Source organism: Phyllostomus discolor, chromosome 6 (assembly GCF_004126475.2).
Source record: "Phyllostomus discolor isolate MPI-MPIP mPhyDis1 chromosome 6, mPhyDis1.pri.v3, whole genome shotgun sequence".
NCBI classification, from domain to species: domain Eukaryota; kingdom Metazoa; phylum Chordata; class Mammalia; order Chiroptera; family Phyllostomidae; genus Phyllostomus; species Phyllostomus discolor.
The window spans coordinates 60,279,748-60,351,836 of record NC_040908.2 but is presented as its reverse complement, the minus strand read 5'-3'; positions in this window follow the sequence as shown (position 1 = coordinate 60,351,836).

Here is a 72,089-nt window from a genome sequence, read left to right as displayed (position 1 = left end):
ATTTGCCTAAAAGCAGGATATACATTTTCAAAGGTGTTTCTCCTCCTCTTCCTACCGGAAAGGGCAAAAGTTAATTACCAGAGGAGATAACTTTAGATTCTTGTCAGTGTGGACGGGGCAGCAGAGGAATCTATATAAGAAGCTACTAACCAGCCTTCATTTTCTATGTTTCCCATATATTTTCCTTTCCACAGTTTATGGTTCTTGGAAGCCTATAAACCTTTCTTTATTTTGCCATTTCACTACAAATTTGTTCTTTGTTCAAGATGCTATATAAGCCTCCAGGCTTATAAGGCTTCTAAGCCAATGTTCTGAGTTACTTTTTCCTGAGTTTCTACCAAGTATAGATGAGATACACAAGTTAATAGACTAGTTGTTTTTTTCTCTGGTTAATCTGTTTTACGTCCAACCTCTTTTATAACCCTTCTCTATATCACTGGGTACGTCTTTGCTTGACCACAGTCCTAAACTCTGTCAAAAAGGATTACGGTACAAGGAAGAATTTGGAAGTAAATTTGGTGGCTATGTGACCTTGGAGAGGTTAGTAAACCCTCCTCCTCAATTCTTCCTTCTGTAAAATGAAGATAATGCTAAGGTTCTGAAAGAGGGCTTGAGGGAGAAAAGTGTGGTAGACGAGCAGTCATCATTACAGGGATACACTTTCTTGCAGGAGGGGGTGGGTATGCTTATTCTGCCTGTCTTCCTTCTAGATTCAGTGTGAAATAGAGGTTTGGAGTTTGAAGATATCTTTTATTTGATCTATGTTTAGAATTAAAAAGTTAATATGATCACAGCTATCAATTGAACTTTGTCCCTACACAATTTCTATATTGAAGTCCTAACCTGCAACTTGACTGTAGGTGAAGATAGGAACTATAAAGAGGTGCTTAAGGTTAAGTGAGGTCATAAGGGTGGAACTGTAATCCCATATGACTGGTGTCCTTACAAGGAGATGGAAAGACACCAGAAATGCACCGGCAGAGAAAAGGCCATGTGAGGATGCATCCAGAAAACACACTCTGCAAGCCACGGAGAGAGGCCTCAGGAGGAAACAAACCTGTTGGTTCCTTGTTCTTAAACTTCTAGACCCCCAAACTGTGAAAAAGTGAATTTCTGTTGTTTAAGCCACTCAGTCTGTGGAATTTTGTTATGGCAGACTGAGCAAATGAACCCAGTCACTTTTGTATTACAAAACCGATTTCCAAGGTGATTGTTTCTGAGTGTGTTCATTCCATCTCAATTCAGCAGAAGCATGTATGTGAGGACATTCAAGGCTGGGCTTGGCCATTGCCAAGGTGATTGTCATCATTTTATTATAGGAAAGAGATCACCTTAATTTGCATGCAAATAATTTTATCATTAATAACCCAAGCTACATAAACAGCTTTCATCTTTCTGGAAAAAAAACTTTTCTTTTTGTATAACACCCTGGTCGTGTGTGTCTTTTAAGGGACCTGATCCATTAAAGAGACTTTAATGTTTGTCCCAGTTTTATTTTTGTTTTTAAACCACTCTGCCTGGCATGGATACTCAGCTTATGCCATCCTCTCTCTCTTAATTGGACTTGATGTTGAGTGACAGATCAAAAGCTCTTAAATTAGTAACAATGACAAATTGTCCTCAGATGGCGCTTGCACATAAAAGGAAACACTTCCATTAAGCAAATGTTATGTCAACAAAAAACCTATTAATACCTCTTCTGGTGATCATAGCTGTGTAATTTCTTTCATCACTGTTAATAACCAGCAAAGTTATAATTGCATATGGAGCTTAATTAAAATCTTCTATTAATGAGCATCCATGCTTCAGATCTCCCATTAACTGGTCTGCAAAATTTAGACCATATTTCTTGAGACCCGTGTTCTTAGAAGACATGAGAAAGTATGGATAGAAATAATCAGATTGGATAATAAAGTTCAAAAAGGTGCAATGACTAATCTTTGGTATTTTAAGTATTTTAAGCTGTGTTTTATAAATTTTATTTTTCAATTACAGTTGATATTCAATATTATTCTATATTAGTTTCAAGTGTGCAACATAGTAGTTAGGCTACAGTAAGTTTTATTTTACATATCTGTATCTCTTACATATAATATAAATAATAAAGAAAAAAATGTCTATCTCCTAAGTAAATGAACCCTGTACTTAGCAAGTAAACCTCTCTCCTCAGTAAATACACTCTTTCCATTTTTACATCTCTTACCATCTACTCACATCATATTGTGGCACAGAGTAGCCAGACCCACCCTCTGCTTTTCCTGAGTACTGACCTACATTACTTCCAACTCCCTCTGTTTAGGGTCAGCCAGGGCCCATGGAGCTTGTTCTTGTCAATGACCTTACGCAGGAGCTCTGTTTGTCACTTTTAAGCAGAGACAGTCACTTTTAAGCTGGTGGTCTTCTTTCTTCATCCCTTATTTCCTTCATCTATCTTTTAGGAAGTAATGGAACCATAGTTGGAAGGATTCTGGGTCACCAGCTAACTGTGTGGAGTTGAGATCATCCATCAGTGCCTGCTGACTAAAGTCAGACTGTGATGTAATGAGAATTTAAGCTTTACTAACATCAGCTACTGAGATTTTGAGATTATTTTTATGGCACTTAGCCTACCCTCATACATATATCTTATCAAATTTTGTAGGTAGTGATAACTTTTTATTTTACTTAAAAATGTTTGACATCACTGGATTTAGAATTTCTACATACCATATAGTCTTCCATGTGGCACAGTTATGATTTTAATGTGTGAATAATATTCCATTTTCCAGGTGCCAAATTAACCATCACCATTTTTCAAGTATTGTATAGATCATTTCCTGTGTTTCCTCTTTAGGGAATAGCCTCATTAATATAACATATTTTCTTAGAATCATGTTGGCAAATTTTTAAATAGTAATTTGTTAGTTTACATTACCCCTAGCCATTATAAGGGTACAAACTATAACCAACCTTTCTAAAATTGAGAATTTATTTGTTCTTTTAAAACAAATAAATTCTCAATACTTGACATTAAATGATACTTTATATGTAAACATATTATATATAAGGTTTTTATACATAAACACATTATATTTAAACTTTGTATATATTTCATGTAACCACTACACACACACACACACACACACACTTTAATAACTGGTGAATTTTATATTTTCCATGTATGTTTGCTTACATAAATATGTTAGCTCCTTTCACAAGGGGAATTTAATTCTGCCCATTGCACACAACCCTGCACACGACCCTTCAGTTTAACAGATGACACAGCTGAGAGTTGAGGTGATTAGTGAGGGAGGTAATGTTGAGATAATGACTGAGTATCAGACTATAGATCTCATAATTCAAATACAGGGATTTTCTATTATAGCAAAACTTCCATATTTATGAAATATGGCATGTCATTCTGGGCCCTGTGACTGTCATCTTGGAAAGAACGATCATGACATAAATAAAACATGTATCTCACACTATTTCATTCCTTGTCACTTAATAGACAAGGTGAATTCAATAAAGGCCTCCAGGCATCTGCTGGTGCATAGTCCTGGAAGCTCAGATATCATGGTTAAGCTCACCCCAGCCATGGGTAGAGTCAAGCACAACAGCCTGTTTCACAGCCTTCTAGGTCTTGTCTATATGACATAGGGATGAATGAATTCTAGATGAGTGATTTAGTATTAGTGATTGAATGGTTTAGTATTTGAAATGGCAGGAAAAGGGGCAGGGGCACATGATATTTGAGCAACAGTAAGTCATCCTGAGCAGAGTGTGTCTAGAAGAGAAGCAAGAGATAATGCTGGAAAGACAAGTTAGAGCTGGTGCAACTCAATTCAGTTAGCAAATATCAAGTTCCTACTGTGTGCCAGGCACTGCCATAGGTACTACATAAGTTGGTTGGGAAGCAAACCTGGAACTATACCTACAAAGATTTTAATGTGCTATCTGGTGCATAGTGTACCTGCTAAAATTATATTTATTATTATTATTTTAAAGAAGATTTTATTTATTTATTTTTAGAGAGGGAAAGGTAGGGAGAAAGAGGGAAAGAGAAACATCAATATGTGGTTGCCTCTCATATTCCCCCTACTGGGGACTTAACTCACAACCCAGGCATGTGCCCTGATCTGGAATGGAACCAGCAACCCTTTGGTTCACAGGCTGGCACTCAATCCACTGAGCCACACCAGCCAGGGCCTAGTTATTATTTTTAAAGTTTCATTAATGAGAAGACCAACTATCAAAATAGCACAATACAGCATGATTAAATACAAAAGTAGAAATGCATGCAAGATACAGTGAGTCTAGAAGGGACCTGGGGATATAGTTAACCTGAAAGTAGATTGAATTATTGTTACCAATTTTTTACCCCTTCTGTGTCCATGGCATTTGCCATAGAAATATATGAAGTTCTTTTCACCTCCACAGGAAAATTATACTTTCCCATGCCTTGACTGTGCTATTGGCTTTGATGAACAAATGTTAGTAAACAAGGCAAACGGAATTCTACTTGTGTACATGTGCACCTTTACTAAGCCACGTGAAGAACACATCCTGCTAACCTGATTGTCTCAGAAGGAAGATGAAAGACATATTCTTAAGTGCAGAAGGTATCCAGCCATGTAATATGAAAAGTAGGGACATTTATTGATGAATATACAAGATACAAGAAATGTTATACACAGGACAAGGACATCTCAGTCCCCTTCAAAGTAGGTACCTTGGGACCTTACACAGTTCTCCTAATCACCATCAGCTGCCTAGTCATATTTTCCTGAATTTCATCAATGGTCTGAAGTCTCTTCCCTTTCAAAGGTGATTTTAGTTTTGGGAAAAGCCAGAAGCCACAGGGTGCCAAATCTGGGCTATAGGGTGGCTGGTTGATTTGATGTTTCACCAAAAATTCTGCACGAGACATGATGCAGGAGTAGGTGCATTATGGTGATGAAGCTGCCAATCACCAGTTGCCCATAGCTTCAGTCTTCTTATCATCTGAATAGTTTCCACGGAAGAATGGTAAAGCATAACACAAAATTTAATGCAGATTCATTGTTCTACATGCTCAGTCATTTTTTTTAATGCAATAGCCACACAGTACACACGCTCACTTAATGGCATATACCACCCCCACTCACTAGTATAGTGAAGTCGCCATTGTTCGTGCATGTACATTCCAATCCACTCTCCTTGGCTGCCAGGTTACATTGATGTCACAAAAACCATTTTCATCATATTAACAATGGCAGGAGTTTTTTAGGACACACCTCATTATATACATGGAGCTGACGCAGACCCACAGATCTGGAGCTTGAAGCAGAGTTACCACTTTAAACCCAGCTCAGGTCAGTCAACCCCCAAACTCATGAGAAAGAAATAAACACTCATTGCCTGCTAATTGGATGTGGAAGTTGTTGTTCCACAGTGATGTTTGATAGATACAGGGTTGATGTTCAAGGATGATCTTTTATAAGGAGTCATTCCTAAATTGGGTTTTGAAGAAGGAATAGAAATTTACCAGGAGAAAATAGGGTAAGGATATTCCAGAAGATAAAATATGAAGGAAAATAACAGAGAAGTACTTGATAACATGATTTAGCATTTTAGTATTCAGGCCCTAATTTGAGCAGATAGGTTTAATGTGTGATGGAGGAAAAGCCAGTAAACACAATAAACAAGAAAGCCAGTACACTATAGAAAAGAGGCTCCATGACTCTAAGAAGTAAAAGAAAATTAAAATAGCACCTGTTCCCCTGAAAGAAGATAATCCATTGTAACAATAATTAAAATGATAGGCTTTGGAAAGCAAAAGCAGAAAAAAAATCACAAAATAAAATGGAGATAATTCTCATTAATTTCACACCAAAATTATTTTTAAGCAGGTGAATTGTGCAATATCCTAGTCTTCTTGGCTTCTACCTATAAAAATCCTTCCTATGACTAATACCTTCCTATCACAAGGCCTGCCCCCCACCTTTCACTTTATTCTGCGTATAGTCATGAGCTTTTCTCTTTAGACCTCATAGGGTTCTTAAACAGACCTTCCTCCTTCCTTATTTGTTATAGGGGAAAGGTAATCGGACTGGGAGCAGGCTGTTTTCCTGCCAAGCCAATGATTTATTTTGAGTCCTTGGACAAGTTCTTTTATTGAACTGTGAGATCATCACTTACTCATCTGCAAAATCAGGAGTTTTCATTGGGTAGTCTATAACACCCCACTTAGTATTGATATATATGCACCTGTCTATCTAACAAATATTTCTTGAGTGTACTACGTCGTGCCTAACAATGTCTGGGATCTTGTTCTCCTTTTGCAAGGAAAAGACAATAAACAAACTGACAAATGAGAACAATGTCTGATATTGATAAATGTTTTGCTGAAAAATAAAATGTGTATGATGTCATTAATAATGATTTGGTGGTTGTTCTGCATTAAGTGGATAATAAGACATGGTCTCTCTGAGGAGGTGACATTTCAGTTAAAAATAAAATGACAAAGGGGCTAGTTTCAACAGGATGGGGAAAATATATTTATACTGGCTTACAACTCTAAAGAATTTATTCTATGAATATGGGGGATGGTGGGGCCAGGTTATGAGGGGCCATCACTGAATTGTCAAATAGCTTATATTGCTGCATGGTTAGATAGTTCTAAACTGACTGCTCAAAAGATCAAATTGCGTGTATGTGGCCAGGAGGCCTAGGGTATGCACTCAAGTCAAACTACAAAGAGAGTAGGACCTGAGACTCAGATGAAAGAAAGTATAAATTCTACCACTAGGGTGCAGCATAACCACTTGGAAATATAGAAGGAGCATTAGAAAGCATCTGGCCCAGCCCCCCTATTCTTAGGAAAAGTGAAATTCAGAGAGGTAGAGTGATTTGCCCAAAGTCACGTATCCAATTCTTAAGAATCATGAACTTAAATAAATCATGAATCAAGTCTTTGATAGAACTTACAGATTTGAGGTGGGGGAGGCAGCGCTGGCGCCAATGCTGATTGCTACAGCTAGCTGGAGGGTAAAGTTGCCTGTTGTTACCAAATTTCACTAGTTCTCCATTTTCAGGTTCCATTTGGATAGAGCAGGATCATTGCAACACTGACACTCACCAACTCAGTTGAAAGCCCTAAAAAAAGGGGTGGGGGAAAAAAAGAAAACCCAGGCCGGGCTATTTACTCCTGTAGCATAGCCTAAGTCCCATTTGGCTTAGCAGATCTGAGTCCTAGACCTGATTTGTGACTAACTAGGGGAAATCTTATGTAGCAGCAGGAAAATGCCAAACTCCTGGAATGACAGTCCGAAGCCCTGTGTGCATTCCCTATGGCCACCTTCAATCGTTTGTTCCCTGGCCTGGAAAACGATCGCATCACTCGCCTTCCCTACCACATGTGGTTATCAAGAGTTAAGTAGAGACCTCAGGATAGTGTTTTGTATGTTAAACAATAAATGTAAAGGATGATTGGATTATTTACTAGCTAAATTATTAATTAGCTGAGTTGCTTCACTTTTCTGGGTCACAGCACACCAATTTTGTGGGCTTCTTCTTCTTTTTTTAAAGAGGGAATTAGACTAAATAAACCCTTAGGTCCCTTCTAGCTATAACAGCCCATGATTTTATAACAAAATAATAGCCCTTAAATCCTTAGAAATTGTCTTCTAGTGCTTTCTTTACTATGGGATTTGCCACTGGCCACCTTATACATCCTGCGATATCAAAGGGAAGATTTCATGACTGGACAATTGCCTGACTTAGTTCACACACATGCAAAATTCTAATGAGCTGGAATGGGTGTAGGACCTCACAGCATCCTCCTTTGGAGCTGACTGTCACACAACTACAATTTCTCAATTTATATTGAAAACATAGCTAATCAGATAGATGTGTGATACCTCTTGCAAGACCACCTCATAAACCACTTGATGAACCATAAATGTAACTGGGTTTACACTGTAAATCCCTATGAGTTCATGGTTGCAGATAACCTCACAAGGTTCTCAGGGCACAACTCTGCAAATCACTGAATCGGATAATTGCTTCCTGCATAGTAGAGTAAACTCATTAGGAGCCCATGAGAAACTAACACTTATTCTGAAGGGGAAGATTAATTGGGCAATATCCTAGATATTTCCAAAGATAATGGGCACCCTGATAGCTAGCAGCTCTCAAATTTTTTTAGTCAGTTATTCATGTTTGTGAAACAAAATACAATAAAGACCTTTTTCATTTGCTCCATTTGAAAAGGAGGGAAAATCACCTTTGTTTAATTGTAAAGAACTTTTACTGTACAAGAAAATATTGGGAAGAATTATATTTCTATATTAACAATGGGTGGTATGTTATCTTCCTTGTAAAATATGTATAAGTTAAAACCTGGTTATTTGAAAATTATCAGTGAAAAATCCTGACAAACGTGTGTTACTCTGCATTGTAGATTTAACAAAATATCCAACAAGATACTTAATTAATCATGATAGAATAAAACTTATAGTATTTCAAAGTTGGAAAGCAAGAACATCAGCAAATGAAAACCATGACCTATCAAAGACAGAATTGATGATGCATTAACATTGTATTATTGTATTACTGAAGATCTCCATGGATAAATTGACATTAGGATCTTCACAGTATTTCCAAGAATTGCAGGGCAGGAAGACTTAGCATAATACTGAATTAAATTCACTAGAAAACTCTTGTAATATCCTGGCTCTCATTTAAACATCCAGTTCTATTTACCCCTAATAACTAACTTAGAAGGTCAATAGTCATATGTCATCTTCATCATTGCAAACATGAGCCTCCTAGAGAGCTACCTCAGAACTGAGGAAAGTTAGTAAACCCTGGGGGAGGATGTCATGGGCCCTTTTGCAGATGAATTGCCTGATGCTTAATAGTTCTTTCATGATTTTTATGTGGATGCTTTGGTATTCTGTATAAAACTACATTTTCATGTAAAATAGATCATATTCTCTCCTGCTGGATCACTTAAAACTAGGAATTGAGGACTCAATCAAGTACATGCCAAAGACGATGTTTTGAATTTAGTAGTTACCTAAGACAGAGGGAGAAAGGGACTATTACTAATTGCTCGCTAAAGATCACAAATCTTTCTAAATCTTACATATCCTATGCTAAACAATCTTTGAGATATTTATTATTGGACCTGATTTATTGATTAAGAAGCAGAGATTCAGAAAGTGAATTAATTTGTTCAAGTTTATGCAACTAGTAAGTCATGGGAGCTGGGATTTGAAGCAGTGTCTTTTAGTTTCAAAAGCCTGTTCTTTTCATATTACTGGTGCTACAAAGGTGACAAATATCCTTCCCCAACATTGAGGACACATAATTTCCAAACACTTGTGCCATCAGTATGATATATTTGTCCATAATGTCACCCATGGTCTGGGGACTATAGCAGCCATAAAATGCTAAGCAACAATGAATGGCCAGCATTCAGGTTTAGCAAATGAGGTGAGTTTCTTGAGAAGTTTTTAGAGATAGTATATATCAATTCCAGCCTCTCCACATGACATCACAAGAAAAAAATATTTGTCTTTTTTTTTTTTAAGAATTGAAGGAATAGAGAACTTGGTGTCATCGACTACTTCTTCGAAAAAAAGACCAATGAGAGAAACATTTAGTTTCCTGGGGATGTGATGAAATTTCAAAGCCAGCAATATCACATTTCATCTCCCTAATCCTATAGGTCTATGCCACCCAAGAATGCCACTGGAGAATTCTGATGCTTTGAGAGCAGAATATCAAAGAGCAGACAATGAATAAGTAGTAAAAGTGGAGGGAGTCTTTAGCCACTTTACTTCTAGCATATGGTGCCTGAGAGGCAGTTCTGCAGTGAAGGTAGGTGAAAATAAACCTCTTACTCTTATGAGCATAGCACTGGGAGCTCTGCCAGATAATTTATGTGCATAAGTATCTATAATTATACATGTTCATACATATTCATTTCCATGCTCCTAATTTTAGAGAACAGAGAAGTGAATAAATTGATTAGTAATTTGATTGTATTTGATTCAGCTGGCTCTCTTAAGTGCCTTATAAAGGTCCTGGAGTAAATTTCAACTAATAGAGAATTCAGTTCCGTCTGAGATCTTTGGGGCTAGTAGATTGACTGTTGATGGCATGATCGAGCTATTCATTTATTCAAACATTTTATTTATTCATTCATTCAACACTTATGTCCTAATATACCTAGGCATTTTACTAGGTATAGAAGATGTCAGAATTGATAAGTGATTGGACCTCCAATGTTTATCATCTATCCTTATGGAGAAGATAGTCAGGTATCTATTACAGGACAATGTGGCCTAGTGCTATATGCATACAACACGGGCTGACGTTTCAGGAATGATTTCCTAGAGACAGAGAAACCTGAGCTGCTTTTTGAAAGAGGGTTAAGAGCTACTTGGATGAAGGCATTCCAGTGGGAGACAGAGCTGTTAAGAAGGGTTCTGGTCCTTTAAATTCCCAGAAACTTTGTACCATTAGGAGGAAGTGGTGGAAAGTGGTTGAAAAAGTTGTAAGGAGGGGTCAGATGGTTACCTCTCCTAACAACTAGTGCAGGGCCTGGGAGCATTTTAAGCCAAGGGGTGATACACTAGATTTTCATCTCAGAAAGATCACTCTCTGTAGAGGGAAGATTGGATTTGGCCCAAACTCTGGGCAGAGAGTTGAGTTAGAAAGATTTTAGAAGAATTCACACAAGGAATAATGAAACTCAGAGCTTTGTACATAACAATAGACTGTGGGAAGGAGGAAAAACGTTGATAGAAGAAAGGTAAAAATTACACAACTTGGGATATTATGATATATGAGAGGAGATATAAGGGTAAACCACATTACTAGTTATGCAAGTGGGTAATTTGGATACCATTCATGACAAGAACACAGTGGGGAGGAATGTGTGTCCAACTAATTTAGGATCACAGCAAGTTTAAAATGAGAAGTCACAAAACCAGTGCAGAGTTGAGGTTCAGCCACACTATCAGACTCACATGACTATAGGATTGGTTTCAGACCATTACTCCCTGATCATGGCTTACCTGTATTTGGAACACTTTGTCCTTCTTCCACCCCCCTCCCCATACGAAGTTGTACTTCTGTTTTAAGGGTCATCTCAGGCGGTGCTTTCTCTGTGAAGGTTTCTGTTATCTTACCCTTCCCACCCTTGCCCCCATTGCCCACTCTACCTAAGTCCCATGTCTTTGGTCCTCATCCCATCGGATTGCCATTACATGTGCACGTCTGTCCCTCCTGACATCCTGAGAGCTTTGAGAGCAGGGAGATCCATATCTCATTCACTTTTGTAACCACAGCTTCTAGCAGGTCTCACATCCAAAGGGCACCCAATAAATCTTTGTTTAATTAAATTCTCTCCCACTTGGCTGTTTCCTTGATTCTTTTTCTTATCTGGCATTTCATTCTCACTTAAGATCCATTCAGAGCTTTCCAAGTGAGGCAAGAAGAATTACACTGATTTTGTTCATCTACTTCTGGCTCTCCCCCTGGTAAGTAGTGGAACAGAGCTCAAGACTGTTTCTCAGAGGGAGTGGGAGAAGGGATCCTAAGAGAAACTTTAGGACAGAAAACAACATTCTGCCAGTTCACTGTAATTCACTTTTCTGCTCTCTCTTCCCTGGTGTTTTCTGCTTCATGGGCACATGTAGAGCCAGGGCTGTTAGGAGCAGAGGGAGCTGGATACCTCACAGCTGTTGTGCAAGGTCTCTCTCTGAACCTGACCTAGGGAGACTCAGACTCTCAGTATCTATGACTGGATGGTTATAGCCTGGTAGTAGGCTTCCCTTGGTGAAATTTTGACTTGGAACATTAGTGAGCTGCAAGTTGGGAGTCCTAGTCTTCCCTAGCTGCACATGTTGCCCATGGAGATTACCTGAAGAGGAGCCTACTAAGCCCCCAAATAAACCAAACCAATTCTGAGCCAACATTGGCAGCACCTTGCTTAGCTGCAGCAAGTTGTATCTACACAAAGCCTAGTCTTGGATACTAGGTACCTAATGATCAGATGCATAGAGGACTAGACCTAGAGGGTCAAAAATGCCCACACTCCCAGTCCCACAAAAGCATTAAATCTGTCAAACCATCATTTTTCTTGTTGAGTTTAAGCTTTGGGGAGGATTAGGTCATTAGCCAGCTCAGCCTGACAAATTCTGACAGAGAAGCTGCCACCCCGGAATTTTAATTGTGAGCCCAACCTGTTTTGTAGGTGACCCCAAATTATGCCCATTTCTTCTTATACCTTGGTCTCATGGCTAAAAGGTGTTTCTCATAATCATCCTAGACTCCACTCAATGAACTTATTTTCTCTTGTAACTGCTTCAGCTTGACACTCTTGATGTCAAGGTAAACTTTTTACCTTCTCAATCTTCACCTGGTTGTCTGCAATACTCTCACACTTCCCCAGATTTTAAAAATTGACAATGCTCTTGGAACTCCATTCTGGCTTCAGCATGTCAACTTCCCATCTCAGGACTGTTCTTGCAGCTCTATCAGATTAGACCAGACTCCATTGCACTAGGACGTACACTCTGCTTGCTTGCTCTTCTTGACTGTAAGAGCCAGCAGCAGGCTAAGAAGCTAGTGTCATTCTGGCCTCTTTTCCCTAGATATACAATAGTCACCATTTGATGCTGACTCATTTACTACCCTGGGATTTGTAGAATGAAGGTTCTCCTTCCCCAGCTGTGCTGGGAAGAAGCCAGAAGCCAAGCCATTTAGCTTAGAAGAGAAATGGAGAACATCCAAATGACTGGCAAAGACTTTGAGACTGCATTGCCAAGACCTAGTAACCTGGGCATCAGGAAGAAGTGTGCAAAACAATAGGGAAATAGAGAAATCTTCTGAGCCTGAAACAACATAGAGGAGGAGATATTCAGAGGCACAGATGTATGGGTAAGCTCTACTTGAGATGTATTTGCCAAGACCATGCTGAGAATCAGAGCATCACAGATTCACAGAACCTCAGAGCTGGGAAGATTGTGAGATTATGTTAGAGAAGCCCACTGGGGCAAGATGGGCAATCTCAATAAATAAGTAGGGATGGTGGCTGATGGGGAGTGACAAACTCCCCATGCAGACAATTGGTACATGTGGCAAGTTGGCCCAGTATTGCAAGATCTTCACATTTTTTAAGAAAAGCCAGAAATCTAGATTTCATGTGAACTTTTATGGCTTCTAAATGCTGTCAAATAATTAAACTTGTTTTCAAACACAGAAAAATGAAAACACATCTGTGGACTGGGAGTAGTATCTAATTTAAATGGACTTTTTTATTTTTAAGGTGATAACTGCTCAGGCCCAAGGAAATAAGTATATTTCTCCAAGGGCCAATAATTGTAGAATGAGAAATAATTGATGGCTCATTATACTGTCTTCTATCTATCTATCTATCTATCTATCATCTATCATCTATTTGTCTATCTCTATATCTCTCTATTTCTGTGGAGATATGGGGCACATAAGGTCGTCTACCATCTCCTCAATCAAGTGATAGGATAAAAGTAAAGACCTTTTGTTGCATCTTGGATTCCTATTGGCTTGGCTATTCCCTTGGGAGGTTGGTCCCCTGTTCAGTGTAGTGAGAGTGGAAAGAGACCTGGAAAGAGTCCAGCCTTAGCCACTAAACTTGCAGCCTTGGTAAATTATCTTCCCCTCTTTGGACTTAATTCTTTTTGTAGATAAAATGAGGTTGTCAGCCCGGTAACTTTCAAGTTTCTTTATAAATTTAATCCAGGTGAACTCAAACTTGCTTTAAGTATTTTTCTAAATCCTCATTTCAGCAGTCTTTGTTATCACTTCCTCTTCTCCATCCTTTTTTCTCCCCTTCCCATTCACATGCATATCTTCAGTACTGGTGCCCTGATGCTTCCAAAAGCCTGGAGTTTGATTGGTAAGTATCACTGGGCCTTTGTTGCCTACATTAAAATCCATTCTGATTCCTTCACCATCAAAACTCACATATGCAATTAGAGAACTAACATGTCTAACTTTTGGAAATGGCAAATAAATTTCTCACTATATGAAGACTAAAGTGAAAAACTTAGGAAAAATATTAGAGCCTATGACAGTTGAGTAAAATGGCCCCTTAAGAAACAAATACACAAAAAACTGTATTTTTTTTTTCTATAGGTTAGCCATCCCCCATCCAGACAAACATACACTCACACATTTCCTTTAAAAGTAATGTTGGTCAAAGTGATGAATAGCAAGAATCTACTAAGATTACTTTACCCAGCAAAGCTATCATTTAAAATAGAAGGACAAAGAAAGAGCTTCCTAGACAAGAAAAAGCTAAAGGAATTCATCACCACCAAACCAGTATTACTAAAAATGTGAAAGGTCTTTTTAAAGAAGTAGAAAAAAAGGTAAAAAATATGAATAATAAAATGGCCAAAAAAATATATCTATCAATAATTCCTTTAAATGCAAATGGACTAAATGCTCCAATCAAAAACATACAGTGACTGAACAGATAACAAGACAAGACCCTAACATATGCTGTCTACAAAAAAACTCACTTCAGATCAAAAGGAATATGATTTGAAAACTTTCGCTAAATGTCATGCTCTGCTATGTAGGGAAACAGTACACTAGATGCTGGGAAATGGATTTGCCATGTAATTCTAACAAATATACAAAACATTTTGGCTTATATTCAACCTCATATTTTCCATCTAATCACTGATAAAAATGTAATTTAATACATTTAATATTATTGAGAACTATTGCATTGCCCTATTAAGTTGGCCACAAGAGATAAGAAATGAGAAGACCAATTTTTTTTCTGATTGGTGAACTCTTCTCTGCTTGCTACAGCTTATAGTTCAACATATTAAGGTCAGAGTATTTCTTCCTAATCTCAATGAAATGGATGCTCTGTAGCTCCTCTGTGACCTGAGCCCCCACTGCCGTTTCTGGCAGAGGGTCCCTGAGACTAGTCCTTACTTTCTTAGTCATCATCATGCAGATAGATGGTGACTTCTCTGGTTAGAGAAGTAACCTGATGAGGGAAAATCAATCTTTTCTAGCCCTCTTCAGACTGGCATCCTTTCCTGATCCCCTCCTTGTATGATCCCTAGAAACAACTGTCCCTTCCTGTCTTTTGTAAAAGTGATTTCATGACATCTTTTTCATTTAGGTCCAATTCAGCACTCAGAACACTTTAGATGAACTCTCCCAAAGATAGCGAGCTTTTTCTATATTTTTATATTGAAAATTCCCACCAGCCAGCGTCTCCTGAACCAGCCGTTACCCTCTTGTCCCATTATAGGCATAGATCTTTTATGGCATCTTTGGAACAGGCATGAAAATAACAGTGCATAGAGTGGACTTTACAGTGGGGACAAGGTTTCTGCTGGTACACAGCTGTGATAAGAGGGCCACGTCCTCCCTAAAAATGTGTCTGCTTGGTATCTATGAACTTTCAGGACTTAGTTCAAATGGTCTCTGTACTGAGTTCAATAGTGTCTTCCCAAAATTCATGTCTTTGTGGAAGCTCAGGATGTGACCTTATTTGTAGAGAGTCTTTGTAGATGCAATGAGATTAGATGAGGTCACACTCATTAGGGTGGGCCCTAAACACAGTGACTGGTGTTCTCATAAGATGACTATGTGAAGACTTGAAGACATGCACATAGGGAGGAAGGCCTTGTAACATTAAAGGCAGAGATTGCGGTGATGCATCTACAACCCAAGCAATGCCAAGGACTGTCGGCAACATCAGAAGCTGGAAGAGGCAAAGGAGAACTGTCCTCTAGATTCTTCAGGGGAAGCATGACTTTGCCGACACCTTGATTTCAGACTTCCTCCTGATCTGCAGTTGGTGGTAATTTGTCACAGCAGCCCTAAGAGACTCATGCAGTCTCTTGTCCTCTGAGGTCTTCTTGATCGCAACAAATGGACTCAAAAATTTCTTTTGGGAGTTCTGTGCTGGTCATTTTACATCTGTTCCACATTATTCTTTCCATGTCTATGCCTTGCGACATTCCCTGAAATGCTGACATTTATGAATGGCATCACTCAACTGTGTTCTCCCTGGCTGCCCTTTGGGTTTGTTGATGGGAGATTTGGCAGGAGATCTGAGCAGAAGAGAAAGACATCAGAGTATTTATCTCCCTGGCTCCTGTCTTGCTGCAGTGAAGTTTTGACTGTAGTTCCCTTCTCTGTAGCTACAGCTTCTGTCAGTTGGCCCTTCTTCCAAGGATCTAGCTTTCAAATGGGCTTCAGTAATACTGTTTCCTTCTCTTGACCCTTTAGACCTAAGGTGGTAACCATTGCTAACCCTAATTCCCTCATATCTCTTGTTGATGTTCTTAATTCTGACCATACTTTGCAAATAGTTTTATCATTGTTTTAAAGTCTCTTCACATATATCATACAGGCATGTGCCGACATAGGACCCCCTTCTGCCCTCAGTCTAGTGGCTGGGGACTTTAGGGGAGTTACCTATGCTTATGTGTGTCCCCTCTCATAGACTGTGGGCCTCCAAGCACAGATATCTTTTAATTTAATAGTCTCAGAATTTCTCTTAGAGCCTGTCCAATAGTAGGTGCTTAGTAAATGAATCAATAAATGAATACATGAGGATGGAAGCCCTTTCACATTCTGAAGGTGTGATTTGGAAATTCATTTTATGGGCTCTTAGGAATGGCAGGCTGTGTTTTTATGATAACCTGGTAGAGCACATTGTGAGGATAATAAAAAAATAATTATTGCAGAAAATATATAAGTAGTTATGAATATATAACAGTATTCTACCTTCACAATAACTTTATAAAAGTTGGGCAAAAATCAGGTATTTCTCAGTTTCTAAATCAGGTCCAGAGAAATTATATAAAGTTATATTTTTATTAATTATACTGAAAGTGCTTAAGGTATATTAATTAATCAAAGATAATGACTTTGAGTAAGTTGTTTAATTTTTCTGGGTATGTTTTTGGAACTGAGATAATATCTGGCTTTTTCCCATCTCTTATAAGGTTGTGGTGAAGGTCAAATACTATCATATATGCATAAGCCCTCATGTAGTAGACTGCAATGGCTAGTTTTTAGATTTATATTTAACTGGAAACAAATGTAGTACTGAAGTTGTCAAAAAAGAACTATCTTTGAAGGGATCTGTTAATGCTCCATCACCCACCCATCTTCTAGGCACGGGCACTTAGCCTTTGTCCCCCATGCTGAGTCCATGGAAGCAGCAGGTCTCAAGATAGATACGGTCTCTGCCCTTGTGAAGCACATGCTCTTATGGGAGAATAACGATCACTCAGATACTGTACACATAGAACTGCCATGACAACTTGGGAGAAGTGTCAGGAAGGAAAGAAAGAGACCATTCAGGGGCAAAGAGCAAGTTTGATTAAGTCAGGAATCCTCTCTGAGAACATGATGTTTAAGTTGAGAAGTGAAGAATAAGCAGGAATTGCTGAGTGAGGGAAATGAGACCTGCAGTGAAGAGCATTCCAGACAGAGAAACTAACTCATTTCACAGTTGAAACAGAAGGTAACCTAGCTGAGGAACTGAAATAAGCCCAGAGAGGCTAACTTTGGTGAGGGCAAGGAAAGGCATGGGCATCGGGTGCTTGGAGGCTCCCCTCTCCTGGGAGGCTCCCCGGCTCCTGGCCTGGAGTGGACTGGATGTGACTATTCTTTCTGGCTGGAGTCCATGCAGTGAATTATGAGTAAGAAATTTGACAGGATTTCTAGTAGAGGAAAAAAAGCTTCAAATTCTCAATTATAGAACATTAGTTTTTAACATGTTGCTGACTCTTCGGGCATTTAGAAATAAGATAAAGGAATTACAGTGAAAATACTGGAAAATTAGTTTTGGCTGACTGAATTTTTCATAACTAAATTTAATAAACAGAGTAGAAACAGCATCCTAAATGAAAAGGTTGCTGTATCATGTCAAAGATCAGTAGTGCTGTAATAAGAATTTTATGGTCTGAGAAATGTATGTGACGGAGCAGTATCTATGTGGCCCAAAGTGAAATGGAGATGGCAATTAAATTAAATGGCAATTAAAGTAGTCAAGGTCCTGGCAGGAAACAGATGGTCCACTTGAAAGGCTAACTGAAGAGTTTAATAAAGTAACTATTTATAGAAGGATGCACAAGGTAAAAAGAAGCAACAAGAGATAGGGAGATGGTAACACACCTAAGGACTGGCGGGAAATTGGTGCTGCCATAGACTTTAAGAGACACCATTGTATTGACTATATTTTCTTATTTTCTGTGTTCTTGATACTCTGGAAATTGGGACTTTGACCCTGGAGAGACTAACTTGCCTAGGGTTAGCTAATTCTTATAGATAACAAACTCCCCAAAGTTTTGCTACCTTTGCTATGTGAACCACCCAATCCAGAGCCCATACCCAATCATCTTCTTTATGAAACTCTCCCACAAGCCAACATTAGTTCCACCCTAAGTCACCCCAAGCCCAGGTAAAAACAACTAGGGCTGCCCCTCTCCATCCCACCCTCCCCATAGCCCAGAGCTCCTAGGAATTTAAATTCTCTAATCTCAACCTGCCTTACCCATAGTTTCATGTGTAAACCTCAATAAAGTTTGGGTCATGCTCTGCCCTCCCCATCCTCTGCTTGATGACTTACCTTGGTCATTCCCAATGGGGCCCTGTTTAGTGTGCAATGCCTCCTGTTTCTAGGGGTCTGTGAGTATAAACTTCTTCTTTTGTAACAGAGTGAAATGTTTACCCTTTGAGTCCTCCACCTGATTCAAGCCTGCTTTGCTTCCATGTTCTTGAGGCTAACACCTTCTGCTTAGCCTTGCATACAGACATTAGCTTTGCATACAGACATAATAATCATGAGAAGAATTCTACTTACTATTTGAATTTTGCAAAAACAGACCCTTCACAGAAGAAGGTGCATCTCCCAAGGAGATAAAGGAAGTGGATATTGTTTATCAAAGATTTGCAAGAACCTTGTGACCAAACCCACATTAATTAGGGTCAGCAGACTAATCACAAGCTTGCTCAGACCCTTGCTGGTGCCCAGATGTCTGTGGCCATCAATCACTTCTTGCTCCTCCCATTTCTTCTTGACATAAAAGAAGCCTGAACTCCATACATTCTTAAGATGGTTTTGAAGACTAGTTCTCCCATCTTCTCAGTTGTCTCCTACTGGGTCAGTAAACCTTTCTGTACTCCTGACTCTGATGTTTGGAATTTTGACCTGCTGAAGAATTAATTGGGCCTAGAAACTTTGAACCCATAACATGGCAATCATTTCTGTGTCCACATGTCTTATCCATACCTGCTTGAAACACATCCCAAGTCTATTTTTTGAATAAACAATAAGGAGCTGTTCTTGGAATATATCAATGGCTGTGGCTGCAGAAGAGGGACCACCTTACAGAAACTATGGATTTAGTGAGAGGAATGCAGCTCTTGCCAAACTACAAGCAGTCTGAGACAGTTGGGAGAATCTGTACCTAATTTCTCTCTCTTCTCACTCTCTCATCTTCTGGCCAGGCCTCTTCAACCAAAGTCAGATGACAGCCAGGGACCAATGAATTCATGTGACATAGACTGTGGAGGTCTGCTCCCCACAACAAAGAACAGGGCAGAGAAGAGTGAAGAATAAATCAAGAGGCAGCACATGGCCGAAGCACCTGCTCAGCAGTCATCTCATGAGTTTCAGCCACGAAGGCTGTTCCTGCTGTAATAGCACCGAAGGCATTTTGACCATAACGTAGGTTTGGCCCATGGAAATGCGCTAAGAAGGACAGAACTCATTGTCAGTTTAGATAATTTCTAATACTCCCTAGATCTCCATTAAAGAGCTAGCTATGTTCTGGAAAAGTCACGGACAATCCAACTATTTAATAGTATTCCCATCTCCAGTTTCTCACTTCCAAACCACTTTTATTCCCACAGACAGTAATCTTTCCAGAACACAGGTCAGATGATGGGGCTCATATTTAAAAACCTGCAGGAGACTCCGTTGCCTTTAGAAGCAAGACCACTGAGGTTTTCCACCTGACCTAGACTTGCACTCAAGACTCATGTTTAGACTTTGTTCTTTCTCCCATTCATTTTCCATATTCTTGCACATTCAACTTCTCTTAGTCCTTAAGCATATTCCTTGGACATTTTTTTTTCAAATTGGTTAATTCTAAACCTTTGTATATGCTGTGCTTACCTTTCAACTTATCTCTTTCAATCTTTGCCTGACAAATTCCTTCCATGTCTCAGCTCAGATACCACTTGTTCTATAACATCCCTAATTTCATTCTTTCTATAACAAGCAAAGTTATGCCCTCTCTTCCCTTATTTCTACAGCACTTTGTTCAAACATGTATTAACAGCAAATACAGCCTAGCATTATTTAATGGATTAGTTTTTCACTCAGTGTTATTCATTTGTCAGAAGGTTTAAGCTTGTGTCGCTATACCCCACAGTGATTTAGGGCTTCAAAACTTGTTTATTTGAGAAATGAGCAATTAAATTCATAGCTAAGTGTAAATTAGTCCAGCTCCACTGAAGAAATTAGAGAGTTAGTTGGGAATTTGGAGGACTCGAAGGAGGGAAAGGAGTCAAGTAGTTGTTAAACCTTGAATATTTTTAGGTTAGAATGGCTGCTGGTAGACTGTCAGCATCTGTGTGCTGGGAGGCTCTAAAGAGTGAAGGTGGGCGCCTGACGGATGGAAGTGGGAGCCAAATGGGAGCAGAGAAGAGGCCGAAGACAGAGGATGCATGACTCTTCAGGGTAGTGATACCCAAGTTTCAATATGCCTAAACATTTTTGCTACAGTAAAGTACCACTGTATTATCATTATTTAATATTTGTTTACATTGACATACTTCTAAAACTGACATATATTAATGAAAAAAACTGATTGCTACCATAATGGAAAACCAGTATGTCTTGCCTAAAGCAGAAAGTACTAATAAAAATAGACATAGAGAAACAGAACCTTATTCTCAGTTGCAACCTGAACCCTGCTGCCTGCTGAAATTCTAAGTCTGAGACCTAAGCCTTCTTAGTTAAAAATATAATTTGGCAAGCCCTAGAATGTGTTAATACACAGATGTACTAAACTAATACTTCATCTTGTAAATTACCAGAAGAATTAAATGCAAATTGAGGAGGAAATAATTCTCAGAGTGGGAGTCCAAAGCAGCTAATTCCCTGCCCATATGCCAGGAACGCAACCTGTATGCATCCACGCTCCGGAGAATGCCCTCCTAGGCAATCACTGCCTTTCTCTAAGCCAGGTTAATTAATGAGCTTGCCTGGAAGCCTCATCACCACTGATGACATTGTTTCTATGTAAAAATACATTCCATGTGCCCCAGCAACCTTTTCCTGACCTGAGAAACATTTTGGAAAGAGAAGTAGGCAGAAGATACCTTTTGGGTTCTACCTTCCAGATCTAGAGCAAATCCTTCACCTTCCACGAGCTTTTCCTTTACTGTGAAATGTGCATAAAATACCCATCCAATTGTATCCACAACACTAAGTTAGCAAGTGGATCCAAAGGGTTGTACAAAATGTGCTGTGTGCATGTGGTGGCAGGCAGCATATAGAAAATACCTGTTAGTTTTGGGTTGCTGATTTAAGTCACTGTCTAAAAATCATAGAAAGACTTCCCCTAATTGTTTATTTATTTATTGTTGAATATTAAATATGTGTAATTAAGTATGAATACCCATCTTCCAGATGTGATAGTAATTATTATTTTATCACATCATATGCTGCAGATCAGTTTTTTAAGAACCCAAACCTTGCAGTTATAGTTAAAGCTCCCTTTGTACTCAGACTAATCACATTTTCTCTTTTTTTTTTGCCAAATTTTTATGCATTTACTACTTACATATCAAGCCATAATAATTTAGAATATATAGTTGTTTTTTTGTTTTTAAAACTTAAATAAGTTGTATATATTGCATATATTATTTCTCTACTAGCTTTTTCCATTTTAAAGTTTGTTTTTGAAATTTATTCACATTGTTTACCTATTCATCAATGATATATCATTTATTATAAGTGATATGAATTATATTGTGTATAAGAATACTGTCTTATTTAATCTATTTTCAAACAACATAATTCACCCCACCCTCATTCTTCACTATAACAGACAATACTGAGTGTATGTTCAGAATATCACTACTGTATTTATTTCTAAGTGGAATTGCTAAATCATAGGATATGTATGTGCCTTCAACTTTTTCAAACATTACTAAATTATTTTCAAATTATAACAATATGCTTTTTCTATGAGTACACAAAAGAAGAGGGACGTTTTAAACAGCAGGGAAGTGAAGTCATTGACGGGCAGCTGCATTCATACGACACAGGTGCCCTCCAATCCTGCTTGGTCTCACAATGAGCATCTTCTTTCATTGGTTATGGTGTGCTCATTGTCATCTTACCACATGATACCCAGAAAACTTCATAATGCCCATTTCTCCTTCAGCCCGTATTATCCAGTGTATCTTCCCCTTTTCATGTGTATTCGACTAACACAAGATTCCCTCTTTGCTACTGTTAAGATGGTTCCAGGCATATTGAATTCCCTGACAGCAACTCTCCCTGATGATGACTCTGGAATAACAGGAATGGTTAAATTCCATAGCCATTACAACCAGGCATGGATGCTGCCTTTAGAAACCTGTTGGTTAACGTTACCTACCTTACTCTATAACCATGGGAGTCTGTGTATTTTCCTCAGGACCTTAATGAAAAAAGCTAACTGCACTTGTTGCTTTACAGGAAGTAACTTTTCACTGTCAGAATAATAAAATGCATTTACTACTCAGAATCAGAATGGCTTCCCACTTCTCCATCCCTGCCCGACCTCACTCAATGGGCAGGCTTCAGGCCTGCAAGGAACCGCCTGAGTAGTTTGTGATCCTGGCTGCGCACTGGAATTATCTTTGGAGATTAAATTTCACACATGCACACATCTCTAAGTCCCATTGCCAAAGATTCTGGATATCTGGATATTTTAATTGGTTTGGGGTATAACCTGGGTATTAAGAGTTTTAAAATCTTTCTGGGTGATTCAAATGGAAAGCCAGGGTGGAGAATCACTTCTTTTTAGATCTTCACATTTGTCCCCTTTAATTTACTCCTACATTCTTATCTCTCCCACAATATCTTACAAAGCATTTCAATTTTTTATACATCTTTTTCTTATAATGAAGCTCAGTATTTCACATTCAATTCTCTGTTTTTTTCTCATGAAAAGATAACATATAGGTTTTCAAATTCTTTTTAGTTCCTAGTCCAGATCTGAGCAGGTAGTAAGTTCTTACTGTTTCCAGTGGGTCAACAATCTGGAGATCACAGGGTGATACACAGTCCCTTCTTCCTACTGGTTGGAATGAGCTTCCAATTCCGGAGGTGGCGGCAAGCCAGAAGAAGGTCAAGAAGATAAACTGGGTTTGAAAATGTCAACATGAAAAATGAGAATAGAACTTTCAGTAGTTGGAAACCTACTCAAACTCCTAATCCTCTTATTAAATGTGTTTGAAGACAGCTTGGAGAAATCTATGGTAGCGATGCTTCCATTTACCATGCAGATGTACAAAATAAATAATGGAATTTGAATAGCTGGAGAAGCTGAGTTCTAACACCCGATGAGATTCTTTTATTCATTTTTCCCCCAGGAAAAGTAATTTCAGCAAATGATTTTATCACATTGCCTTGGAGAGTGGTTGTTCTCAGTACAACCACTTCTCTTGGAGAGAAGGAGTTTATAAAATAAGAGGTTATGATCCTAACTCTACTCCATTACATTAACAGAAACCCATTGTAGGTGTGTAGAAGTCACAGGGGCTGGTGTTATAACTGACCCAGCAGGGGAAGGAAAATGTAACTCTTTGGAGAAGTACTGACCCACTCTTAAAAAGCATTGTGTTTATAATTGTTATTAATGGTCCCCTTTGTTTATTATTTTATATGTACTTTACAGTAGATTGCTAGAATACATACATACAAACATACATACACACTTATGCATTTTTTCCTTCAACTTTCACAGTATCACTGAAAGTCAGACAACAGGTCCCCCTTTTGCAAATAAGAGAAACTGAGTCTCAGAAGTTACTTGATCAAAGCTGCAAAGGTGTCCAGTGTCAGAACTGACATAAGAATTCAGATAATTCTATTTTCCAAGTTAACTCTCATTAGGGTGAAAAAAAACGTTCAAGACTTTTTTTAGGAATATAGCGCACATGTAAATTTTGCTCTTTTAAGACACATGAAGTTAGAGGTTGGATTAAGACCCTTGACTAAAGACAGTGGATAAAATGTGGATGAAATGACCCTGGGCTGTGGGGGAAGAAAGAGCTTTTGTTGTGACCAGTGCCTTTCTGGGGGGTGAGGGGGAGATAAGCTGGATGGAGAAACTGAGGAAAGGAGATCTTATTTCTACTGGTTACTCAGCTGGGCCCTGCACTTGCTTCTACCCCAGGGTTTAACATAACTGTTCCAGAACTGAGGTCTGTCCTGGGGACGCTGCTTTGAAGTGGCTGCCGCATTTTGTCACCATCAGCTGGCTCGTCACTTCACACCTAGATTATAGCAGAGCCTTCACTTCAGGCCCCTGGTTTCATTGTCTCCCCCATCCTCCATCCTCATGCTAAAGCCTTTTTCTTTCTATATTGTCACTGTCTTACCAGGTCACTCCCCTGCTCCCAAATCTAACTGGATCCTGTCCCATGGACTCCTCCTATTCCCTTTCAGGCTCCTCAGCTCCTCCCCACGTGCACCCTCTGCTCCAGTCCACAGAGTCCCCTCTACTTCTCTGCTCTCAGTCAGTCTCTCCTGCCCACCTCCGTCTTTTCTGCTTACTCCCTCTCATCTTTCTCCCTCCACCCATAAAATCCTGCACATTTCCAAATTCCCATTACACCAAGCTTCCTTTGCTCGTCCATCCCTTACTGAGCGACGTCTTCTCTTAGAATTTTTTCCTAACAATTTTCTCTTCTATTGTTCTCATTTATGTTCCTGGCATGTTCTCCCAGGTGCCAAATAATCAGCAGATGTTTAGTAAACGTCTGGTGCTGCTCAGGAGAAAGGGAGAAGGTGGTGAAATACGTTGGACAACCTTGAGATTTCCAGATCGTTTCGTCCTTCCACACAGGAAGAAAAAAAACACTCAGCAAAGATGATTCCATCTGGAATAGTTTTGTCCTGCCAGTGTTTTAGGAGAGCTAATCAGTCCAAAGGCTGGTTATGTTGGTCCACTTATTCACTTGGTCAGTCACCCGTGCTCGTCTGTCTTCCAGAGCATTAGGCCAACTGCCCCAACATCTGTTAGTGATTTATAATTTCCACACTCACTTGAGATAACCCCTTAATCACACACTCACATTTGTGTGTGTTACCTCTTAGTAGCTTTCTGATTGGGTGTCCACTAGAGAAAAATTCCTTTAGTATTTTTAAGAATATTCTTGGCTGTATTCACTCATTAATTTTCCAGATAAAAATGTAAATTTACTATGATAAGTTAGAAGATTCGATTAGGATTTCGATTGAAATTTTATTAAAACTGTACATTTGTTTGAGGGAGAATTAACATTATCACTACTTACAATAACCTTATTTGTGAAGAGTTTGCTTCATTGTATATTCAAGATTTCCTTTAAACTTTCTGACATAAAAATATTAGTTTCCTCATTTATGAAATGGAGACTATGGAATCTACCTCATAGGGTTATTGCAAAGATGAATCAAGATGACACATGTAAAAGCCTAATATGCTCTTTCCCTAGTGTGAACTTTCCTGGTGAGGATGGGAGTGGGGATGACGTCCTTAGTAAAGAATAATCATTTGCTTCAAGGGTGCCTACTGATTTCTTGTTGACCCTAAGTGTTTGGTGTTCTTATTGTGAATGGTCTATTTATTTTCCCATAATTTACAGCTGGTCATTACTAGAATATAGGGAAACATTTTTCTTTATTATAAATTTATTTTTAAGTGGACAACTTATTAACCTCTTATTGGTTCCATTAGTTCTTAGTGGATACACTTGGGTTTTCTAAGCAAAGAAATACCATAGCAGCAAAATAAAATTTATATTTCTAACATTTATATTCCTTAACTCAGTTTTTACATTGTATTCCATTGACTAGACCTGAAGGAGCAATGTTACATGGCAGTAGTGATGAGGGCAGGGAGCCTCACTTCACCCTGCTAAGATGTCCTGTTTGTTTCAAAGACAAGTGCCCACTGCACAGTGTGTGGTGGGATTTTAAAAGCTTTAATTTGGGGAGGGGGAGAGTGTACCATGATCAGATAAATGAGGAGAATTTATCAGATTTAAGCTGTTTTATTTACTACAATTTTTAAAGCAATAGATTGTGTACTTAAGAGTAGAGTAGAGTTTGCAGAATTTTTCAAGTGCATGTGGCATGTTTGAAACTTTTTTCAGTGCACACCTCCTGGTATCTCTATTACAATGTCCTGCTGTATGCCAGTTTGGAAGTTATTGCTCTGATGATTGGCTCATATGATGTTGAGAGTTGTACCAAGATAGATAAGCTTTATATTTGTCATGAGGCACCTTACTCCTAACATTAGAAAAGAGAGAAAATGTGGAATTTTAACAAATGGCTGAGATTTAATGAAAGTTTTCATGGTGATGTGGCTATAAGCATGGGTTCTGGAATCACATGGCCTGGACTTGAGTTGCAGGTTTTCTGTTCGTACCTGTATGACCCTGAGCAAGTTACTTGACTTCTTATTGCTTCCTGATACGTAGAATGAAGATTGTAAATGTACAGACTTTATGGATTTGCAAGGAGGATGAGGTGAGCAAATGAGCACAGCCTGAATATGTAAGAACAATAAACTATTTCTAAGATATTACATTAGGAGAGAATAATGTGTCTAACCCCATGGGAGAATGTTCTTAGGTATTTTCCTGTACTGATGAATGACACAGAACTCCAGAACCCCCACATTCTCTGCATCAGCCCATTCTTTCACCTCTGTCTTCATCCCTAGAGAGAGGGAGTGGGGGAATGAATAATATGCTAGATTCCTTCTAAACTACTAGAATTACTGTATCAGTTATGGAGATAACTGCAAATCCAACTGAGACCTTTATGCCTGCAATTAATTCTTGGAATCCCCATTGTGGACCACCTGATGGAAATGAAACAGATTCTGTGCTGTACAAGGTCATCTTCTGTGGACTTTTTGTCTCTAGGCAATATATGGGCCTGCCAGGGTAGAAGACCTAGTATTTCTTACAGTAATTTTGAGTATTTGTCTTTTCTCTTTATTTTATTTGATTTGAAATTCTAGACCTTTGTCTATTTCTTGGGAGGGAGGGATACTTTGTTTAAAAAAAAACAGTCACTTTATCCATTATATAATTTTTCTGGGCTTTATATTTGTGTTTTTGCTTATATTCTTAATTCCTTCCTCTTGCTTTTTTAAGGATTTTGTTCTTGTTCTTTTTCTACTTTGAGTTCAAGGCATAATTTAATTTATTTTCCTTATTTTTGCTTTAGTAGCAAAGCAATTTAAGTTTACAGTATTGCCTGTGAACATAGCTTGTACTGTCCATCCCACTGGAATTGATGGATAGAGGTGATGCAGACTCTGGCCCGAAGTGTCCACGTCATTATGGATGAAATGAGACATTCACATGGGCTACTGAGTCCAGTGAAGGGAAAGGGACAGCATGGCTTTTTTCTCAAGGGGAGCAAAAACTTTTGCCCTTGCTGTGACCGCCCTTTATTGGGTTTCTCTGCATGTTACATAATGGTCCTCATTTACTGTGCACAGGTTCGCTTTAGGTGGTTACCTTTTATAGAAAACAAAGGAGCCAATGCTGCTGATCACACCACAGAAGAGGGATATTTGCAAATGAAAAGGCAAAAGTGGTTGAACTGGTTATACTCATCCTTGGAAAGTTTAGCATGGATTTTAGGAAGTTACTTTGTAGTAAATGTCCTCAATTCGGGGTGAGGGAGTTTTTTTAGCAAGAGCAAGACTGAAAGCAGCCTAGGCACATTGCAGCCTGATTCCCCATGGGAGAACCTACCTGTGGGCGTGGGTCCTGTGTATCTCCAAGTGGGAGCTGGGCCTACCATGCAGAACAGTCCCTTCATTAGACATGAAGATAGAGATCTCTCAGCTTGAGAGTTATTATTTAGAAAATAAAGACTTTTGTTTGTTTTATTATTAGTTATCTTTTAATACCCTTGTGGTCATTTGTTTTTGTTTAAATTGTGTTTTAATTTTATTGAACTGTTGTCAGAGACAATATCTTGTGCATGTCTCATTAGAAGAATTTATTGAGGTTTCCTTAGTGACTGAATGTGTGATATACTTTTGTAAATGTTCTGCAAATTCTTCAATAAAATGTTTATTTTTCCTGGAGGTATTTGTAATATTTCCCTCTCCAACATGACTCAAACCCAATTTAATACCAAACTCTGTCAAATCTATAAAAATTTATTTTGCATCCACCTCACTGTCCCCAACTCCCCTGCCTCCACCTCCCTCCCAGCAGCCACCTCTCTCAGTTTACAAGAATCATCCCTCCTCTCCTGCTTTGATTCTTCTTGCTCCTTCCCAGTCCACTTCCCACCTGTCAACCACTGACTTAAAGAAATTAATTAGTGTGCATCTTTCCCCTAATATGTAGATGCTCTTCATTTGCTCCCTTTGCTCTCAGGTCAGAATCAGGACCTGAACATATGACGGAGCTGGCCCCTTTTTCTCTTGTTTACTGTGATCTAGACACAGAAGCACCTGCCTTCTTCCTGTCCTCGAACATGCGTGCTTTTTCCTGCCTTGGACTCATGGCACATGGTGTTCCTCCAGCAGGGCCCAAGGAAGGCTGCCCTAAGATATCCCATCATAGCATATTGATTATTTAAAATTAAATACTTAGGAAACTGCCAGTGCAAGAAGAACACTGATCTCTCTGTCCCCCCAAAGTCAGGAGACACCTTCCATGTGCAAGTGCCCTCCCTGCCCTTGAAGACACCCCATGGGCGTGAGTTAAACAACTCGGAGTGGAGAGTCCGAGTGAACCAAGCTCATTGTTCTTTCCTGACTGACTACCTAAGCCCAAACTTTATTTAGATTTCTTTAGATTTCTCTGTAATAAACACCTAAAACTTGCTTCCATTCCCTTCTAAAGAGTACTAATGTTGTAGTCCTTTGTCCAAGCAGTTTGTTTACAATTTATTGTTTCTTTGTCTAAAAAGTGTAAAAAGATGCCTGGCTTGATCATTTCTTTGAGCCCCATTTTATGATGTGAGCACCATATTTTGTTTCTCCCATGCATACACTTTTCTCTTGTTAATCTAGTCTTATGTCAGTTTAATTTTTTTATTGTTAGTCCAGCTGTAGAGGGTATGTGAAAGGACTTCTGTAACTCGCTGATGCCACTCTTATCTGTCATGGAAACTACTGCTGTAGCCTTTGATCAACTCCCCCAATTCTGCCTTGTCATCCACTGACAAGTTTTCCACACAATGACCAAAATAATCTTTTAAAATCCTCTGTTCAAAACATCATTGTGTCCTCTGCACTCAGGTTAAAAACCATAATCTACAGCAGAGTTTTTTCAACCTTGCACTATTGACATCTTGGTCTGGATAATTCTTTGTTGTGTGGGACACACCTGTGTATTGCAAGGAATTTAATAGCATCCCTGGCCTCTACTCACTGGGGTGGGTAGGAGGGTGCTTGGTCTCCCTCCTCTCCACCCAGTGGTGCCAGCGAGAATATGTCTAGATACTGCATGATGCTCTCAGGGTGCAGGAGGGGCAGTGGTCACAGTCACCCCTGGTTAGGCACCACTGATCTGTACCACCTATTACAAATGAATAATGCAGCCCTGCCCCCTCTGTAGCTTCTGGTTTCTGTCTTTGTGGAATGTCTTATCATCTCTTTTCACATCATTTTTATCTCTCCAAAGTCTGCTCAAGGTCTCTCACTTGCCGTTTTCTTTATGGACCGTTTCTGTGATTTCCCAACAGTCAAATCTATCTCCCAAAAAAATAAATTGTTCCTGCTCCTGCTCTTCCCTAGATTTCTGTTTATACTTCAACTATATCATTTTTATTTTGCATTTATCACAATCAATTGGTTAGATATATATTTTTCTTCCTAATTTGAACAAAACACCCAGCACAATATCTGAAATATTTGGAGCATAATCAATTTTAATGAATTGAATAATTTTACCATGTTTTTATAAAAAAAAAGTTGCATCCCTGTGTCAGTCTTGCCAGTCTTGCCAGTCTCTCACACTGTGCTCTCTTTTGAACCTTCTCTTTTCTTGACGGGCCTTTCTTTTCTATCCTCTTTTAATTTACTGCCTCTCCTACAAGATGTTTCTGTTACTAGTGTTTCTCCCTTTTACATGAGTCCTCATTGCCCCTTGTCTGGCTGTTCTACAAAGTACAATAGAAAAGCCATCAGCAAATTAAGTGGCCCAGGGTCACGTGGCGTGCCTGAGGCAAAGCTAGCTCGGACAGAGTAGCAAGTGCAGGCTTCCAACATTGCCTTCTTAATGGATGGTGTATTGGATAGCACAACTGAGACCAAAAATAGACCTGCAATGGCTTATTAAGGGGGAGAGAGAGAACATACTTTGCTATATTCAATATAAAAGCAGTAACTTACAGTTGTATAAAACTTTCTGAAAATATTTTATTTATGTGTCCATCACAGAAAGTGTTCCTTCTGATGCTGTGCACAATATGTCTGCTCCTATCATTTCTGAGGTACTGAGAGCAGCTCTTTGTTTTACAAAATTTTTCTCCTCCTGGAAATGCAGGCACTATGTATATAAGTGAGTGTTTTTCTGTGGTCTGTAGCCAAACAGGCGTTGGCCATAATTTAATGTAAAAAGTCCTTGCAGGAGGCCTTGAAACATGTTTGCATAATTTGAAGAAATTAATAAACTTGAAGCCCCTTTTAAATGAGTTCATTTTTTTAAACAAAGAACAAATTTTGGAAGGGGGTTTAAACAGAGAATGAAAGTATCTCAAACCTTAATTTAGAATAGAGGTAACTGCAAGAGAGGAGTGTGAAGACTCAAATCTCTCATTAACACTGTTGAGAGGACTGGGGTCTCCCTTGGGGTCTGGAGAAAATGAGAAAGAAAATCAATTCAATGTGGCTCCAGCCTGAACCTAGCTACGCGGGATCATATGAAATGTGGAAATGAAAGATCAACCAGACACTGCTCCCAGCCCTGGATGAATTGTTACTGTTGCATTTGTAAACTAGTGCCCTGGGGTCTGGAGTCAGAATATTATATTTGTTAAACCATCATGCACAAATAAGAAATGGGTATTAGAAAACACTCCATTATTTTGATACACTGTTTAGCTTCCTTCTTATCATATTTGAGAAGAAATATTATTTACCAGGGAGTAGAGTTGACCATGTATTTATTGTTGATGTTATTCTGAAAATCTGCATGAGTAACTAAGGAGATGAAAAATAGGTTGCAGTTTTTTATGTATGAAAAGGACTTATGAGAGGAATTATTTTTGGAATTGATGAGATGATATCTGTTAATATTTTGGAAAATAAAATAGGATTATGAATGAAAATAGCTACAAACTTCATTCTAATCTTGGCCTATTAAATTATGGCGAGGAAATTTATACCAAACAGTGATTTTACAACTTTCTGCACTCACAGAAAATTAAATGTACTCATTTAACTTAAACTTAAAACTTAAGTTTGTTCTCAGAAACTTAAACTTAACTCATTAGCACATAAAAAACATTTAACTATGTGCATACACATGTATGCACACACACATACTAAATACCTTATTTAGATCACCAGAATTCCCTAATTGAAAAAGGATATACAGAGTAATAAGGCAACTTTTTCAAGGTCACATAGTGTCTTCACTGACCCCTAGCCTTTTTATTCCTTTTTCCACTGGGGTTCTGGTCATCCCTTTAGACACGTGATGACTGAAGAAAGACCAGGTAAATGGAAGAGGAGAAAGATACCAAGAGGTCCTGGAATAACACTAACCCTGAGAAGCCCTCAGGTCAGTTCTGCTGGGATTTTCCAGGTAAATGAGCCCTAAGGTAGAATGAGGCTCAGCAGTGTCTGTGAGCAGGGCCTGGGAATGGGAGCAGGTGTGGTTAGTCCAGAACTGAGAATTAAAAGCGGTGCTACCCCTGGAAGTTGTCTGATGTCCCTGCCCTATCTGTACCATTTCAGGTAGCCACTTTCAGACAAGTCATTTGCTTTCCAAGGATGTGGCTTCTGCTCAACATGAGCCACATCATCGTGTCCCGTTTCCATCATCTCCTGTCACCGCCTTCTCTCCCAGTAGCCAGTCTTGGTGCATTCCGTGAACCTGACTTCACCTAACCTCCTTTCCTCACACGTGACATTGGATAGCATGACAGAAGTCCCAACAGATAATTTCTTCTGTCACAGTATTTTTTTTGTCTATTCCATGACCTCTTCTGTTTTGACTTTGTAACCTTCTCTCCATGTTTATCTACCTTATATATTGTTTAAGTTCCCACAGAACCCTCTTTTAAGAATATCAATGTTAATTGAAGATATTGGGCTAATACAGATAGCAGGAATTACAACTGCGTAAGAAAATATTTATCCCAAATTCCTTAAGGATAGGCAATCCATTAATTTCTGTGAGGCTGTGGCTCTCACAGATGTTCATGAGGCTTCTCTGGAAAGCTTTTAAAAACCACAGATTCCTGGTGCCCACCCAGATCTTCTCAGTTGGACTTTGGGGAGTAAAAGCCCGTTGTATTTTGAAAGATGCTTGGAACTGGTTTAGATCATCTGAAGTTTACTCCAAAACCAAACCAGTTTGTTGGAAAACTGGCTACCTGGACTACATTCCTTAGCTTCTAATAGATAATAGTTATGAAATTGTTCTTTGACCTTATTTCTCAGGTAGAATTGAGTAACTTTATGAAAATTTCCAATGTGAAATAAATTGGCTATGAAAGATATTGTCTACAGCTTCATTTTCACAGCAGGCTCCTGGGTAAAAGTTTCTCTTAGACTTAAGAGTTACAGTTGAGGTGGGGGAGATGGGGTAGGGGTTGGCAGAGGGGGCAGAAAACACTTATTTTTTTCCCAGGAAACTTCAGTTTTTTGGACTTTAAATGTGTAACTAATCAAGTTCCTCCATTTTCTTCTGGTTTATTACAAAGCTCTTAATGCAAAGATCAAGCTTAAAGTAACCAGTTTTAACAATTGTGGACATCTTTCTGCTGTACATGTCTCTGTATAACCTTGGTTTCATTTTATTTTTCAAATCATAATTTCCTTTGGGCTTCATTCTTATTCCGCTTCCATTATTTTGATTTACTATTCAAAATTGTATTACACTTTTTAATGGAATGATTAATAACAGAGTACAAACACACATAGCAGCAGTTGCATTTTTTTCTTTTCATAAACTTCATTGTTAGACTTGGGAGCAAATAATAGAGACTAGAGTTTGGAAAAGCATAAGAGATGGCAGATGAAGAAGCTTGAAATTAGAAATGTCTTTGTATAACCTTTTATTAACGGATATTATCAACTACTAAACTCTTTTAAATATAATTATTACATTCATATGATATTGTGACATTTTTATGATGATTGTCACTAATAGTACCTGGTTTACTTTCACAACTATTCCACATTATAGCTAGCAGTATAATTATTTTGCTCATTTTAACATTGAAAAAACAAAGGGCACTTGTCAAAAGGCTTTACAAGGCCCACAAAATTATTATTCTGATATACTGGAGGCATTCAGGAATTCCCGTTCTGACTCTGCTGTTGATCACTTAAGAACAAGTATATTTACAAAATTCATTTATTTAATATTTATTAAATGCATGCAGTATAAATAGGATTGTGTCAAAGACTGGTGAAAATAGAAAAAATAATGTAGCCCCTGATTTTAAAACTTTTATAACTCAGTAGAAGAGAAAGACATATAAACACACAATTTTAAGGAAAAGACTAAACTAGCAACTATTAAAAAAGCAATTATAGAGAAATTAACAGTGATGTAATTTTATTAGTTGCTACCAAGTTGATAAAGGTAATATACACATCAGATTCAAAGCTGTTAAAGAGCAGTGTATGAATATATCTCATACTTTTGGATTACATATATTTTTACAAATATTCTGAAAGACAATACATATTAAAAGTCTCAGATATGTTCAACCCTTGGACTCTAACCTGAGGAAATAATTGAAGATGTATTTATGAGATTGTTTAAGGCTGAAGTATTTATAAGAGTTTACATATGTGATCATAGAAAAGAGAAAAATAAATGATTAACAATGTTTATTTTTGAATTTAAACTTTTATACTTATTGTAATATTCTAAGTTTTTATAGGATGGGGTGTTGGCTTTATAGCAAAATAAAAAAAACAAAGCAACAAATATAACTTTAAAATTCTCATTAGAGAAATCAGTTACTGAGTCCTATGTAAAGCCAGATGTCCAGATGTTTAAAAATATCTAATTAGATGTACCCAATTTTAACTCTAGTTTATTGCAGAAGGAAGGGTAACAAGAGAGGTTGGAGTTTGCATCCACAAACCCCCAGTGAGGCTAAAGCAGTTAGGGCAATGAGCTACTTCAAGGAGAATTGTCAGGGCAGCTACTGTGCACCACCTTCAATGGGATGGAGTGGACTCTGATCTGCTCCTACGGCCATAGTCACATGAGCCGATGCAGCTCCCTGGGGGAGAGAGACACTGTATTCTGAGTGTGGGTGTCACACCATAGCTGCTCCTGACATCTGTTGCCTTGATTCACATTGTTTGTCATTTCCCTTGTGCCTTTTTTGTAGGCTGCTGTCCAGCACTCATTTTTAAGTGACTGCTCTGAGACCAGGGATTGATGGTCATAACGGCATCGTTTAAATTATTTTTTACTTGGAGGGCTTCAGTTTCAGGAAAAGAAATCTCAGGAATGTATCAGCAACCCATATGGGGCATTGAAAATTCATTTCAAGAAGTTAATCAAGTTTTTATGATCCCTTTGTTCTGATGACCTAGTTAAGTAACTTGAAGATGCTCGAGGGGATATATTTGGCCGGAATGTAGGCTAAAGTCTGGAGACATCATTTAGATAGGACATAGACCTCAAGTGACAGCTAAGAAGTGACATTTTCTGTCCAATCAACTATATTTTTTGTGTCTTAATTTCTCTTAACCTAATGGTTTACTTAATTGATGATTTTGGTCTTTTTTTAGAGCCTCAAAGATCAAAAAAAGTTTTAAATAAAAGAATCAACCACCTTCCTTCATTCATTGTTCAAACTCCTGGGTGCATGCTTTGAGCCTGGCTCAGCAAAGGGTTCAAGATCTAGAAATGAATAAAGAGCATTCCTTCTCTGAAAGAGTGAATAGAGATAAATAAGGTTTCTTTTTCTCTTGCAAGGCTAAACAAACACAATGAGGAGGTTTAGCCACTGTCTTCATTGAGGCAATGAGTGTGAAATCTTGGTGGAAGAAAAGCACTGACAGATTTGTTATTGAAGGAGGGAGGGCAAATGAAAAGGGAAAGATGAGAAACTTAGAAGAGAACTGTAGAATCCTGGAAGAGAAAACTATATGGTTTAACACAGTGTTAGCCTCTGAAAGGGAAATCAACTGCCCTTCCTTTTGAGATTATCCTAAAGATAGTGTGGTTTTCATATCCTGGAGACCCCTGTGGAAGGAATCTTGAGACATTACCATAACAGCCCACTGTGGTGTCTTGTGGAGGATACCGGCCAGCAGTATCCATCTCGGCTGCAGATATTCATCAACACGAGAGAAAAACATACACAGAAACAACCAGGTCCTGTGAGGGAATAGGAACAGCAGGGCCACTCCTCACATGGGGAATGTGCTGCTTGGCCACCCTCCCTGGTGGGGAGAGCGCCTTGTTCCCCCTCCGGAGAGGCTTTTTATTGGTTTCGTTTGAATAAGAATTCAGGTAAAAGCTCATTACTCACTGCTAGGAAGTAAGGATCAAACAATAGATAACAAGGAAGTCTGAGGGCCTATTTTGAATCAGGGTCAAACAGCTGTAAAACTTGAAGGAACAAACTAACTTCTTCCTTGGACCCTTCTCATTCAATTGAGAGCATTCTAAACAAAGGAGGTTTCACAGGGTTTTACATATTCTTTCTTAGGCCTGATCACCCAGGAAACCAGCCCTTTTTAGCACAGAGCTGCACCACCCTGTCATTGTTTCAGGCTTGGGTGAAGCAAGGGAAGTAAGACAACCAAGAGTTAAGGAGATTTCCTCCCAGACATTGAGGATTCAGGCTATGTCAAAGCCAAGGAGCGAGGGTCCATCACCCTCTTTTGCTGTAGCCCACAAAGTCCTTTGTTGGGGGCCTCCCATGTGATCGTGCCTGTCTTAGGTCATTCCCCCCTTGGGGAATCTTACCTGTCATTGGCTAACCAACCAAGTTTTGGGGTTCAGTTATGAATGAAGCAGCAGAAGCAGTGCTCCTGCCAGGGAGATAAGCTTTTGTCTCCTTGCTGGCTTATGGTCCAAGGCCACTCCCTCAGCCTTAGCCGTGGTGGGGTTACAGCTTCTGATACCAGGCAGGGCAGTTACTAACAGTGTCTTATTCCCACTCTGGGGAAATATTCTGCTCCAAGTCCAGTCCAGTTTGGCTGTGCAAGATCACTATGGTGTCTGCTTAGCAAGACCCACTTCCTCCTGTTTGAGAATAACAGCATCTGCAAACATTCAGGGTGCTTAATGTGAAAAGTGCTTTACATTTTCTGCCTTATTTAATTGTTTTGAAAGCCCCAGAGGGTTTTACTATGCTCATTTAATAGATGAGGTCATTCAGACTCAAGAGAATTAAGAAACATGTGAAAAACTATTAAGCCATAAGAGACATATTTGGTTCAGGCTAGTCTGACTCAAGAATCATAGTTTATGGCACAGATTATTTTAAGAATATGAATAATAACTCCAGTCATCATTGCTACCATTCAGCAAATATCTTTGGTTTTCTTCTTCCAGGAGACTGTTAAGCTTGCATTTCCTGGCTTCCTTGTGGTGCAGTAGACCACACAACTAGCTTAGCCTGTCAGTTGTGAGAGCAAGGTAATTGTTGGCAGTAGATTCTTCAGAATTTCTCCCTCTCGCTTAGCCTGAGTCTCTAAGTGATTGTGAAAAACAAGGTCCCCATTGACTCACAATGGCCATAAGCTGAAAACAAATACTTTCAGTTTTAATCCATTGATATTTTAGGAGTTGGTACCACAGCACAAATTGGCATGTCCTGATCTGCACAAACTTGCACTTCCAGGCTGCACGCTGCTTTCTTATCTTTCTCTTTGGGCACTGGGTCAGGATTGAAAGTGGAACTCAGGACTTGTTCTTCTGTATTTTTAGTAGGGTTGTAAAAGATAATTTGAAAATGACTCTACCCGCATCATGAAATAAACACTATACATTCACTGAACAGTTAAGGCATGAATTTATTACAGTGGAAAACCCAGTGGTTATTAGGAAAATGTCTCTTTGATTGGACCCAAGCAGAGCTGACACAACTCTTGCTGTATGAGCTCTGATACTGCAAAATCACCACTTCTTGGGGTTCTTTTCTAGGAAGACTGTTGTCAAGACTGTTAAATGTCAATGGCTAAGAATGTTCTAAGATATGATCCCCATATCTGGCTATAGTTGAAATCATATGGAGAGCTTCCATAGATCTGGATTCCTGGACCCCACTCCTAGATATTCTGAGTCACAGTGTTTGAGAGGAGTCCAGGGAAAGTTTATTTTAAAAGAATGAAAGCCAAAACTTCAACTCCAGAGATCTTTCATAGATATTGCTGACCACAGTTTTAACCAGAAAAGACACCGGCATTCGGGCTGTCCGTCACTACCAAATCCAATAGGCAATAACAGTGATTGAATCTTTTATAAGCACTTTATTCAGATGGCCGGTGATCCGAGAAGATGGCAGGTTCATACCCTAACAAACCATCTTCTCCTTTCTTTCCTGGCAAGATCTTTTATAAGGGGGTTGGGGGAGGGCAAACAGGAGTTACTGAGAGTCTTTGAGGTTTGCAGCTGCAGCACTTTTTTTTTGCTAGGCAATAGCTATCTCCAAGTGGGAGGGGGTAGTACTTGCTTCTTCCTGGTAGGGATGTCTCCAAGTGGTAATCTTTAGCCAATGCCCCAGGAGGTCAGCTGCTTTTTCTCAGGCGTCAGGATGGGCCTTATCTGTAGTTTCTGAAACAAAAAGCTTAACATACACATTACTTGCTAGATTTATGGCTATTTATCTTAAGCTAAAATTTTCCAAGTTTTGAGTCCCCTATCACAGTCACATTTGGCTGTTTTAAAATATCCTTCCCTTTGGACCCTTCCTACAAACACAGACTTTGAGGCCCTCACATGAGTTCTGGTTGGCTAAGACAGGGTTTTGACTCAAAGTTTTCAAAACAGTAATTTCCTGGGGACCCAGGGAGCCAAGCCTGAAGAAGCCAGGCAGTAAATGAAGTGCTGAAGGTGCTGTCAGCCCCACTGTCTGCCGCATCATAGAAGAGGCCACTGAGTACACACAGTTGGGAGGCCTTACAGACGCTTTTATTTTCACACTGTCAGAAACAAACAAACAAGCCTGTGCATATTAAGTAAGAGTTTGAATCAAACAATTACTAATTTATTTTTTGGAGGGAGGAAGAATTTATTTAATTTATTCACATTTTTTTAACACTAAGAGAAAAACAAACCTGGAGTTGGTAAGACCACCTGAAAGGTGTGACTGCCTCACACACACATTTGAGTGACTTGCCACTATCAACCTGACAGGCATCTCAGTCATGTTGTAGCCCCTAGGCCATTCTCAAGTTCTGCCCCAGGTCACTTTAGACACAGACACAGGTCTCCAGCTTCCTCTTTTCAATTTGAACATCTTTGCTGTCACCTGAGTGCTTGATTCCCGACTAAAGTCTCCTTGTGTTAGGATTTAACACCCTGGCCTTACAGGAGCTCTAAGCATGGAGCTGGTTCACCACTATCCTTGGAAATATTCTCTTAAAGATTCTCAGCCTTAGTTATTTATAAAGCAACATACAGAATTAAATGGCAATCAATGACAAATGTAGTTTGGATTTATGAATTCTTATATTTTTTCTTTTCTTTAGGAATTCTCAACCTAAGGAAAGGTAACCTTACTACTGAAAGCCTGCTACCAAGCTGTGTATGTTTGTGAGTGTATAACAGTCATAGAGTGGAGGGAGAGGGGGACTATTTTCTCATGGCCATCTCTAGCTGGGGAACCAAATTTGTTTAGTGCAGCTCATGTTACATGTCCTTTGTTCCTCTTCTGTTCCACATTGTTCTGAGTATGGGATTTGTTGTTGGTTTTTCTTAATTTTGACAAAGCCGGTGAGATGAGAGTAAACAATCATAAAAGCACTCACAGAACACATTGGTATGTGTAAAACACTTTACAAAAGGTTTGGAGAAAATGAAGAAATTGATCTAACAGAAAGGCAAACAACCAGAAGGTTAGTGTCAGTTCTCACATTTCTAAAAGTGCCCATCTGTTCCATCACTTAACCTTTGGTTTCCTCCATGTTTCTACCCCCTCTTCTGCTTCCTGTCCTCACTTTATTCTCCCCTCCCCAAGTTCATGTTCTTTTGCATAGAGAACAATTTACTTACTACCTAATAAACAAGTATATAAGTATTTCTAAAAAAGATACAATTCCTTCCTTAACGATTGAGATCAACTGTTGAAATGCAGGCACACACACACACACACACACACATATATATAGCCCTCTATTGAATCACAAAACATCACACTCTGAAGAAAACTGGAAGCTATGCTCTGTTAACATGAAGCTCAGAAAAAGTGGCTAATCACTCTTCAGACTGGATAGAACCATGTACCTAAAAGGCAGAAAAAAACTAAGTGATAATAAAAGAGAGAAATGAAACATAACATCACAAAGATATTAACTTTAATCTCAATAAATGTTACTGTGTATTCTATTTTAAGGAAACAATATAAACCTGAAGATACCTTATCTATCACCTGGCTATTCTATAAAAGTTTATTCTAACTCTAATCTTATACTCAAACCCAGATTTAAAAGCTGAACATAACTTTCTTTGATATAATGGGGTTTTTTGCTGTTGTCTTGTGTGTGTGTGTGTGTGTGTGTGTGTGTGTGTGTTTTGGTGAAAGCTTTCTCTTTTGGCTGGTGTCATAAATTGCTGGGCTTCCCTGTAAAGCAGACTTGCAATGAGGAGGCTAAAGAAGCTTGGACCTGGAATGATTTGACCTAGTGAGAGAATTAGTCAGAGAGTATAGTAGTCTCCCTGAGCTTGGCAGGTGTAATTACCCATGGAGGTTTGGTGTGGTGGCTGGGCCTTGGCCACAGTAGTAGTGGATGAATGACTGTCCTCAGCCTCAGGCAGATGGCAGTGTGGATCTATTTAGGAAAGGAGAAAATGAGCATATTGGGATGTAAAGCTAGGTTTTATTTTTCCCTCTCCCTGCTATAACAGAAAAGGAAAATTGCACTCTCCCGTGGCTCCCTACCTTTTCTCCCAGCAACTCCACATTGCTCTTGGTCACATTTTAATTTTTATTTTGTCAGGCACTGCAATACTTTCATACATTTGAAAATAAACAGCCTAGCCAAATAAGTGTTCCAGTCAAACTTAGACCCACAGCTCGAAGGCAGAGATGCCTGTGTAAGCTGAGTTTAAATTGGCTGGTTTATGCCTTCTTATGAGAAAAAGTGCTCACTGAGTTTTTTTTGGACAGATTGCTATTGTTATGATAGATGATTGGTATTCTGACCCATTCCATCTGCTCAAAATAAGTATATAGGTGATTTATACGATTATTAGCAGAATAGCCTATGACCAATTTTGAAGGAGTTGAGTAAAGCAAGAGCATACATTGATGGGATGACAGAGGAGCAAAGAGTGAGTTTTGGTATTTTTGAGATTACCTTTTTTTGAGAAGATTATCTTTTGTGGCATTTTTAAATATTACAAAAGACGGGGGACCCTGATTTGTGTATTTTCCCAGTTATCAGAAATACCTTTATGAATTATTTAACCTGAACCTCATAGGCATGTATTACAATTTAAAAGATCAACAATAAAACAAAAATCAACAAGCATGATTACTGTGTTGCATCCAACATGAAGTGCAGTTAGACAATTTTATAAACATTTACATGGGTTTCCTCTTTTGATGAATAGAAGTAACCTAGGCCAGGATGCTGGCATTGTGGGGATTCCATCTCCACTATCAATCAGGGCTGAGTTTAAACCTCGTCTCTTCCCTGTCTTACATAGGTGGTTTGATCCAAAGAAATGGACACTCTGAGTCTTATCTCAAATATAAAGTCTTAAGTAAATTTGTGAATCAAACAAAATTAAAGTAGTTTCACACAATGCCTAGTTTTCTTTCTCTTTAAAAACTTATTTATTTATTTATTATTGTAGTTTTTCCAATTACCATTTACCCCCCTTCATCCTGTCTTCCTACCTCCGGCAATCACCATACTGTTGTTTATATCCATGAGTCTTTTTTCCTTTTTGCTCAATCCCTGCACCCCTTAACCACCCACCACCCAGAGCTGTCAATCTGCTATCTATGAGCCTGTCTCTATTTTCCTAGATGGTTCAGTTTGCTTATTAGGTTCAACATATGAGTGAAATCATGTAGTATTTGTCTTTCTTTGACTGGCTTATTTTAGTTAGCATAATTGTTCTTCAGGTTCATTTATGCTGTCACAAAAGGTAAAATTTTCTCTTTTTATAGCCAAACAGTTTTCCGTTGTGTGTATGAACCATAGTTGTTTTATCCACTCATGTACTGATGGACACTTGGGCTGCTTCCATATCTTGGTGATTGTAAATAATGCTGCAATGAATGTAGGGGTGCTTATATCCTTCTGAAGTAGTGTTTTAGGTTTCTTTGGATAAATTCCAAGAAATGGAATTGCTGGGTAATAAGGCAGTTCTGTTTTTAAAATTTTTGAGGTATTTTCATACAGCTTTACACGGTGGCTGCATCAGCCTGCATTTCCACCAATAATGCAAAAGTGTTCTCTTTCCCCACATCCTCGCCGGCACTTTTTTTGTTGATTTATTGGTGATAGCCATTCTGACAGGTGTGGGGTGATATCTCATCATGATTTTAATTAGCATTTCTGTGATGATTAGTGACACTGAGTATCTTTTCATATGTCTATTGGCCATATGTATGTCCTCTATTGAGAAGTGTTTATCTAGGTCCTTTGCTCGTTTTTTAATTGGATTGTTTGTTTTTCTGGTGTTGAATATTATACGTTCTTTATAAATTTTGGATATTAACCTTTTACTAGGTGCGTTGGTGAATATGTTCTCTCATTCAGTGGGTTGTTTTTTATTTTGTTGATAGTTTCTTTTGTTGTGCAAAAACTTTTTAGTTTGATGTAGTCCCATGTGTTTATTTTTTTCCTTTTTTTACCCTCTCTGAGGAGAAACAGGCCCCAAATGAAAGGAAAAGAAAATTCTGAGAAAGGAGGACTAAATGAAGTGGAGGCTAGCAATTTATCAGCTATAGAGCTTAGAGTAGTGATTATAAGGATATGCAATAGCATGATAAGAGGCATAGAAACCATAAAAAAGGACCAGTCAGAAATAAAGAATGTGATATCTGAAATAAATAATACACTGGAAGGAATAAACAGTAGATTTGATGAAGCAGATAATCAAATCAATGATTTGGAAGACAAGGTAGAAAAAAAACACCTAAATAGAGCAGCAAAAAAAAATAATTAAAAAAAATGAGAGTTTAAGAAAACTTTGGGACAACATAAAGCATAACATGTCCACGTTATGGAAATAACAGAAGGAGAAGAGAGTGAGCTAGGGATTGAGAACCTACTTGAAATAATGAAGAAAAACTTCCCTAGCCTGGTGAAGGAAAAAAGACACACAAGTCCAGGAAGTGCAGAGTCCTAAAAAAGATGGACCCAAAGAGGCCTACACCAAGATACATTATAATTTAAATGGCCAGGTTTAAAGACAAAGAGAGAACCTTAAAAACTGCAAGAGAAAAGAGTTAGTTACCTACAAGGGAGGTGACATTAGACTATCAGCTGATTTCTCAACCAAAACATTTCAGACCAGAAGGGAGAGGCATGAAATTTTCAAGGTGGTGAAAAGCAAGGACATACAACCAAGGCTAGTTTACCTAACAAAACTATCATTTAAAATTGAAGGAGAAATAAAGAGCTTCCTGGACAAAAAAAAGCTAAAGGAGTTTGTTTACACCAAACTAGTATTGCAACAAATGTTAAAAGGCTTGCTTTAAGAAGAAGAAGAAAAAGAAAAAAAAAGGAAAATAGTTAAAAAATAAAATGGCAATAAATGTGTATCTATCGATAATCACTTTAAATATAAATGACTTAAATGCTTCCATCAAAAGACATAGGGGAGCTGAATGGATAAGAAAACAAGATCTATATATGCTGTCTCCAAGAGACCCACCTCAGAATGAAAGACACACACCAGCTTAAAGTAAAGGGATGGAAAAAGATATTTTGTGCAAATGAAAAGCAAAAAAAAAAAAAAAGATGAGGTAGCAATATGTATATTTGATAAAATTTTCTGATGATTAAATGATTATGTGTGTGTGAGCAGTAAAGCATGGCCATCTGTATAATCTGGGGTCAGGGGGAGCCCCGGTTTAACACTTCTGAGCAAGGGTGCAATGTCCACACCAGCCTGGCAGGTTCAAAACTCACACCTGTAATCTTCCCTGCCCAACGCTTGTTGTCTTCTCTGGAGTCCAATGGACTTTCCATATTAAACTCATTTGCTCTGTACTTAAAGCTTCTTCCTTTCATGGTTTAAACTCTGTAGGTCTTCACAGTAGACACAGTTTGCTGTCTTGTTGAGTTGTCCCTTGAAAATCCTCTGGAATCCACACGTACCCCACAGGTGGCTGTCTCTGAAGTCAGTTCTTTTATATTAATAGCTTTCTGCCCTCAACCATTTTGTCTTTTCAGAGAAACTAAATTTAAAAAATGGACCTGCGCCCAGGGAGTTTACACATCTCCATAAAATGTTTCACGTACTAATGAGTATGTGAATGCCAAATACTGAAAGTAAATTACATAGCAACATGTTCCCCAATGAATCAGAGTATTTTTATTTCATTTAAATGCATTAAAACAGCAATTTCCTGATCTTTCAGGTGTAAGTGAAAATTCCAATCATTTTATTTTTATTATTTAAATCTGTCACTGGATATGCACTTTTAGAAAATAATGTACATATTTTAGGGCCACTTTAATAAGAGGAATAGTCTATTACCTAGTCTACTAATATGAGAAAAAAACAACTAAAATGTGTAATTTTGAAAATAGAATTTTGACATATAGATATATTAAACTTGAACAGAATTCTGCACCAAGTTGCTGGTTAGCCAAAATATATGAAATGTTTTTTTCTTGGATACCATTCAACCTTACATTTTCATTTTAGAATTCAATGAAAGTAAGAATATGTTAATGAAGCCTCTGAATGCCAAAAGCAATGGAATTGTATTGAGCCATTAAAAAAGAAATTGGTAAGAAATTACTGAGTATGAAGCCATTATAGATATATTCTTTTAATTTTATTCAAAATTATTCTCCTTGGTGGCTATTAATAATGCCGCATAATTTGCTCAATTTTTCTCAAAGAGAAAAATTCCCAGAGAGGGAGATCACCATCTCTTGTATGGCTTCTAATCATTCCTAGTATTCCCTTAAATTGAGAAAGTTGCCAAGGTTATACTTACCTGGCAATTAAGAAGTGACTGGCTTGCGCCCATATGGATATTTAAAAATGGTATTTTATAGCTCTTTTAAGGATACCATCTGAAATGAAAGGATTAACCTTTATCTCCCAAGACTCTTAAAACCAACTGATAATGGCATTAACAACACGGCTCTGCCTTCTGCTGTGGCCGATTTCTACCGGAGGCACTAGCCCCTGCCCTAGTTCCTAGGGGCTTAGGTTAATTTAAATTGAGTTTAGTTCTACTGTGTGTACTTCAAGTTCTCAATTGTTATAAGCTCTTTACTTTATTTCCTAGGCAATCTTTCTAGGGCTATTTGTCACTATGTACTTTTACCTCTGTGTGTCCCTCTCCTTCTCTCTCCTGCGCAACACTGTTTGTCATTCTTTGTAAGCATGATCTCATGCTAGGGGTTTAATGAACAGAAAATATTATAAAGTACATAGAGAAGATATAATAATGTCTGGATTGCAAATGAATATTGACAGTGCTCACAAACGTTGGACTTTTTGTTTTATTTTCTTATGTTTAATCTATCTGCTCCCTTCTTTCCCAGGACTTGGAAAAATAGCCTTTTGAGGGTGGACTTTGAGTCCACATAGTTTCTGGATTCTTAGAGCTACTTGTATTGTAATGGTTTAGGAATTTTTAATGTCCAGGGTGAGTACTTTTCAATGTTCATTTTCCTTCAGGGTTAGGTTAGAGGGCAGATAGAAACATATTTATTCAGACTCACATCAGGACATTCTTCTCTGCCCTTAAAACTTAGAAACTTTTCCCCAATTCTGTCTCTCTTTTAGGGTGCTCCTCAAATTATAAATACATCAGAAAGCATAAATACCCCAAAACATCTGCATCAGAATTATTAAGGGATGCTTTGAAAATAACTGGAATCCTTGGGCTCCTTTCATAAGTCTACTGAGCCAGAATTTCAGGGAGTGGGCCAGGGAATTGAAATAGTTAAAAGCTTTCCAGGTGATTCCTATATACATTAGGATGTGTGGACTGCCACAATAAATGACACCATTAGCCACCCAATTGCTCATGCCAAACTCTGGCAGTCAATCCCTATGATTTTATGCCTCTCTCCCTCCCCACATTTAATCAGTAATCTGATCTACAAATTTACCTCTCAGGGATGTCATGATTATAAGAGACGCCATATAAGCCAATGATTTATAATCTGATTAGGTAGAACACTGAAGCATTAAATTAATTAATTCCTATGTGCAATTTATACTCTTTCTACAAAACTTAAAGATAAATACTCCTTAGGGAATAAGATGCTAAGTGGTTGAACAAGATGCTAAATCAAAGCACACAAGGTCTAATCTACCATATCCCTCATCCTTTCCCAGTTTCTTGCTCCCCTTGTTTATTATTTTCTGATTACTTCTTCAAATCTCAAAATAGACACTATAGCCTTCCTTATTCCTGTTTTTGGTCAAAGGCTCTATGTATTATACTTTAGTACCTTAAGGATCACAGTGTTAGTGTTTTGCTTCCAGGTGATGGAAACTAACCTTCCAGAAGCTTAAATAACTCATAACATTTTGTTTTTGTATATAGTAAGACAGAGAACAGAAACTTGAGGCTGATTTTTCTTGTAATTACCACTTTTTAATTACTTCCTGACAGAATTCTTTCATAATGACCATTGTTATAGTTAATGCTTCTGAATGCATTTCTTTGTTTTCTTGTATTTGTTTGTTACTTAAAATCTTAATGCCATGTTTTTACTTCTTTATAAAATGCCCAACTTGATTTACAATATCTTAAAATTAACTTGTATTTTTTTCTGATTATAATGAAATAATGACTAATGGATATAAGTTGAAAATAAAAATATAAAGGGAAAATTAAAATTAAATATAATTCTAGAAAATAATGTATCTCTATGTAAAATCAGGTTTATAGAGGAGTCTATGAAACTCTATGCCTTTACTAAGCTAACAGGTCCCTTTTAAGAAAAGTGGAAATAAATGTTTATTAAACACATTTTATACCAGGCATATGCCGAGAGCTGAACATTTAGTAGTATGTAACTCACATACAGATGCTATAGACTCATGGAGTATACAGTCTTAAATTTTACTCTATTTATTTTAGATTTTTGTTTTGGCAGAAGTTGCTGTGAACATACCATTAAGGGAAATGATATCATATACTAGTCTAGTTTCCTCACTCAGCAAACATTTATTGAGTACTATTTAGTCAGCATAAGTAACACCAGCTGCTTTAAGAAAACACAATAAAAACCTTAGTAGCTTGAAATAAGAAGAGCTCCTTTCTGGTTCATGTTTTAGCCTGATGTAGGTTGGGATCCTCTCCAAGGATTACCCTGGGGACTCTGACATCTTCTATTTTGCGATGCTACAAATTTTATTGCAGACCTTCATAGAAGAATATCAATTATCAGATCAGATTATTGCAAAGACCAGACCTGGTGTACAAGGTCTGTTCCAGAAGGTATCTGGCCATGTAATATGAAAATAGAGACATTTATTGAAGAAGATACAAGATACAAAAAACATTGTACATAGGACAATACATCTTAGTCCCCTTCAAAGTAGGCACCTTTGGACCTCATACAGTTCTCCCAACTGCCATCAGCTACCCTATCATATTTTCCTGAATCTCATTGAAAATCTGAAGTCTCTTCCCTTTCAAAGGTGATTTTAGTTTTGGGAAAAGCAAGAAGTTGCAGGGCACCAAATTGGGGCTGTAGGAGTGCTGTCACCTGAGTGATTTGATGTTTCATCCAAAAACTGTGCAGGAGACGTGATACATGAGTGGGTGTGTTGTTGTGATGAAGCTGCCAATCACCAGTTGCCCATAGCTTCAGTCTTCTCAATCATCTGAATAGTTTCTGCAGAGGAATGTTTAAGATTAATGCAAAATTTGATGCATATCTGTTGCTCTACTTGCTTAGTCATTTTGAATGCGACAGCCTCAGAGTACACATGCTCATTTAGTGGTGTCTACCACCCCCACTGACTAGTACAGTGAAGTTGTTATGGTTCATGCATGTGCATTCCAGATGTCTCTCCTGGGCTGCCAGGTTACATGTGTTTTTTTTGTTTTTTTTTTTCCAGGGCAGTGTTGATTGACTGAGACAGACTGAAGTGAAAAGCACAAGGAGGGATATGGAAAGAGGTAAGGTTGGGGAACGAAGCAGGAGTTGGCTCACACAGGCTTGCGAATGCTGTGCCTATGCCATACAATGCAAATGTTACTATTTTATCACTGGGGAGTCACCGAAGCTCTGATGTTTGTTTCAGCGAGTTCATTGGCTGATTTTGGAGAATGGATTGAAGGTAAGACACAGTTGTAGTCGTTCTCACAAGAAATGATGAGGCCTGAAACAGGTAGCAGTGGGGGTGATGAGTGAATAGATACAAGAAACAGTAAGTAGAGTCAGTAGAATTTTATAACTGATTAGATGCTCAGGTAAGGCTGTGGGACAATGTAGTGGGACTCGCAGGTTTCTTCCTTGGGTACTTGGGATCCTGTGTTAACTGGTACAGAAAATACACAAGAGGGAGATAATTTGGGGTAAAGATTGACAAAAATGCTGTGTGGTGGGAGAGGGAGAAGAAAATAAAACACATGACATGAACAGCAGAGATCAGGGATGGTTGTCTGCCATGCCCTCACTGGCATGGCCTCTTTGGAACAGAGTCAAAATGAGTCATAGGGGCAGTGTTTTGGATATCTAGTATTTTTTTGTGTGTGTTAGGGTACTAATCTTCTAAATTATTGCCTTTTCTGGTGTTGGGACAAAATATATTTTTATTCGTTAGTTTCTCTAATAAGTTAGCTTATACTCTGACTTTTATTAATGAGTAAGGAATTCAAATTTCTAAGAGTTTCTCAGTGTGCCTCATGATAATTAATGGGCAGGTAATTTTAGTTTTTGCTCACATTAGAAACTAAATCATCTCTGTGCCTTTTGGATTATCAGTAAAGTTTTAGCTTGTCACAGCAAAATGTTTGGGCTGTTCTCAAAATTATTTTCAGTTGCTAGGCTCAGAATGGAAGGGGATTTAGAATCCTAATGATTGTGTATGTTTTATTGCCGGGTATCCTCAGCTCTATTATATAGCTACCTGTTTGCATTTATAAACATGGTTTTATCTTCTTCAAAAGGTATTGAAAGACAGAGAGATTTTTATGTCCCCCTTGTTTGGACTCATTGATGGAAAGCTGTACCAGCTGCATCAGGTGACAGAATGCATGTGCCTGACAGAGATTGCTTCGGAAAGCAAAGCTCTTGGAGGTAGGGCAGTCTTTTGGTTATAACAGTAAATTTTCCTGAATCACTTTGACCAGGGTTTTGTTATTTTTTGAACCAGTATTTCATCAAGGCAGAGATGAAAATCATAGTTTTTCTTTTCATTATTTTAGACAGAATCAGGTCAACAAGATCTACAAGCATATGAGGGATTCTCAGGAATAAACAGAAGGATAGTTTTGTTGATGATGTACCTTTTAAAAGCCTTGTTTCTGTGGCTAACCTAAATCCAGCAAATTATGTGGCCTTTTATTCTGAAATGAGTCCTTTTCCTTCCTCAGTACTTTAATATAGTCTCATAATAACCAAGAGAACTTCTGTGGGTCGAACATGTACCACATATCAAGCACTTTATACTCGTGCTGTTTTCTGATCCTTAAAGCAACTTTACCAAGTAGCCATCATTATTTGCATTTAAAAAAATTATATTGGACTTCAGGTACAAATGCTTGGACTTAGTAACATCTCTAATTCTAAACATAATCTTAATCATTGGTACATGGAGCTATCTTTTGCTTATTTCTTTTGCCGTATCATAAATGCTTGTGAACAATGAGACTAGGATAATGACAGTAACTTGCATATCTTATGTAATATTCTGCCTTCCTCTACTCTTATTCCTCCCAGGTGAGAGAACCTCTATCCTGAATCTAAAACTAAAACTAAATCTATATCTAAACCTGTTTAGCAAATAGTTGTGGGATAATTGAGTATGCAAACACACACTAAACTTAAACCCTTACTATTCTATACACAAAAATTAACTAAAACAGATTAAATGTAAGCACTAAAACTTTAAGAAGAAAGCCTAGAAAAAATTTTTCTGACTTTGAGTTTGGCAAAGAGCTCTTAGTTATGGCATCAAAAGCACAGCTGTAAAAATAAAAAAAAATAAATTCACTAAAATAAAAAATGCTACAATTAAACAGAGACCATTAAAAAGAAATATGCAGAGAAAATATTTGCAAACCCTAAATACAATAAAATACTTGTATTCCAAACAAATAACTGAGTTTTTTAAATTCAATAATAGGAAAAATCAATACAATTAAAATTGATCAAAAGGCTTGACAAGACATCTCAGGGAAGAAGATACGAGTGACTAACACACACAGGAAAATGGTCAGCTTCATTAGTAATGAGAGAAATACAAATTACAACCACCATTAAATAGCAATTCACGGTCACTGGAATCAGAAAGTCAGACACTGTCAAGTGCTGGTGAAGATGCTGCAAAACAGAAACCTCATGATCAGGGTGGAAAGATAAAATCGCACAGTAACTTTGGAAAATTTTTTGGTAATTCTCACAAAGTTAAAAAAACTTATATAGCCCAATAATTCCATGATCAGGAATCTTCTGAAGAGAAATAAAGATAATAGCCTATACAGAGAACTGTACCCAAATGTTAATAGCATCATTCATAGTAGCCTAAGCAAACCAAATACCCATTAAATGCTTAATGGGTAAAGGAAATGTGGTCTACCGATGCAGTGGAATACAGTTCAGCCATAAAAAGGAACAAAATACTGAGACATGGTATAACATGAATAAACTTTTAAAAATATGATAAATGAAAGCCAGGCACAAAAGAGCATGCATAGTATGATTTTGTATATATGAAATGTCCAGAAAATGCATTTTTATAGAAACAGAAAACAAACCAGTGGGTATTTGGGCCTGGGGTAAGAATGAGTGAAACTTGTCAGAGAACAGACTGAAGGAATTTTTATTTTGAGTGATGATGAAAATGTAAAACTGGATTGTAGTGATAGTAGCACAACTGTATAAATTTGCTATGAAATACTGAATTGTAAAAGTAATGAATAAATGTTTTAAATATCTATCTATTAAGACAATATATATACATACAGATATACAAAACTGTATGTGTACATACATATATATTTATATATGAAATATACTTTAAAATATCATTTTGTCATGAGTGTATGCCTCTCTAACACAGTTTTGTTGCTTTTAACCTTTATTAAAAGATTATCATGTTGATGAGAGGTTCCGACAGAGTAGCTGGAAGCTCTGATCTTCTTGGTCCCAGGCCCAGACCAGTCTTATAGCTAAACTACAGAACGATCAACTCAAAAATTCAGCAGGGAGTGAGTGACAGTGTGTGTGAGTGAGTGCATATGTGGATGAGAGTCCAGAGAGTGTGCGTGTGTGGGCAAGAGGGTACCCGTGAGCAGGTGGCCCAGGCTCTCCTAGTAGGGCAGCTGCTGCTGCTGCTGCTGTCCAACCCGGCACTTCTGGCTGCACAGATTCAGGGTGGCTATGGATTGGCTCAGGAGCTATGAGTTCTAGGGGTGAAGAGAGACAGCAGGGGAGGTGCTGGCAGCAGTAATAGCGCAGTGGGATAAGGCCCGCCCGAGGCTGAGAATCACTGGAGAGAGTGGGGAAAATACCCCCGCCACACAGACACTCAGACACTGCCCTGTGTGGTAGTATCGCTACAGGAATCTTCCCAGAACCATCCAGGAGGGATTCAGAGAGAAACTTTAAAACTGTTGGAGGCTCTGGCAGGCTGTGGCCAGCGCTGACTGAAAGAGACTTTGTGTTTTTTGGGGAGGGGGAGCACGTGGAGAACAAGCCCCCCAAGGTTCGGTGCTGCAGTGTGGGTGCCACACAGAAACTCTTTTAAAAGAGGAGCAGAGGAGAGACTTGGGGTTTGGCAGGGACCTGGTGCTCAAGTGCATGTGCAGCTCTGCCAACAGAGAACCCAGAGTCATGCGATGGGATTGTGGGGTGCAACCCAGCATGGCTAGCATGCAGGAGACTCTGCAGAGGGGAGAATCTGGGTCTGAGTCTCCTGTGAGAGAGTGACTGGGGACTGGACAGCCAGGGGATCCACTCACAAACAGGTGAGCCCAACCCCTTTATCTGCTGCTGTATGGCCACTGTAATAAACAAAAATAAACAAAACTGACAAGCCTTTAACCAGACTCATCAAGAAAAAAAGAAAGAGGACTCAAATACATAACACCAGAAATGAAAGAGGAGAGGTTACAATTAATACCACAGAAATACAAAGGAAATTTGACAACCTGGGTGAAATAGACAAATTTCTAGAGATATACAATCTTCCAAAACTGAATCATGAAGAAGCAGAAAGCCTAAATAGACTTCTAACAACTAGTGAAATTGAAGCAATAATCAAAAAACTCCTGGCACACAAAAGACCTGTACCAGACAACTTCACAGGCAAATTTTACCACACATTTAAAGATCTAACTCCTAACCTTCTTAGGAGTTAGCTCCTAAGTTAACTCCTAAACTATTCCAGAAAATTCAAGAAGTGGGAAGATTCCCCAACTCTTTTTAAAGGCCAGCATTATCCTAATTCCAAAGCCAGGTAAAGACACAACGAAGAAAAAGAAACAAACTACAGGCCAATATCTCTGGTGAACAAAGGTGCTAAAAACCTCAATAAAATATTGGCAGTCTGGATCTAGTAATCTATTAAAAAGGTCATATACCATGATCAAGTGGGATTCATCCCAGGAATGCAAGGATGTTACAATACTTGTGAATCAATAAATGTAATACACCAGATAAACAAAATGAAAGACAAGAATCACATGATCTTATCAGTAGATGCTGAAAAAGCATTTCATAAAGTCAGCACCCATTTATGATAAAACACTGAGCAAAATGGGAATATAGGAAGCATACTTCAATATAATAAAGGTCATATATGAGAGACCTACGGCCAACATCATACTCAATAGGAAAAAGCTAAAAGGTTTCCCCCTAAAATCAGGAACAAGACAAGGGTATCTGCTTCATCACTTTTAATTCACACAGTATTGAAAGTCCTAGCAACAGTGATCAGACAAGAAAAAGAAATAAAAGGCACCCAAATTGGAAAGGAGGAAGTAAAATTGTCATTATTGGCAGAAGACATGATAGTATACATAGAGAACACTAATATCTCCACCAAAAAACGACTTGACCTAATAAATGATTTTGGCAAAATTGCAGGATGCAAAGTTCATATTCAGAAATCAAAGGCATTTTTGTACACTAACAATGAAAATTCAGAAATAGAAACTAGGAAAAAAACCCCATTTACTATAGCAAAAAGAAAAATAAAATGCCTAGAAATAAATTTAACCAAGGAGGGAAAAGACCTGTACTGAGAAAACTATGGAACACTGAAGAAAAAAAATTAAGGAAGATACAAACAAATGGAAGCATGTACCACGTTCATGAACTGGAAGAATTAATATCATTAAAATGCCCATATGATCTAAAGCAATCTATAGACTCAATGCAATCCCTATCAAAATACCAATGGCATATATCACAGACCTAGAACAAATATTTCAAAAGTTTATGTGGAAAAAAAATGACCCAAGTAGCTACAGCAATCTTGAGAGAGAAGAAAAAGTAGGAGGGATCACAATACCTGATATCAAACTGTACTACAAGGCCACCATAATCAAAACAGTTTGGTACTGGTATAAGAACAGACACATAGATCAGTGCAACAGAACAGAGAGCCCAGAAATAAATCCATGTCACTGTGGTATATTAATATTCAACAAAGAGGGCAGGAACATAAAATTGAGTAAAAATAGCCTCTTCAATAAGTGATGCTGGGAGATCTGGAATGGTACATACAAAAAAATGAAACTAGATCACCAACTTACACAATACACTAGAATAAACTCAAGATGGGTAAAAGACTTAAACATAAGCTTCAACACCCTAAAAGTCCTAGAGGAAAACATAGGTAGTAAAATTTCAGATATCTCATGACATATTATTTTTGTCAATATATCCTCTAGGGCAAGGGCAATAAAGGAAAAAAAAAAAACAAAAACAAAGAAATGGGACTACATCAAATTAAAAAGCTTCTGCATGGCTAATGAAAACATCAGCAAACTGAAAAGAGAACCAACCATATGGGAAAACATATTTGCCAACAATACCTCGGACAACGGTTTGATCTCTAAAATATATAAAGGACTCATAAGACTCAACACCAGGAAGGCAAACAATCCAATTCAAAAATGGGTCAAGGACCTGAATAGACACTTCTCCAAGGAGGACATACAGAGGGCTGACAGACATATGAAAGGATGCTCAACATCACTAGCCATCAGAGAGATGCAAATTAAAACCATAATGAGAATCCACCTCATATGGGTCAAAATGGTTGTTATTAACAATTCAACAAACAAGTTCTGGCAAGGATGTAGAGAAAAGGGAACCTTCATGCACTGTTGGTGGAAATGCAAACTGGTGCAGCCATTGTGGAAAACAGTATGGAATTTCCTCAAAAAACTAAAAATGGAACTGCCTTTTGACTCAGTGATCCCACTGCTGGGGTTATACACTAAGAATCCTGGAACAGCAATTCAAAAGAACCTATGCACCCCTAGGTTCATAGCATCATTATTTGCAATAGCCAAGTGCTGGAAACAGCCTGAGTGCCCATCAGTAAATGAGTGGACAAAAAACTGTGGTACAGTTACACAATGGAATTTCACGCAGCAGAAAAAAAGAAGGAACTCCTGCATTTCACGACAGCATGGAAAGAACTGGAGAACATTATGCTAAGTGAAATAGGCCAGGCAATGAAAGACAAACACTGTATGATCTCACCTATAAGAGGAACCTAATGAACAAAACAAACAAATGAGCATGGAAACAAGAAACAGACTGACGGTGATCAGAGAGGTGTGGTGGGATAAGGGTGAAAAGAAGGGAAGGGACTAGTCAAGGAACATGTATGAATGACACATGGACATGGACCACAGGATGGGGATTGACTGTGGGAGCAGGGGGGTGGGATGGGCAGATGAGAGCAAAGTGGAAAAAATCGGGATAACTGTAATAGAACAACCATAAAATATTTAATAAGGGAAAATTATCATGTTGAATGTAATCTTTTGGCATATACTGTTATTTGCTGAATGTCATATTATTAATTTTTTGTTTGTGTAGCTGTGTAGCTGTGATTCATACAATAATCCATTGTGTAAATAAATATTTTCTTACAGAAGTATTTTACCAATGATTTTTGCTATCAAGAAAAATATTGTCATGAAAATTCTTACACATGTCTTGTGAGGTACATTTGTGATTTTTCTTTTCAATCTATAAGGATTTTTTGACATTTGTTACCAGACACTGCATGCTCCTTGAAACTATTGTAAATGGTATGTTTTTATTTACTTTGTAGTCTGTTGTTGCTGTACAGAAGCACAACTGACTATTTGTATAATTTGTCATACATCTAACAATGCTGGTAAACAATTTGATTATTTCAATCAATTTATATTTACTTATTATTTTAAATTTTCCATTTAGTTTACAATAGTGCCTTTATAAAACGAATTAAAAAGAACTCAATATTTTTTATTGTCTGAAGGAATTTAAGATTGGGATGAAATTTACTTTGCAAGTTTGATAGTATCTACTTGTAAAATCATCTTAGTATTTCCTCCATCTAAACATTATAAAACTATTTTTTTCTATAATAGCTATGGGACTATTCATGCTCATATTTGCTTGATTCAATTTGGTATTTTAATTAATTACTATGGGAAGTATTTAGTATATGGTATTTTCCCTTTAAAACTTTCTTTTATCTGTAGATTTGCTCATTTTATCATTTATAATGTCTTTTTAGAAGTGAACTTTATTTTTTAGAAGTTTTAGGTATATAAAATATAGAAAATAGAGAGAATTCCTATAATACTCCTTCCTCATTCTTTACATAATTCCTTCTACTATTAGCATCTTATATTAGTGTGGTTACAACCTAGTTGATATAACTAAAGTCAGTAATTAACATTAGAGATCACCCTTTATGTTGTATAGTCTTATGGGTTTAGACAAATTAAAAATGTCATCTGTTCATGATGATAATATCATACAAAATACTTTCACTTATTCATCCCTTTCCTCCCCTTCTCTTGAATCAATGGCAACCACTGATCTTTTCACTGTCTGTACAATTTTCTAGAATGGAATGTCATATAGATGGAACCATATAGTACATGACTTTTAAGACTGACCATTCAAAACTTTTTTCTTTTCTCCTTTTTTCTTGATTAATTTCTCCATAGCCTAGTTTATTTTATTAGTCTTTTCAGAGTACCAACTTTTCACTTTATTGATCTCAATACTTATTATTATCAATTCTCTTCTATTTCATCAATTTCCAGTCTCCTTTAAATTTCTTTGCTTCTATTTGTCTTTAGTTTCTTGATAATTCTAATTTCTTAAGTTGGACTCTAACCTTGTTAATGTTTAGTTTTTATTACTTTCCAATACAAATACATAATATTAGTGTAGATGTTCCTCAAAATGCCACTTTAGGTGTAGTCCACAAATTTTGATACATAGTGTTTACATTATCAATTAGTTCTAGATAATTATATTTTCATATGAGTTATTTTGATTCATGTTTGTCTGAATTTCAAAATATGTGGGAAATAGTTTCCTTTAGTAATGAGTTTTTAACTGTTTGCATATAACCAAGAAATAGAAATTCTGTTTTTTACCTGTTCTTTGAAATTTGTAGAGACTTGCTTTATATTTTAGTACATGATTAATTTGTATAAAGTTATTTATATTCTTGAGAAGCAGGTTTATTCTCCAATATGTAAGTTCAACATTCTACTTATGTCTGTATATATATTAAGCTTCTTAATTGTGTTTAGATTTTTCACATATCTATTTAACCTGACTAGTCTGCAAATAAGTGAAAAAGTCACATTGAAATCTCCCACTCTGATAATGAACTTATCTATTTATAACTATAGCTCTGTGATTTTGTGATATAACATATAGAAGACCATTTTTAGTTGTATACATGTTTAAAATTATTATATCTTTTATCATAATGAATGCAAACTTTTATCAATATGTAAAAATTTTTTCTATCCCTTATGAACATATTTTAAGTTTAAAGTCAATTTTGTTCTAATATTGATGTAGCTATACTGTTTACCTTTTTTTTAGAATTTTGCTGTTTTTCTTTTTTGAATCCTTTTAATTTCAACCTTTCCTAATTGTTATTGTTTAAATGTCTCTTCCACACAGTTACTTTTTAACCCAACCTGATGATTTGTTTAACCCAACCTGATGATAATTGCTGAGTTTATTCTTCTCATATTTATTGTAATTATTAATGTATTTGGATTTATTTATATTAGCTTTGTTTATTGTTCAATTGTCCTACCTTTTTATTTCTTATTAGAACTTTTTAAAAAAGAATCGATGAATCCTTACCTTAAGGCACACATTTTTACATATTACTTTCCCATGTTATAATCTCTAAACTGTTAATATTATGTAGCATTTTAAGTTTTCATTATTATAGAAATACATTTTGGCCGTTTAAAGTTTTTAGGCAAACACATAATTATATTATCTCTACATTTATTAATATTTAGTATTGTATAGGGAGAGCTTTCTGATAGCATCTCCTTGATTTGTTTCTCTACTTATTTTAATACTTCTTCCAAAATGTTTACAATGAAGAAATTATATGCCAAATATTCTGAAGTCTTTATCTGCTAGAAAGGTTTATTTACTCTCTTACGCACATACACATAAACAAATTATATGTATGAGGATAATGGTAAAGTTAATTTTTAGGTAACTTTAATTATATATAACTTTAATTTTAATCTATATATAACTTTAATTTATATATAATCTCATATTTAAATAGCAATTTGTCTAGATCTAGGTTCAAATTTGTTTGCCTTTAATTCTTTAAAAATATTTCCTTATGAGTTTTCACATCCATGTTGCTATTAAAATGGTTAGAGGTCAGTCAATATGCCCTTTCCTTTTGAATGCTATGTCCTCTTTTTCTCCAGAGATTTTAGAATTTTCTATTTATCTTTTGATTTTCTTAAAATTTTTAATAAAATTTTTTAAATCTCTTTTGTTTGACATTCTTAGGGTTTTCTAGTCAGATGTTCAGATGTGTCCTTCTTCCTTTCCCTTCCCTCTTTATGCGTTACCAATGTACTAACCCACAGTTGGCCAGACTGTGAGATTAAGAAGGCACAGTCCAGGCTCCCAAGTCCTCCCGAGACTTCTGACATTAGTTGCAAGTTCACAGGTACTAGGGATACTTTCGCTTCAGGCTAGCTAGATACAAATCAAGGGTAACCATGGACTCCTTTGAATTTGATAATTTGATAGAATGACTTACATAACTCAGGAATGTATTGTACTTATGATTACAATTTTATTATAGCAAAAGGACAAAAATCAGAACTAAAGGAAGAGGTGCAGGGGGTGAGATCTGGGATTGGGAGGTTCTCAAATGCAAAGCTTCTGTGTTTTTCAGGATGCTCTACGCTTCTGACTTGGATATGTGGTAATATATACAATGATGTCAACCTAGAAGCTCACTGCAGCATGAGTGTCCAGAGCATTAATCGAGGCTTTGTAATAGGGTGCAGCCAAGAGGGGGGGCCCAAATAGGGATTTGTAATGGAGTCTGGAACTCAAGGTGTCCAGGAAATATTAGAAAAATATATATATAGGATGTCCTTGCCCCCACAAGTCTAAGCTGGGGAATGGGACATGTGGAGCAGGGCCATTCAGAGCTGTTTTGTATAGCAACAGCTTTGCAGCTAACCTCTGGCATGGTCACTTAACATATCCATAACCTTTAACTGGTTTCATGGATATGTTAAATAGCTGTGGCCATGCTTTGAGCCAGGGGGATGAAAGTGACTTCCACCCAAGATGTAATTGGGAGGCATCTCCCCCTAGTTACAGTGCCTGCATGAAAGCTTGGGGAAGATTGGCTCCATGCCATGGGGCCACACCTGCCCAGACTTACCATGGTAGCCCAGTAAAGCTGGAAGAATACAGGAATGCTGGCAGGTAAAACTGATTGTGGGAGGAGTTGGAAATGGGGCTGCAGAGGAAGAATGGCACGAGTATTTAAACCCAGACTCAGCAGTCATGTGGTGGGGAACCATGTGGCTTTGGCAGAGTGGTGACCCCGCAACTTTGGTGAGAGTGAGGACCACGTGGCTTTGGGTTGCTCCCTTTTGTCACGTGGCTTAGGAAGCAGGAGAGACTTTACCTGGAAGAAAAGAAGTGAAAGGACTCTCACTAGTGGGCCATGAGAAGGTGCCACATGGCTTTGGATTAACTGGAGATCCTGGTGACAACACAGCAGATGGTGCTGGGAGCCTGAATCATGGGCTTCTATTTTTTTCCTGAGATACAGTACCTCAGACTAGGGCAGAGGGAGAAGGAAGGACTGTTTCGTCTGTGGGTATCCTAAAGGACTTAAATATTTTAATGAAGACATTAAGTCACTACTCTAAGTCTGTACAGCTTTTAAATAAATAATTCCTTTCCTTTTCACAAATCTCTGGCATTGAGAGACGTCTTTCCTCTGGCAGTGGTCATAGCGAACCTAGTGGGGGGTCCTTTCAATAATAGTATATCGAACACCCCCCTCCCCTTGGCTCTGTTCTGTAACACCTAGGAGGGTTTAGGCTAGACTGAGTCTACCATTCTGTAGCTTTGTAGCAATCAAGACTGTTCCATACTTACTTCCATTGTGACCTGAGGAAACAGCAGCCCGTGTGGGTTATGGAGTGTCTGCAGAGGGACAAGCTCTCTGAAGCTCTGCAGATGAGAAATTACAATAATAAGGAGCAGCGGGGTCCCTCTGTGTTTTTCCACAGAGCAAATTCATTGCTGCTTTGTCTGACCTTGAAACCTTGTGTCACTGCTTTGCTCAATCAGGGACTCTAAATGTATATTCAGGTCACATCTGTGCTGAATTGTTTTATTTATATTGATTGATTGTGGCTTATGACACAGCATTTCCTGCTTATTCAGAGTAAGTGGAGTGAATTTTAAGGACAAACAGTGAACCAGCTGCAGAAAGGTTGAGAAGACAGAAGAATGTAATATTGCAAATTTGTAGTGTAAACTTCAGGAAGGCATTTTTATTAAACCGTAAAAAAACATCTGTACCATCTTAAGACCGAAAGTTCAGGCATATTAGGCAGTGGCTGCATAATTAATTTTGTAACAGTCATCACAAAACGCTCTGCCACCCGCCACGGCTCCTGAGGAGATGTGTTTGTTTCTTCTTACCTGGGAAATATTTAAAACGTTTTCCTAAATATCCCCTGATGGCCAGTAAGAGTTGGTGAATCTCTCCAAGATGACAGCCTGAAATAGCTACAGAAAATTCTTATAGAAAATTTTAAAAACATTTTTCAAATATTTATAGATTTACTTTGAAAAGTATGCAATTTTGCATTCCACTCTATAATACAGCCATGTTTGCTTTAATTAATAAAAATATCACCCCATTGCCTACATCTTGTGGTTTGGGACCTACATCAGTTCTGTTGAATTAGAATTGCAAAGATGGGGACTTTTGTGTATGTTTGTAGAGCCATGCAAGTGTTTCTGCTGTGCAGCCAAATTGCAGGGCATGCCCTAGTTGCCATGGGGCTTCATGCCCTCTTTGGGCATGCCCTCCTATTCCTTCACTCTCAGGCAGGAATAGGAAGTCCTGCCTGAGAGTGAAGACCTGACCTCTGATGAGTGGATTCTATCCTCTAAGTCTAGGGACTCATTAAAATTGTGAGGCTACTGGGCAAAATAGGAAAGTGTGGTGAAGATACCTGATTACATGCTCACCAGATGAAGAGTGCTGGCTGTGACTGCACTGGAAAGGGGCAGCAAATACCCTGGCTGAGCCATTGGCAAGGCATGTTGTAGCTTTGCCTAGCATAGGCCACTAAATTTTAAAGAAATGAGTCATTTTTCAAAATTGCCTTCTTCAAAACCTTGGTCTGTTGCTTATTCAGGTATATAAACAATAACAGAAATAGTCCCCTCTGGCTCCTCATTGAGGTCCTCTGCACCTTTGGGACAGCTTACCACCTCAGTCGGCTGTAAGGTCCACTCCATGTGTGCACTTATCTATGGCCATCAGAGAAAAGGGAAAGGGTAGAGCAAATATGCCTACTAAAGGGGACTTTTTAAATGCCTACTAAGAAGTAACTTTTTTTCTAGTAGCATTCTTATCACTGAACAGAAAGTAGGGTTTGGATGTCTGCTGTTGCCCATAGGCAAATTCTGGAGGCAGAGGTTTGGTGGAAAAGGAAAGAGGTCTTTTATTCAAAACCACACAATCCAGAAATGGCAGGTTCCTGCCTCAGAGCCCATCCCTTCCAGAACAGCCAGAGAAAAACCCTGTCACCTTCTGCCAGACAAGTCCAAGGCCACACCCAGGCTTCCTTCTCCCATTTAAAAATACCATTCTTTGGGAACTACAGGCAACTCAACATGACCATCCACATGGGTTAGCTTGTTCCTGGCTGCAGTCTGGCTTCAGGCTTCTCCATGGAGTCCGCGCATGGGGCTGGTGCTGCTATGCTGCTGCCTCTGCTTCCCATCAAGGGCCTGGGGCTGCTATCAACTGCTGCAGCCAGTGGTGAGGGGTCTCTGTTGTGCCAGCTGCAGGGGCCAGTGCCTGCTGGTCCCACAAAAGCTCTGGCTGACATGCCTGTGCCTCTGGATCCAGTTAAGAAGAGAGGAGTTTCTCCCTTCCCCCTGTTTACAACTTCTAGCCCAAACCTCCACCCTGGGAAGGGTCTAGTTTCCCCATCCAATCCCATCCTTTTCCTGGGCTAGACTGAAAGGATAGTACCTCCCCCTGCTACCATGTTGCCCTGTACAGTACATGTGTAACTGTGTCCTCTGGGGCCCTAAGAAAGTAGGAGGTCTTTTCTTCCATCAGTTGCTTTCTCTAACTTTGGGCAGACTTCTGCAAAGCTTCCTCTTGCTGCATCTCTGCTCCAGCTGGGATAATCTGTAATGTGCTGCACTAGCTTGGTTATCTGGCAACACAGTGCTGGCTCCTCTGATGGCCCCTCCCTCTGCCCTGTGGTCTGGCCAAGTCTGGCTGTATCTACCTGTATCTACCTCTGTAGCAGAAAGTGTTGGTTTCCTTTTGAATATTCATCACCAATCCTTCCCCATCTGCAAACAGAGCCATAATTTAAGTTCAGGTATCCACGTTTCCTCACATGACTCAAGGTAAATTCTCATGAAAGATGGTGGTTTCAGTCTTTTATCAGGTAATTTGTTTCAAATGGGCTTGTGAGCTGTCTGGCCAGAAGCCCAAAGGATAGTTCTCATTAAGGTGTTCTCCTCCTAAGCAGGAGATTACAGAGACTGCTGTACTTCTTCTGCCCCAGATGATACTCTTGGGTGGGTGTAATGTTTTGAATTCCAGCAGTCATCTTGCTCTGTGAGAGGAGCCAGCCCAGAGGCAAAGCTGAGGCCCTGAGGATGCTAGAGAGAAAAAAATGGAAAGAAACTGGGTTTTTGATGACGCCATTGAGTCACTAAATCAATAAAGCCTAGAGCCCTTTTTGACACTTTTTTTTTAAATAAATAGACTGAATTTTTTTGGAGACTTTTAGGTCACAGAAAAATTGAGCAGAAAGTACAGGGATTTTCCACATAGCTCCCCTCTCCCAACAGCCTGCATGGCTATTAGCATTTTACACTATGGTGTTACGTTTGTTACAATTGACACATCACTATCACCCAAAGTCCAAAGTTTGCATTGGGGCTCACTCTTGTGTTGTATATTCCAAGGGTTTTGACAAACATATAATGATATGTAGCCACCATTATGATATCATACAGAGTACATTCACTGCCCTAAAAATCCCCCCTGCTTTGCATATTCATCCCATTCTTATTCCTAAACTCTGGGAATCACTGTCTCTATAATTTTCCCTTTTCTAGAATGTCATATATTTGGAATCCTATAGTGCGGTTTCAGATCATCTTCTCTCATTCAATATGCACTTAGAATTCTTCAATGTCTTTTCATAGTTTTATAGCTTATTTCTCTCTGCACCCTTTTGTAAGTGAGATAATAAACATCCTCATTTTTAAGACACTTTCAGTTGAGGCTTTCTGCAACTTGGAAGCCTGAAACAAAATAACCAATATGGTCTCTAATCATCTATGTAATGAGAATAGGAGTCAGGGGATCTGACTTTAATCCTAGATTGAGCCTTAATTATCTGTGTGATTTAGGGTAAGTCATTTTCTTTCTGGCACAGAAACTACATACTTCCCATGGTGGGCACTCAGACCAGCTCCCCCAAACCCATTCTGCTTCAGATGATTGGTGTAACCAATCAGTGCAGGGCATCCCTCTGGTACCTGTAATTGTTCTAACAGGAACACATCTTAATTTGATCCAGTCAAATGGAAGAGAGGGATTGTTATGTTTAATACAGGAAATCTTCCTAACTGTATATGGGTAAAGCAGCACATACTCCCTTTTGCACTGGTGGCTTTCTTGAGGAGAAGTCACATGATGAAGGCAGTGCTGAGGATAGAAGGTGAGAGTTAGGAGAAGAACACAGATTATTGGGTCATTGATCAGGTCATGTGTGATTACTCTATCTCGGAAACTTCAGTAAAGAAACAATAAATTAATTTATTGCTAATGTCCACTAGCAGTCTAAAGTTTGTCCTTTTCAGCTCACATTACCCTAGTGGGTATCAGTAATTCTTCAGATCAAATAAGAGACTGTAAGTAACATGCTTTGAAATAGTAAGACACCACACACATTCAAGGGAGTATTATTTGCCCATTAAAATAAGCATGTACTTCTCATGAGCCACTGGGAAGGTAAATACACAATTATTGAATATCTACCAGGTGAATGGACCGCTGCATAGATTTTTAAATTTATTCTCAAAAAATTTCAATGAGGCATTATTAATCTCTTAGTAGATGAGGCAACTGAGTGTTAAGTATTGACAGTTTATACTCTTTCAAAAACTCATATGTTGAAATCTTCACTCCTAATATGATGGTATTTGGAGCTAAGGCATTTGGGATATGATGAGGTCACGAGGGTGAAGCCCTCATAAATGGGATTACTGACTTTATAAAAGAGATCCTGGAAAACTTTCCTCCCCCTCCTTAGCCCTGAGGACACAGTAAGAAGGTGGCCATTTGTATGTCAGGAAGTGAGCCTCTACCAGACATCGAATATGTTGGCACCTTGATCTTTAACTTTCAAGATTCAGAACTGCAAAAGATGAATGTTTGTTGTTTAGACCTTAATTGAGTGTATGGTGGGGTTTTTTTTATAGTAGCATGGATAGACTAAGACACTGAAGCTAACAGATATTAAATAAAGGGCCCAAAGATATGTGACTGATGCATATGACAGTTTGGCTAGCCTGGATTTAGCTGTTTTCAAAGTCTGTGTTCTTTCCACTACCATGAGCTGCCTTTAGCTTAATTGTTATGAGAACAATGTCATGAAATAATGGCATTTGAGCTAAGTCTTGGGGAGAGGTAAGATTCATCCAAAAGGGTTAACAGCACAAGTAATGCTATAGATGAGAGGACTCTTACGGTGTTCAGGAAGTAAAAAAGATGTCAGAGCACATGGTGCCTGGGGAGTTCACTGGGGAAGACAAACTCAGGAGTCAGAAGAAAAGGTAGACCAAGATGGGCTGGAGGCACTACCATGTGTTTAATGAGAGCGAGGAGGTGCAATGAAAGCCCATAACTTAGAGATTTGGAGGCACAGTATCAGGATGCTCAGATATTTGTTTTAAAGGTAAATCCGATAGCAGTGTACAGAATAGTGTACAGAATAGTTTGTAGGGGTAGAATGGAAGAAACCCAGGATTCTTCCTTTTACCACATTTCATTTCCTTTTCTGCTTTTCAACTATACACCACATTCTGTCCAGACTTTACCTCACCTTCTTCTTCCCTGCTGTACTTTTCATTATTAACTCTTTTAAATCTTGTATCATCCCCTCTATTTATGTTTTATAAACATATTTTAATATTTTAAAAACTGAGGTAAAATCAAGTAACATAAATTAACTATTTTAAAATAAACAGTTCACTGACATTTAGTACATTCACAGTGTTGTGTGACTACCATCTCTGTGTAATTTCCAACGGTTTTCATCACCACAAAAGGAAGCCCCATGGTCATGAAGCGGTTCCTTCCCGATGCTCTTCTGTTTCCAGCACTTCCCCAGAAAAAAACATGAGTTTGGTTTTTGTCTGTATGGATTTATCAATTTTGCATATTTTGTATAAATTGAGTCATAAAATACATGAACTTTTGTGTTTGATTTCTTTCTCTTGACAGAATATTTTTGGTTTTTCTTATTGATCTTCTTTCTATCTTCTTTCCAGATGTTTTATCCATTATTGAATATGGGGTGTTGAAGTCTCCAAGTATTATTGTAGAACTGTCTATTTCTCTCTTCAAATCTGTCACTGTTTGCTTTCTATATATTGGGGCTCTATTATTGGCATATATATGTTTCTGTTACATATTTTTGATGAATTGACTTGTATAAATATATAATATCCTTTGTGTTTTATAACAGTTTTTCATATAAAGTATATTGGTCTGATATTAGTATACCCAGCTCAGCTCTCTTTTGGTTAATATTTGCCTGGAGTAACATTTTCTATTCTTTCACTTTCTACCTATTCCTGTCTTTGGGTCTAAAGTGAGTCTCTTGCTGAACAGCTAGCTCGTCATTGGATCATGTTTCTTTATTGATTCTGCCAATACTTGCCATTTCATTGGACAGCTTAACTTATTAACATTTGAAGTACTTACTGATGAGAAAATTCCTACTGTTAATTTTCTATTTGTGTTTATTTGTATCTCACCATTTTTTGTCCCACATTCCCTTTAATACTGCCTCCCTTTGTGTTTAATTGCTGTTTTGTAGCGTACATTTGATTTTCTCCTTTCTTATGGGTGTGTGTGTATGCTTTCCCCAGCTTTCCCTTCTGGGTTTAGGCACTGTACTGTATGCGGTGTGGATTGTTACTTTTATTTGAAGTGTTTTTGAAGAACACCTGCTACCCTTTGTGCCCTGAGTGAGCTCTAAATCAGTTAAAAAAAAAAAGACAAGCCCCCTGCATCGGGCCCTTATGTAACCCCAAAACAGGTCAGAGCAAACAAGCACAATTCTATGTAAATAAACTTTGCTCTGCTCCCTCTTAGAGCCAGAGGCCAGGGTCTCACAGTGACCACTTGGGCTAATGTCTTCAGAACACGCCTGAGTCAGGAAGCGGGTGGAACAAGGAAAAATAAATACCATAACATTTTCCTATCATTTTTAAGTTGCCTTTTCCTTGGTACAGCATTCACTTTGTTACTATAAACCTTTGAACGTTTTCCAGAGTTGTGACAAATTTGATTCTGACAGTTTTTGCTCAGTTTTTGCATGTTTTTGAAGAGAGGTGTGCCCTTGGAGCTGCCTGCACCACTAATTTTGTTGACTTCACTCTCTCCTCCGTTTATTTTTATAATCACCCTTCAATCATGGCTTCCATTTCTCCTTCTACCCCAGGCTCCAAAAATTCTTTGATACTACCAAAAACTAGATTTTGTTTTCTTTTGTTTATTTTAGTGTTTTTGTTGCCTTATATCATGGCTGTGTGTGTATGCGTGCTAATTTTGAGGAAGGTTGGGTGACAGCAAATTAGAAGTCTAGTTGGCAGAAAAGAAATTTTAAACCAGCCATAATTAGGTGTCTCTAAATACACACTTGTTTTTTTTACATTGAATGCCATTTGGTGGGAAAGACACAGTTCTCTTCTGGTGAAATATTTTAAAATGGGATTTCAAAAACATTAATAATCAGAAATGATCTACTTAATAAAAGGGGCAACCAAATGTTTATTGAAACTTGTCACTGTGAAGCTCATTGTGTTCTGGTTTAGAGGGAATAAGAAATCACCATTATGAAGGATTAACACCGCAAAATATAAATCTTTCAAGTAATTAGGCAGCTGTATATTTATCAGTACAGAATGTATTTTAATTTTTAATCAGAGCTTTTGTTCCGACTGACAAAGTAATGGCTTGTTTTCAATGTTCTACTGAGACAGACTTTCCAAAGTGGGATTTGGTGCACCAGCGGGTCCCTCTGTGTTTCATTTGCTTTCAAGTCTGATGTACCATGTAAACCCCTCAGTGAGAGGCCCCAAGAAAATACTGTGCTGCTTTTGGGTTGGTTGTTTTTCCCATATACAATTCACAGGTAAATAAAAATGGTCTTTTTGAGCAATGCATCCCATTTTTGGAGAGATGAAAGAAATATTATTACAGAGGTATTGGAATTATGGCATGAGCAGCTGGAATGGTTTTTATGGACCTAGAATGCAGATTATATCCCCAGAGAAACCCCAGAATTAGAGAACTCCTATTGGAATAGGTGTTATACTGTCCATGACAAAAATCTTCCAACTTATCTCCACTCCATTCATAAACAATATGTACACAATTTAGGTGCAAAGGATAATGAAATTTCAGAAACATACCACTGTACCCCTAGTACTCATTTCCTAAGGAAATATTATTTTCTATATTAGTATATATGAGGATGTCTGTTGAGGAATTTGTTAAAATACCAGAAGGAGCTCTAGAATTTAATCAGAAAACCAAAATCTGAATCTCAGTTCTCCAGTTTACTGCATGGCTTGAGCCAGTGGTTTTGTCACTCTGTGTTTTAGTTTACTCATTGGTAAAGTGGGGACCATTCTACCTGACCAATAATTTTGTTGCATTTTCATAATAATTTGATGATGCGTCATGAGAGAAAGGAGGAGCATAGCTATCTGTGTTCTGACTTTGCCACTTACTGTGACATTTGGTAATTTATCAAACCATTAAGGAACCTCAGTTTACTTACCTGCAACATGGAGATAATGATACTCATCTCCTAGGTTTTTGTAATGATTTTTAAAAAATTCAGGAATATTTTAGGAGTGTACTCATGTTTGTTGAATGAATAAACACAGTAAGAAATTTTTGTTCTTAAGAATGCACATAAACTTTTCTAACACAAGTACAATAGAATCTATTTCCAGTTGATTTGGGAAATTTGGAGGTTTGTTCATTAGGAATTTAAAATGATACTGACTCATGAATAGGTGTTGAGCCCATGAAAGACTTATTCTGTAATGGGCTGGATGATAAATATTTTAGATTGCTAAATACTATGTGTCTCTGCCATACTGACTCAGCTCTGCCATTGTGGCATAAAAATGCTATTTATGGTGTGTGAAAGCCCCAGTGAAGAAAAGAGCATGTGTATCTGGGAGAACCACGAGAACCCCTATGATGTTTCTTTTCTTTACTGGGAGTCATTTCCAGGTGGAAGAAAGGGCATTGCCATATTGGGTGACCTCAATACAATTTCATTTCTTTTCGCTCAGATTCCCTTCTCTGTTAGGTGTAAATAATAACCATTGTTGTAAAGGTGCTTTGCAGAATACAAGGCCCTGTGCCAGTGGTAATTATCTTTGGTGGAATATAGTGAATTAACTTGAGTTAAGGTGTCAATTAGAAGGCACAACTCCATGTACTCCTAGAGATGCAGAGGGTGTTAACAGGAGAAGACTCGCTGACTACCAGCTGTCAGGCCAACTGCCCAGGGGTTGCTCACCCTGGTCTGTCTGTATCTAAACTGCATGGTCCTGCCATTGTGTCATGTTTTATGATGTGATGGAAACTTCCACTGGATCTGGCACCTGCCACTAACAGTTGTATGCCCCCAGGCCAGTCACTGTCCCATATTAGGCCTCAGTCTCCACTTATTTCAGAAGCACGGGCTGGACTAGACCCTCACTAGGATCCTGGCATGCCTTTCCATTGTACCTCTCCTACAGACTGTGATTGCATCCATGGAACCTTATCACCTTTGTGGAGCACCTGATGGACATAGGCCTTTCAGATGCTTGCAGGATATCCTCTGTTGGGTAAGATGCCAGACAGGCTACTTTTGTACTGAATTTTGCTGTGTAGAGAATAATATCAGTAAAATTTTCCTTTTGCAGAGCCTAGAACATAAGCTCTTACTCTACCCACTGGTCCTCTTTTATCCTCACCATCCCCTGCAACCCATACACACTTAGTCCTTTTTTAAATTAGGATTTACAGCATGCATTTCTACTTTCTTACCCAGATCCTGGAATGGAGTTGAAGAAGCAATGCAGTGTAGTGGTCACTGTCACAGGCTGTGAGGGAGATATGAGACCTAGTGATAGGTTTGCCATTTAGTATCTGTGTGGCCCTACCTTGCATTGGCTTTACACCTGTAAAATAAGCACAATGCCTACTTCATGGGAAAATTTCAATGATTAAGTATGACAATGACAATGAAGTTCTATACATGTCAGCTAGAACACAGTAAGTCTTCAAAAACAATAATAATTACTACTATTTTATCCTTTGGTTCTCCATTAAAAATTAAATATTTTTTAGCACTGAAAGGGCAGATTTAGAAGTTGTTTCTTACTTCTTTCTATTTCACCTCTCATAGATGGCTGCTTTGCTGCTGGATACCCTTTGAAGGAAAGCTGCACATCCCTAAGAGTGGTGGAGAACAACTGTGACAAACATGATGGGCGAATACAGGCTCCACAGCACATGACAGTACCTAGAGACTCTTCATTAACACATTAGCTGCTAATGTGTTAATTAAGCCAAGAGAAGACATGATTCAGAAAGTGATTTTTTTTTTCTCAGCAAAGCAAATGCTAATTTAATAAGACTTACAGATCTATTTTTAGTGGTGGTGTGCTGTGATGTAGGCTGATTTATTGGTGGCAGTAGACACAAGATGAGGTGATAAGACCAAGGGATCTCAAAAAAGCCTGAGAGAGGAGGCAAGAATTGGAGTTTCCAACAAAGTTGGCCAGGTAGGGTACTTACGAAACAAAAGGTTCATAGAAAACAGTAAGTTTAAAACAGATGTTAGAAAACTTTATAATGAGTGGAATGGTAAATATTTTAGGTTGTTCTGTCTTACGTGTCACTGTCTCATGTACTTGACTCTGCCGTTGAGTCAAAAAAGCAGGTATAGAAAATTATAAATAAATGGGCATGGTTGTGTTCCAGTAAAATGTCATTTATGGACATTGAAATTTACATTTTATTAATCTTTGTTTTGTTTATTGTATTTAATAATGTAAAAGTCATTCTCTTGTTTTCAGTACAAAAGCAGGTGCTGGTGGCAGTTTGCTAACCTTTCATCTAGAGTTGCATTTGTGGAATTGTAAATTACAGAGAATAGAGGAAGATAGGGCATCAAAGGATAAAAATATAGCTGTTGGACAGGCCTGAGATCTGTGGGTACATTTTGGCAGGCTGTTGCCTCAGTGAGAATAAAGGGGCTGCGCTGCACTTGAGGGGCCTGGCTTGTCTGTCTGTGTGGCTTGAGGGCATCAGGATTGCAGAGGGACACAAAGGAAAATGAAGGCTGCTGACAGACAGGTTCTGACTCTGGCAGGTCCCGACCCACTTTTTTCTACTATTTAAAAAATGTTTTCTTTCAAAGCTACCACAACTCTCTTCTGATTTTAACCTGTCTCCTTTCAAAAACCTTTATTATCTTCCAGATGTCCTTCTGAACAAATGCATTGAGCTTGTGTTAAAGCCCACTTTGCTCTACAAGGAGTTTTGTGGAAGGTGGGTACATACAGGCTAGGATTTTATTCGAGGAGGTGTACTTATAAAAGAGCTAAAAGGAGTTCCTGACAAGACAGTCACACCCAAATTGACTTTTATAAAGCAGACTCTCCTCTCTGGCGCGTGTGCACACACACACACAATTCTTCAATGTTCTCAATTAATCCTACTCTGAAAATCTGTGCTTCTCTCCCTTATTTGCATAAGACCCCTGAAAATGTGCATCTCTGAGGATAATGTCAAACCTAGATATATCCAAGCTCTACTACATACTAGCTAAATGACCTTGGACACATTATTTGAACTTGTCTACTCTGCATTTTTCAAATGTATTTCATAATACCTCCTAATCTAATAATGCAGTTATTTACCAGTTTTTAGAATGCCTGAAAATAAAGATATTAGGTAGGCTTAATTAATTTGTGTATTCTAATATGTGTGTTTAAATTATTTAGAATATATTATTTTAAATATTTTAGAGTCTTTTAAATATGTTCACACACATACATTGCAGTAAGTGGCACAGAGATAAAAATTATGTATGCTACTTCTGATTCACGACTTCATCTTTGCATGAGAGCTGTGTACTACAGCACAAGGGACATGGGCTCTAGAGACAAGGAGATAGGATTTTCATTACAGGCTTGGGCCCATCCTAAATTGGGTGGGGACATTTAATATTTCTGAATCTTTATTTCTTCATTTTTAAAAATGGGGATATGAACTCTTGCTCTGACCACAGGATTGTTTTAATAATCAACTGAGATAATGAAAAGAGTTTCAGAAAAAGTTAAGTGCTATGCAAATCTCACTCTGGCCTCATTAGCATAATTTTCTCTTCTATGATGACCTGATATTCTGCTCATAAGTTGAGGAATCAACAATTTAAAACCACTGGCAATGATAGCAAACCTTCAGAAAAAAGGTAGTGGTTCATTGACAGCTGAAATACACTTACTGAGTTTTTTCTATATATAGTTAGGAGACCAATTCTTTATTGAAATATGAAAGGTACCCTCAAAGTTCAACAATTGGATTTTCAGTAAATCTTGAAATAAGAGTTTCTTTTCACATAGTTTGCAAATGTGTATACTATATATAGTTTTCCTTGCATCTGTTATTGCAGCAAAATGTTGTTACTAGAGCACCAGGAGTTTGATGCTCCCCTATGAGCTGGAGGAACGAGAAACAGCCTGTGCCAGAATCATGGAGGGAAGAAAATTTCTTCCCATCCTCTAAAGAAGGTCAGACAATTGGCCGATTTTAGCAGAGCAGTCAAGCACTTAGTTGAACTAATTGCTTCTTTGAAATGATTTTTTCTGACTGAATTTACTAGGTATTTGAGTCCAGAGGGATGATCTTATATTGCTTGCTTGATTCAAAGCCATGGGAAACATAGTTTGAAGCAAAATGAAACAAAAACAATTAGAAAA